Raw genomic sequence first — 72089 nt, 5'->3', positions numbered from 1 at the left:
ATAATGACCAGATAATGTGTTTTAGGTGTTGGTTGAAGCATAAATGCTAGTCAGGACACCGGGGAGAACTCTGGAGACGGCACCCACCAACAGTGCAGCACTCCCTCAGTATAGCACTGGAATGTCAGTCCAGAATTATGTGGTCAAGTCTCTGGAGTGCGACTTGAACCCATAACCTCCAAGGTCAAGGGGCGAGGGTGCTACCCCCACCCCCCCACAGAGCCACGGCTAACACAGACTCTCTGTAGGACAATGGTATTGTACAATGGGCCGGATTGTCCTGTGAAAGTAACGGCGAGGCTCACCGTTATCCCTGTGCATCTGGTGGAGTAACTTCCAGTGACTGTCCGTGCACAGTCAAACGCGGAAATCCGGAAGTTGCTGCACCAGACACCCTGCTCCTTTGTAAGCTTCGCGAGAACGACATCTCAGAAGGCTGACTTACTGTTCAAAGAACGGAACAGCGTGAAATTCCTGCATTGTCCTGATGGATCCGAACTAATTGCGCCAAGAAAAGTTACATCAAACCATTTCAAGCCTAAACACCCCTTTAACAGTCTTAGTGACTGCCAAATAACCTCTCTGGCACTGAAAATTAACTCTTACAAATGTAGAATTCACTACTCTAAACTTACACTTCCTGGTTCTGACTCTGCGTGGCTTATTAACCTGGTACAAATCTGATTGGTGAAGGGGATAGTCAGTTGCTTGCCCCGTTCACGGAGGTCCCAGATGCCCGGGAGAGGGCGCCGCGCTGGACTGAGAGCCCCCACGAGAGGAACCCGCCGTGCAAAAAGCCCACGGAAACTCTATGGGCAAATGCAAGTCTAGCGAATGGGCACCCTTCCTTCGCTGCTCAGAGCAAAACCCGGCCCAACATATATTCTGGAATATAGAGTGCATTTGGGTGCCTCAAAAAGGACATTAACCATCTCCTCTGATTAGTTAACCCATTAGTCATACATTGCGAAATGCGCATCTTCCTCTCAGATGAATACACGTATTAAGTAGAAACATTGCACACCTGCCATAAAGCATCTTTTTAACATGGCCTACATTAATTTATAATTTTATAATATTTTTAAAAAAAAATCAAACCCCATATAAGGAGTAAACAAAGTGAGGTGCAGGGTGCACCCGTATGTGTTGTGGAATTCTGAGCAGATCGTGGCAGGACTTGGTGCTCAAGATGCACAGTCCCCAGCTCTGTACGATCTGGTAACGCTGCACAGCCCCACGAGGTTTGTTTTATCTACCTCAAATAATCCAAAATATAATGAATGCCTGGGGGGGGGGGAAAGAGACACAGTGTATCTGTGCAGACATTTCAGTTTCAATAACACAGCCTGATTGGGTTTATTTATTTATACTTCTCCGATTGGCCTGATTGAGGCCAATTTCCTGATGAACGACCTTCCTACTTGAAGAAGGTGTTGGGAGATTTCTGGCCAATTCCCGGTCGGAACTTGGATTTTCTGCCACTTTCAGGTTTCTTTTTATATATATATATGAGAAGGAAAAAAACAAAAAGGTGAGCAGAGCGGCCCCAATGTACAGGAGGCTGGAGCTGCAACCGTGCAGTGAGCGGCCGAGCAAAGGGTCTGTGGCCACCCTTCCTCACACTGTAACTCCTCCGCATCTACAAACCACGCCCCCCTCCCACCACAACCCAACCGGACCCTCCGTTCCTCCGACTCTGGCCTCTTGTGACATGCGCTCACAAGTGTGGAACTGAACCATTCAGACCAGGGAGACCCTGGCTTTGACTCTCCGGGTTGTGCTGTGCTCTGCTCTCAGAGCATCTGCCATTTTTACTGCTGATATCCAGTGCATTAAATTCTGTAACATTCTCCCTCCCCCACCTACCCAACCACTTTTCTCCCCCGCCCCCCCCCCCCCCCCCCCCCCCGTTTCCTGAAGGCATTGATGGAGCGTCCGTGCATGTCCACGTGGTCAATTTATGTACCTGAGCTTGGACAATAAGCATTCTTACCATGGGGTGGGGAGTGGCATTACAGCAAAACCCAATGCTGTCCACAGACGCACACACACGTTCGGGCAGGGACCTGTGTCTGTAGCTGCTTTTATTAATATTGGTTCTCAGGATGTGGGCATCGCCGACCTCTGCCACCTAGGAGGACAAGAGCAGCAGGCACATGGGAGCAACACCACCTGCACGTTCCCCTCCAAGTCACACACCATCCCGACTTGGAAATATATCGCCGTTCCTTCATCGTCGCTGGGTCAAAATCCTGGAACTCCCTACCTAACAGCACTGTGGGAGAACCGTCACCACACGGACTGCAGCGGTTCAAGAAGGCGGCTCACCACCACCTTCTCAAGGGCAATTAGGGATGGGCAATAAATGCTGGCCTCGCCAGCGACGCCCACATCCCATGAACGAATTTTAAAAAATTTAATGCTCAGCCCTCGTTGCCCTTGAGTAGGTGGTGGGCCTTCTTCTTGAAACGCTGCAGTCCGTGTGGTGAAGGCCTTGTTATTCTTTGTACAGGTTTTGATGCAACTGAGTGGCTTTGCTGGGCCACTTCAGAGGGCAGTTAGGAGTAAACCACGTTGGTGTGGGGCTGGAGTCACACATAGGCCCAGACCGGCTAAGGACGGCAGGTTTCCTTCCCTAAAAGGACGTTGGTGAACCAGTTGGGGTTTCTGGCGACAATCCGACAGCTTCACGGTCACTTTTACCGAGAACAGCTTTTTACTTCCAGATTTTCGAAACTGAATTCACGTCCTCACTGAATTCAAATTCTCCACTCTATGGCTTATCGGCACTGAGGCTAATCATTGCACCCCCCCACTTCCCCCGAACCAGACAATCGGGTAAGCTGACACTGCTGACTTGCAGCTGCTGCTAAGTCTCTGTCGACCTCTTCGAATTTTATCCCTTGACTTTGGAACATTCCCCTGAAACCCTCAATATATTTGTGTGGCCGGCTTCATCAGCTGCTCTGGTACAAAACTTGTTTGGTGAAAGATAAAGGAGACGGTAATGGTGCCTCACAGATGCAGAGTTTTTAAAGGGTCAAACTTTGCCAGGAGCCTTTGGCCGTCTTTATTTCTCCCTGGTCGGAGTTGGCAGCTGGTGTAATTGTGCCATCTAGTGGCAAAAGCCTGTTAGGTGCCCACCAATCTCTGCCAACGCACATCCATTTCTCGTTAAGCGTTTTAATTAATGTGTTTGCTTTAAGTGACATCCAACAAATTCTCAGAGAGATGTTGCCTGTCTGTGCATCTGGTTCCTGGAGCAAACATTCAATTAGCTTCCCTGTTTATGGAAAGTCAGACTGACAAGCCATTTTCACTTCCACGCCCTTCCTCAGATTTTCAAAACTTTGGAATGCTTGGGAGTAAAAATTAAGATACAAAAACAAAAAAAATTGGAGGGTTGGGTCTTGATGGCACATCGGTGCACTGGATGGGATTGCAGGGTTCACCTCCCCGTCCCTGTAATCTCCCTCATTCACAATCTCAACTCTACAGAACAGGGACGGGTGATTAGAAAAAAAAGCCGACACCACCCGAGGCTTTGAATAGGATTCTAGCCGGGTCTCTCGGTCAGAGAGAGAGAGAGAGAGAGAGAGAAAAAGAGAGAGGGGGAGAGAGGGAGAAAAAGAGAGAGGGGGAGAGAGGGAGAAAAAGAGAGAGGTGGAGAGAGGGAGAAAAAGAGAGGGGGAGAGAGGGAGAGAAAGAGAGAGGGGGAGAGAGGGAGAGAAAAAGAGAGAGGGAGAGAGAAAAAGAGAGAGGGAGAGAGAGAAAAAAGAGAGGGAGAGAGAGAAAAAGAGAGAGAGGGAGAGAGAGAGAGAAAAAGAGAGAGGGAGAGAGAGAGAGAGAGAAAAAGAGAGAGGGAGAGAGAGAGAGAGAGAGAAAAAGAGAGAGGGAGAGAGAGAGATGGAAAGAAAAGAAGTGAGAGAGGAAGAGAGGGCGAGTGGGAGAGAGAAACAGAAAGAACCAACACAAATGCATGTGAAGCATCACTAATTGATTTGCTCGGCCAGCTCCTTTACCTTGTAACGGTGTTTTATTTATTTTCTCTGTGACTTCACCGCACAGCCACAGACCCCCTTCAGTGTGGAATCAGGTGACCTGTATCCAAGCCCCTGTCTGCACCGTCTACGATCGGCCCACTACAGTGGGCCTGGGGTGACTGCCTGTCCGATATTCTCTCCCTGCTACAGGAGAAATACTTGGGCTCACTCTGTCCCCCTGCACGGCAGCAGGCCGAAACCAATAACTCACTGTGTGTGGCGTGGCGGGCACAGATCCCAGTATCCAGCATTTCGTGGTGCCTCACGCCTATTTAGCCTGTGTGTTTTTTTTCCTCTCTCTCCCAGTTCTTTTGGTCTTTCTGTGCCAATTCCTGTCCAAGACCTCTGCCAACTGGTCTGGGAGTGAGAGTGTGTGTGTGTGTAAGCAGCCTAGGGGCAAGAAAAACTTACAGGTCAACAGTAAATGCACAGATTGGGTGCTGTTGACCTGAGCCAGAAGGATCCAGGTTCGATCCCTGGCTCAAGAACATTGTTCTGGGGAAGCAAACCAGAGTCCCTGTTCCCTATTAAAAAAAAGTGTTAAAGTGCCTGTGTAAAAGTATTATATTTCTCATAAACACTTCACACACAATAAATTACTTTGAAGCTGAATCACTGTTGTTATTTAGGAAAACACAGCAGCTAACTTGCAACAGCAACTGGATGAATGTTTTTTTTTGGTGTTGGCTGAGGGAAGAATGTTGGCCAGGACACTGGGAGAACTCCCCGCTCTTCTTCAGTTAACACCACGGGGATTATAACAATCACCAGGGCCGCAGGAACAGGCGAGTGGGGCCTCAGTTTAACGTCTCCTCCACAGGACACTCCCCTCAGCACTGCACCGAAGTGTCAGCCTAGATTAGGAGCTCGAGCCCTGGCGTGGAACTCGAGCGCACGACCTGCAAATTCAGAAGCGAGCGTGCTACCCGACTGAGCCCAAACTGCCCGCCCGTTTGGTGATCCCTGGAATGTTTGGACATCGGGCAAGGGCGGAACGAGGGGTTAGCTGTGAAGCCATCCGTGGTCAAACAGCCTGCTGACGCTCACTGCCAAGGCTCGCACGAGAACAGTCACTTTGGTGAGGTACTGGAGGGCTGGTGCTGGCAGTTGAACTATTTCAGCCATGAGTCAGCACCTTTTTAGGGGAGGAGATAAACCCTAAATTAGCTGACACCCTAATACGGCATCACAGCAACTTGGTGCCTAACGTGGCCATTGTATTTTAGCATTAGTTCTGGAAGACAACTGGTTAAAACCATGTTTATAGACAACTCATGGATTAAAATAATTTAATCTGTGGCACAAATTTTACATCGAGCTTCACACACCACAAGTATCTTATCATACTTACTGGACTCACAAATTTACTCAATAGCACCCATTAGATGGAAATTCTGAGGCACTAATTAATTAGTAAGACCGAGCTGTTCAGAAAATTGCACCGATTCTAACTCCCATTTCCATTACATTTAAAGAGCTTTGATTGTAGCTGCTTTTAAGGAGAATCAGTCTGATATTAAGCAAATAGGTCTGATTACACGAGATTGCTCTGCGCTGAGAAAGATTAAAGCAAAAAAAAGGGGGACATTTTCCTATCTCGGCTTACCCACGTGGCACAGCCACACAGCATAACCCAGCTCCAACAAACTGCAGCATGGAGTGGTAAAGGAATGGTTGATTGGCCTCCAGTGTCCATGTAACAAGTCCCCAATCTCAGCCAAGTGGCACTGACAGGGAGGGATAGGATAGGTCAGAGAGGGACTTGTGCCGAGCTGCTCTTGTGCACCCCCCCAATGGTTGCCACAGGAGTTGACCGTAAGAGAGGCCAAAGAGCAGCTCTGACATCCATGTTCTTGGCTGGGAACTGGGAAATATTTTCTGGAGGCTAATTGGAGGGAAATACGCCATAAATGACAATATCCACACTGAAGGATTAATAAATTGTGATGCTATGGCCACAAGTTGATCAAGCAGAGGTCCACGTTCTGGGAGATGATGCATTCAGCAGTATATATCAAGAATATTAAATCTGTGCGTACTTCCTGTTGTCACTTTTGTGTCAACTTTTTCATTGTGAAAGTGATGTGGAGATGCCGGTGATGGACTGGGGTTGACAATTGTAAACAATTTTACAACACCAAGTTATAGTCCAGCAATTATATTTTAAATTCACAAGCTTTCGGAGGCTTCCTCCTTCCTCAGGTGAACGATGTGGGAAGGAGGAAGCCTCCGAAAGCTTGTGAATTTAAAATAAAATTGCTGGACTATAACTTGGTGTTGTAAAATTGTTTGCAATTGTGAATGTGGGCAGAGGAATTTATAATGAAAATTGCCTCTGTAAACTAGTCACACTGCAACTACACCCTCTCACCAGTGGTGGTGTCTCCAAGCTCCAATGCTCCATTAAAATCTACTTCTCTGCTTCCCAAGTTGTTGTAATTTTTACTATTTAATTATAAATAACAAACTATCCTAAGTATTATACAAAAATAAGGACGGGATGTAACTTTAAAATGGGGACTGAATTACACCAGTGTGTCTTGGACCAGTTATCCCCTGACCTCTCACCCCGAGACTACACTTGGTTTTGACTCCCTGTATGCAATGACCTAGGAGATGGATTAGTATTAGGAAACATTGAGATACACAACTTTCAAAGCTCAGGATTGCCATTGTGTCTCTGTTAGCTGTTCAGTTCAGATTTAAAGTGCGTTCTGTTTGTGGGTGGGCAGCTGCATTGACTTTATACCCCCACCACAAACAACCCAGTCGGCAAGAAAATGGGCTCATTAGCAACCCCTATGGGAAGGATGCAGTAATTACACCAAATCTGCCAAATGCCATGGAATGTGGCGGAGTGGCTGTTCTGCTCATCTATTCCATTTTAAATCAACCGACAGAGGGTGGAACTTGGGTCTGCACTTGGAAGCGGGAGAAAGAGTTTTTTTGCTTTTCTCGGACTGTACTTCTCTGCGTGATCTTTTTCCATGTCGGGACGTCCCACTGGGAAGGCTGCAGTGGGTTCTACTCACAGGACGATTCCCACTTTGAATATTTTCACAAGAGAACAATTTCTGACTTCATTCTTTCTTCCAGAGCCTCATTCAGAAAAGGTCTTTACATAAAATAAAGATTTGTTTAAACCCGGATCCTTCATCACTTGTGTTTTCCACTAGAGCCATGAATCTCCAGGGCATTTACAGGGATGACGGGGCAGACTAAGGCACATAATCGACCCATGACCTTTGTCAATAGTATTCCATTATTGGCCAATAGAAATTGTGCTTGTAGCAGGGTGAGTCCTTTATATGCCCTTGTGAAGGATTATCCCCGGTGTGCCTTGGCACGATCATCAGTGCCCAGACACGTGTCAGGACTGGCCGCTGAGATTAGGTAAACCAGGGCGGCAAAGGCCTGTCGAACATGCCATGTCCTTCAGGAGAGAAGGGAGAAAATTGGAGAAAGAGGTGTGGATGGGGTAAGCATATGCACATTTCAGACCAGTTCCTCTCCAAGTACCCAAAGCCTTGGTGCAAAAATGCCGATATTGCTGAATAATCCTTCAGTCACATGCGCGTGTGTGTGTGTGTATCGTCAGGTGACAGAGAGAGCTTCATTTAACAAAGTTAATTATTTTTGTCTTTTTAACTCCTCTTCTCACATCTAGACACTTATTTTTTGCTTTAGTACAGTTTTATGGGCACTGGCTACCCAGCTACCTCACCCAAGTGACCACTCTTCACCTGTGAGCCTAAAAAGTGTCAGAAGTCTATTCAACTATGGAGGTATCACATCCAAGCTTGATTCCTCTTCCCACATCCACATATTGGATGGTGAGCAGGGGCAGAAACCCAGACTAATTTTCCCCTTGTCCAGCCTGAGAACTGAGGCCAATTATAGTGCTCCTACTGTTACTCTATTCGAGGTGTGGTCCCAGGAACCACTGGGGATGAGCTTGTGAGAGATCCTATCTTTACTACAGTTGTGGCACTGTACACTCAAGGTGAGGGTTGTTAACACTGGGACAGCTGTTTAATAAACTATACTGTGATTCTTGTAGAATAGCATGTTGAAATGCATCAAAACACTCCATGAAATTAATTACTTTTGAGGTGCAGTGATTGTTATGTAAACATGGTAGCCATTCTGCACTTGTGACACTCCACAAATAACCAGTTAATTGGTTTTTATCTGGAGGCGTTAGTTGAGGGAGGAATATTGGCCAGGATAGTGGGTCAAATCCCTGCTCCTCTTCCAGGTGTGCCACGGAATCTTCCACAGCCACTTGGATCATCAGAATGGACAGGCATCTCATCTGCAACAACGCAGTGCTCCTTCATTGGCTGTAAAGTGCTTCGGGACATTCTAAAGGTCGTGCAAGACGCTATATAAATGAAAGTTCTTTTTTTCTTCTTCAGAGCACGACCGATGAACCAAGCTGACACGGCCTGCTGACTAGTGCTGATCCTTTGATCTTCGTTTGAATGAGGGGTTTGGCATCCAGGAAGAGGAAAGATGCTGATTCCCACTCAAAAACCCACAGACAGATCTACTAGATACATCAGCCGGGTGGCTCTTTTATACTGGGGTGATCCAATGTCTGCGTTTGAATCTAGACCTTGAAGCTTTACAATAGAGACTTCACCTACTGAAAGATTGAGCGGGAAGAGTGATTTGTACTTTAATTCAATCAATTTTTTAACCATCTCCCTCTCTCCCTGCTAATGAACCAAGCTACTCCCAGGGTATCTAAATAGTTGAACTCACCCAAAGCACGTAGCCTATGTAACACTTTCTATACCAATCAGGAGCTCTGGTTTGTATGATGTTGAAACTGACCAGCAATAACCAATGGTTGATTGTTTAACAAATCCAACTGGGATAGAGCCTGTCCAATCTGCTCCAGAATTAAGTACCAGTTGAGGGAGGCTATTCGGGTCACACATAAAAATTAAATCCACATTCTCTTTAACTTGCAGATCTCTCAGGTTGATGACACAAACAAGTCTTGGGTGTTCTGATTTAGGATTTATCCACCCATGAGGTAACAGCAGTAAGAGCAGCCCTCTCCGTGCAGCCAGGCCCACAAAATTCAAACGGGAAAAAACTAAGCTCAAATAGAATTGAGTGGCCAGGGCGACAGGGCTGGATTGCCAGGGCTTGGGAGCCACATGTGGCCCAAAGACTGCAGATTGGTCAGCTCTGACGTTACACAAGATTGGTTAGCGTGGCTGGGACCTGCAATCAAGGGGCCTTGCAGAATGGGCATTACTTCCACAAGGAGTATTCCTTTGGGGGAGGGGGGGGGGTAAAGGGAGGCGGAAAGTAGGCTAACAAATGAACGTTCAGCCCCTCCAGCCTGTACCGCCATTCGATTAGAACATGGCTGATCTGTACCTCAACTCCATTTACCCGCTGTAGCTCCATACCCTTACCTAACAAAAATCTATCGATCTCATACTTGAAAGCTCCAATTGTCCCCCAGCATCCAGAGCCTTTTGGGGCATACTTAAGAAAAGACATACTTGCTCTCGAGGCAGTACAAAGAAGGTTCACTCGGTTAATCCCGGGGATAAGGGGACGGACATATGAGGAGAGGTTGAGTAGATTGGGACTCTACTCATTGGAGTTCAGAAGAATGAGAGGCGATCTTATTGAAACATATAAGATTGTGAAGGGGCTTGATCGGGTGGATGCGGTAAGGATGTTCCCAAGGATGGGTGAAACTAGAACTAGGGGGCATAATCTTAGAATAAGGGGCTGCTCTTTCAAAACTGAGATGAGGAGAAACTTCTTCACTCAGGGTGGTAGGTCTGTGGAATTTGCTGCCCCAGGAAGCTACATCATTAAATAAATTTAAAACAGAAATAGACAGTTTCCTAGAAGTGAAGGGAATTAGGGGCTACGGGGAGCGGGCAGGAAATTGGACATGAATTTAGATTTGAGGTTAGGATCAGATCAGCCATGATCTTATTGAATGGCGGAGCAGGCTCGAGGGGCCGATTGGCCTACTCCTGCTCCTATTTCTTATGTTCTAATTCCAGATTTCAACCACCCTTTGTGTGGAAAAAGTGCTTCCTGATCTCCCTCCTAAATGGCCCAGCTCTAATTTTAAAGGTCACGCCCCCTCGTTCCTGACTCCCCCATCGTTACCTTCGATATTTATTTTCTAAATACGCAATATAGGAACATCACTGATATTACTACACATCAGAGTTGAGAGAAGAGCGAGAGCTCTCTCTAGCTGACAATTACAGCTGGCCCCTGAAGTGATACATTTATTTTAAGCATGATTACCAAGTTACTATTTTCAACAGCAAACATACTGTACCAGAGCTTAACAGCTGCATGGGGTCTTACGCAGAGCTACAGGATTCCAGGGCTACTGTACCAGACTTGGCATTTATAAAGTTCCATTAGCTACAGTGCAATCACACTGAGCGTTTCATCAGCTTTTTTCCCATGCCTTGTGGATCCGTGTGGGGAGGAGGGGTGAGAGCAGCAGAAAATACTTTCTACCTCATTCACAGTCCAAGCAACAAGCACCTGATCCAAGGATTTAATTCCAATAAGCGGACCCAAGTCCCATTGTGTAGGATTCCTGACCCCGAGTTGCATAATACTTAATTGCAAAATTCTGATCCCAGCATAAAACGTAGCCTGATTATCCCCGTTGATGCTCAGCACATTCAATATAATCAATCCCCCACCACCTTTCACGCAGCGACAGCAGCTGATTTAAAACTAAAGTCTAATCTGCCTTCTCTAAAGTCTGTTAATTCTGTTTTTGTTTAAATTGCAATGCTGAACGATTAAGCAGACATTGAACTGGCTGGGGCTCTTTTCTCGAGCAAAGAGAAGGCTGAGGGGTGACCTGATAGAGGTCTTGAAGATTATGAAGGGGTTTAATAGGTCGGACGTAGAGAAGATGTTTCCACTCGTGGGGGGGTGGGGTGGGGGACACACCAGAACTGGGGGCCATGAATATTAGATAGTCACCAATAAATCCAAGAGGGAATACAGGAGAAACTTCTTCACCCAGAGACCGGTGGAACTCGCTACTGCAGGGAGTAGTTGAGGTGAATAGCATAGATACATTTAAGTGGAAGCTGGATAAACACATGAGGGAGAAAGGAATAGAAGGATATGCTGATAGAGTGAGATGGAGAGCAGTGGGAGGAGGCTCATGTGGAGCATAAACACCGGCTTGGACCAGTTGGGCCGAACAGCCTGTTACTGTGCTGTTTATTTTATGTAATTATATGTAAAAGAGGGCAAGACTGATTATTTGAAACACCATGTGAAACCTGGAGGTTTATTGTCACTGTCCAACACCAATTGGGTTTGCTGGCAAGTTTTGAACACTCCATTTTCAGGAATGGCAATAAAGCCATCGGGCCTAACAAGCCCTGTCCCTTTTTGACAGCTCCATCCCACCTACCTGTCCTCTCGATACCCCCTCAATCCCTGTGCTCTCCAAATAGGTATCGAATCACTTCTTAAACCAGCTACATTTGCCAATTCAATGACCATCTCTAGTGACTCATATAATTCTTACCTTTTGGGTACAGAACCTCTGCCTGACTTCCCTAGAAAAGCTTTCTTACCTGTTCTGAATTTAGCCAATGGACGTACCTGTTAAAAATGAAATATAGAATTTACAGCACAGAAACAGGCCATTCGGCTCAATTGGTCTATGCCGGGGTTTGGGCTCCACACGAGCCTCCTCCCACCCTATTCCTTTCTTCTTCATGTACTTATCTAGCTTCCCCTTGAATGCACCTATGCTATTCACCACAACTGCTCTACGTGGTAGCGACTTCCCTTCCTGGCCCCCATGTTAGTTGATATTGTTAACTGTCCCCCTCCCCTTCAAATCTGCTGTCATCACACCCCTTCTCAAAAAAAACACCCTTGACCCTGTGTCCTTACAAACCATCGCCCCATCTTCAACCTCCCTTTTCCCTCCAAAGTCCTTGAATGTGTTGTCGCCTCCCAAATCCGTGCCCATCTTTCCCGCAACTCCATGTTTGAATCCAATTAGGTTTCCGTCCCTGCCACAGTACTGAAACAGCCCTTATCAGTCAGAAATGACATGCTGACTGTGACGATGGTAAACTATCGCTCCTCATCCTTCTCGACCTGTGTGCAGCCTTTGACATGGTTAACCTCACCATCCTCCTCCCACGCCTCTCCTCCGTCGTTCACTGGCAATGCACTTACCTGGTTCCATTCTTAGCTGTCCAGTCATAGCCAGAGAATCACCTGCAATGGCTGCCCTTCCCACTCCAGCAACTTTACCTCTGGAATCCCCCAAGAATCTATCCTCGGTCCCCTCCTGTTTCTTATCGACATGCTGCCCCTCGGCAACATCATCCGAAAACACGTCAGATTCCACATGTAGGCCACGACACTCAGTTCTACCTCACCACCACCTCGCTCGACCCTTCCACACATTCATTTGTCACACTGCTTGTCTGACATCCAGTACTGGATGAACAAAAATTTCCTCCAAGTATAGATTGGGAAGACCAAAGCCATTGTCTTTGGTCCCTGCTGCAAACACTCTTCCCCAGCCACTGACTCCATCTCTCTCCCTGGCCACTGTCTAAAGCTGAACTAGACAGTGGCCACATATCCGTTCCATCACCAAGACCGCCGACTTCCACCTCCGTAACATCGCCTGTGTGGATTAATAAGGGAAAGCCAGCACGGATTTGTTAAAGGCAAATTGTGTTTGACTAACTTGATTGAGTTTTTTGATGAGGTAACAAAGGGTTGATGTGTATATGGACTTTCAAAAGGTGCCACATAATAGGCTTGTCAATAAAATTGAAGCCCATGGAATAAAAGGGGCAATATGGATACAAAATTGGCTAAGTGACAGGAAACAGAGGTTAGTGGTGAACGGCTGTTTTTCAGACTGGAGGAAGGTATGCAGTGGTGTTGCCCAAGGGTCAGCACTAGGACCACTGCTTTTCTTGATATATATTAATGACTTTGATGTACAGGGCACAACTTCAAAATTCACAGATGACACAAAACTTGGAAGTGTGATAAACAGTGAGGAGGATAGTGAGACTTCAAGAGGACAGACAGGCTGGTGGAATGGGTGGACACTTGGCAGATGAAATTTAAAGGCTGAGAAGTGATACATTTTGGTAGGCAGGACAAGGCGAGGCAATATAAACTAATGGGTACAACTCTAAAAGGCGTGCAGGAACAGAGAGATCTGGGGATATATGTACACAGGTTGTTGAAGGGGGCAGGACAGGTTGAGAAAGTGGTTAAAAATAGAGGCATAAAGTATAAAAGCGAGAATGTTATGTTGAACCTTAATAAAACACAGGTTCGGCCACAATTGGAGTATTGTGTCCAATTTTGGGCACTACACTTTAGGATGCGAAGGCATTAGAAAGGGTGCAGAAAAGATTTACTAGAATGGTTCCAGGGATGAGGGACCTCTGTTATATGGATAGACTGGAAAAGCCGAGATTGTTTTTTGAGCAGAGAAGGTTAAGAGGAGATTTGATAGATGGTCAAAATTATGACTGGTCCAGACAAAGTAAATAAAGAGAAACTGTCCCCAGTGGTGGATGGGTTGCGAACCAGAGGACGCAGGTTTAATGGTGATTGGCAAAAGAACCAAAAGGAGTCATGAGGAAAAACTTTTTTTTTAAAAAACACAGCAAGTGGTTATGATCTGGAATGCACTGCCTGAAAGGGTGGTGGAAGCAGATTCAATTGTAGCTTTCAAAAAGGAATTAGATAGGTATCTGAACGAGAAAAATTTGCAGGGTTACAGGGAAACAGCAGGGGAGTGGGAGTAGCTGGATTGCTCTTGCAGAGAGCTGGTACAGGCTCGATGGGCCAAATGGCCTCCTGTGCTGTAACTATTCTATGAAATAGATACTGCATGTCAATGGTCCTAATTTTAGCCATTCTATCATAGGGGGCAGCAAACACAGGCAAAGCACTTCCATTTAGTCATTTCCTTATACAGCCCAGTTCCTTCACGCACTGTCACCCTCTCCCTAATGGTCACCAAGATAGATCAATATAATAATTGAAGCCTTGCAAGCAAATAGAATGGGGGGCTCCTGCACTGGTTCTCGACTATTCTCTTACCGCAGGGAGATATTGAGGATGTTCGGACAATAGATGACAATTGACGGGAAGCATTTCTACGACCTTGGTCAACTATGAGAAGTTCCCGAGATCCACCTGCACACTCAGTGACCCAGGTGTACCTAAATGCCTAGTTTTGCAAGGAGTACCTTTGCGCAGTTTAATCCTTTGTTCATGCGACTGTATTTTTTTTTGTTACGTGTTCCATAGAAGCATTTTGTTTAGAAAAAGCTTTTCACCTTCCTGCACAGAGAGATAAAACGCCAGGAGCTGCAATCTAGTAGAGAGGCCACTTACAAACACTCCACCTTCGAACAATCAATGTCTATCTCAAAGCATGCTTTAAATTGGTTGGTGGGTAGAAAAGCTATGGTTTAAACCAGCTGACATTTAAGTCTTAAAAAGTACATTCAGACCAATGATTCAAGGTCACAGCAGAAGTGCTTTCTGTTTCTGACAGATCAGAACTTAAGGACCAACAGCAAGGAGATAGAATCCAATACCTTGTGTGTTGTACAGATTACATTGCAGAGGAAACTTTGGTTTGCTTCTTTGGCAGTTGGTGAAATGGCAAGGGCAGAAAAGGCAAATCACCACATCTTCATAACAATGAAACATTTCAGAAACATTATTCCAAGTTCTTCAGAAGCTTTTTTTTTTAAAAAAAGGAAAGAACAGTGGATAAGCAGGTTTGGGAGGGTGGTAAAGAGGTAAATATATGAAGCACAGAGTAAATGGTGACAAAGTTATCAAACATTAGCATAGAACCTTATCATATTAGCACTGAACCTTAATACAATGGTATAAAATTCTTCTGTCTATCAAAGTGGAGGCATAAACCTGAATAAAACAGGTTAAAATAGCCTGACGGTATTTCACCCAATCCTATTAAGGATCCATATGGTAATATTTGCATTACATAATTTCATAGCCAAAGACACTAAATTGAAGATAAAGGAAAAGCAAAGTGAAATGCCTATATGGGAAAGCCTGAACCATGCAGATTAAGATGCCAGAGCTGGGGCGGATGAAAACTGTATACTGTTGAATATGTATGTACTTTACATAAATAACCAGCTGGTGGTCTGAAGCTGTGGCTCACCTTGCTTAAAAAACAAATCAGTCCACCTTTTGCAAAACGAGAATTCATATGGTGGTGCATGTGATATTTCAGTACCGAACCTACAGAGCAAGGGTTCTCTTATGATCCCTGGATTGTTCTATTCTTCAATAAAATACAGGGCAGAAAAGGGTGCACTCCATACAGGGACATTAGGTCCACTTGTGGGAGTGGCAAGGGATGCTAAACCTGAATGTCATAATTCTCAGTGCAAGATAAAGTAAAACATTGGAGCAGGAATGGTTGGGGGGGGGGGGGGGGGGGGAAGAAAAATCAGAACAACAAAATGTTAAGATGTACTGTACAGGTGCAGCATGGGTAGAAGCTTAACCTTGTGCAGTAGCACAAGGCAAGCGCCAGCAAAAAGCTACAGCCGACTTTACACTCCACCCGATTTCCCTTGCCAATGACTTTGGGCAGAGTGTAAAAAGGGCAGCCAATTCAATATCGTCCGTCCATTTGGCACGACTGCCCAAGACTTGATTTCTACACTTTTTTCCCTGCATCATGACCAAGATAAATTAGAATTCTGAAGGTTAAAAATGGTGGGGAAATTGAAGAGGAAGAGCAGTGAAAATACTTCTCTAAGTATTTATTAGTGATGCCAACTTATCCAGTTGCTGGAGGATTTTTAAAAAAAGTCAGTAAAGAGATGTTACTTGGAGGAAATGAAGACTATACAAATCACTCAGGCTAGACGGTTTATTCAATGGTGCTAAAGGAAACTAAGCAGGAAGTTTAAGAGGCTTTGATCATTGAGTTCCAGCAAGGACTAGAAGCAAACAATGAGAACATTTGCACAGGGTATATCCCCCAATCTCCAAGCAGAAATCTCAGAACATAGGAACAGGAGTAGGCCATTCAATCCCTCAAGCCTGCTTCACCATTCAATTAGACCATGGCTGATCATATCTTAACTCCATTTACCCACCATAGCTCCATATCCCTAGATATCCTTAACCCAACAAAAATCTATTAATCTCCTTCTTGAAAGCTCCAATGGTCCCAGTACCCACAGCCTCTTGGGGCAGGGAATTCCAGATTTCTACTATCCTGTGTGTGGAAAAGTGCTTCCTAATTTCCCTCCTAATGGCATAAACAGGTGATTTTTTTTCAGGGTTTCTGCCACAGATACCCAGGAAATACAGTACTCCTCTGGAAATTCTACCCAATGTTACACACGTTTAAAATCAGTGCCACAGCTGCAGGCCTATTAGTCTAATCAAGTGAAAATAATGAAAGACATTCAAAGGAATAGGTTAGAACCATAAAAGTTTACAACCCAGAGGCAGCCATTTGGCCACTCATGTCTATACCAGTTCTTCACTAGAGCAACCCAATTCTAATTCCACTGCCCTGCTCATTTATAACCCTGTCTTCCCATCCTTCAAATATCCCTCCTTTAAAAGACGGTCCGTCTCTACTGCCCACATGACGAAGCATGCCATACCTGGACAAGCCTTTGCATACAAAATTTTCCCTAGCCTCAGGATTTTAAATTGGTAATCTCTCCTCAGTGACTGCCAACTAGAGGAAATACATTCCCTCTTCATCAAACACTTCATAATTAAAAAAAAAATCACCTCTTAAAGCTTCTCCATTCCAGGGGAATAGCATCCAAGCAAGACTAGACATGCAATCAGTATGGAAGATTCCACCCAAAGTGACTCAATTGAACACAAAAATAGTGAAACTCAATTACATTTGCTTGGGCTGTCAGAAATCTTCTGACAATGTTCCACATGAAAGACTTTTATTTAAAAAACAGCCATTACAATCTAGGGTAAAACATGAGATTTGATATGCCATTGGTTTAAAAAAAAGACACTTGCAAAATATAGTGCGCCAGGCTGTGTTGGGGAGAGGGGGTAGGCAGGACAGAGGTGTTGAGTGGAGTCCTGCACAGGTAAGTGCTTGGATTGGTTTCTAATCTATATAAAATGATCTGGATGCTGAAACCAATTGTGACCTAGTCAAGTTAGCAGGCATGGACAGAATGTAGATGAAGATTTGTAAAGGGACTTAGATCAGTTATGCAAATTGGGTAGGAACATGAAACATAGTGGTGTGAAATATAAAGTATTACACATTGGATTAAAAAAAGTCAGATACACAATGAACAGAATTCAGATACTTAGAAAGGGCCTGGAGCTAGTAAAAGAATTGTCACTTTCAATATATGAGCAATGTGGTGAAGCAAATAAAAAAAGCAGCTGGGATAATACAGGCAGAACAGCAGAATGCAAATCTGAAGATTATGCCAAGGCACTTGTCAGACCCCAAGAACCATGATGGTCATGCCACAAAGAATGAATGAAATTTAAAGAGTGAAGGGGGATGAACTATGAGGAAATATTAGAAAAGCAAAAAGATTGGATGAGCTCGAGTGTCTGGAGAATGTGATTGAGGTGGTGAATCTCAGTGTATCAAACTGGATAAGATAAACCCAGGAAATTACTTCAAAGCAAATTAGACAACATGGACTGGAAAACTTAAATTAGAGGAATAAATTTAGAACAGACACAAGGAAGAATTTTACTCACCGGTGATAAATGTGGAATATTCTGCCAGACATTAGGGGGGGGGGGGGGTTAAAACAGGTGGATTGTAGGCTAGGAGAGTTAGGGTACTTGGGGATGCATTAATATGGACCCAAAAGCACCTTGTATTTTCAGTCAGGTGTACTTGTGGAAAGACTGCATGCAATTTGCATGGGTGTGGTTCTGGCTTCATTTTTTGCAGGGCGAGACAAAAAGAGCAACAGTATAAAACTTTTCAGGTTCTTTTCTGAACAAAAGGGGCAATGAACTACCCACAATCTGCAGTTATTGTAAACAAGATACCCATTTTTTTGGCTAACTGTCAGGCACTTTGTGTCGAAGTGTCCCCCCTCGACCCCAAATAAGTCAGTTCAATTTACCCAGGCTAAAATTCACTGAAAAGTTCATTTATAGAATGCTTTTATCAAGTAGGAAATGTCCCAAAGTGCATCCCATACACTGACTTTAGAAGTGCAGTAACTAGAAGCAAATGTGGTAGTCACTGTGCATAGCAAGATCCCACAGTGAGCTCATAAAACAGTTAATCTGGTTCTGGTGATAGTGTTTGAGGGAGGAATGTTGGCCAGGACACCATGGAACGCAATTAGTCCCATCTTTAATATCCACCAGAACAACTCAAAATAGGGTTTTGTTTTAACATCTCCTCCAACAACGCAGCACTTCTTCGGTGCTGCATTGAAGTGTCATCTTGAACCCACAATCTTAATTCAAAGCAAGAGTGTGCCATCAACTGACAAAAGAAATTCAGCAACAATGTGCACAAGTCCCCAAAAGCCCTAGAATTCAAAGTGGGCAAACAGACCTGTTCCAATCCTCAGTGGCTTCCCACTCCAAGACTGAACCAAAAATGACACAAAAACACAGACTGTGAGAAGCTCCAAATTATAATTAAAAAAACCACCACACAAGCTCAGTTCTGTCAGTTTTTTTTTGGTACTTTTTACAGGTCTGTACAACCGAGTAGCAAAGTGTTCATTGATCACAATATCATTCCATTCAAGTAATCTAGCAAAACTATTCTGTACAATGACAATTACGTTTTTCTCTTTCTTAAATATCAAATTGATTAGACATGACTTAACTCAGTGACAATCACTTACCTATAGATTCCATAATTTGTTTTTTTTGAAAAAGTTCCCTTTATGTACTCCAGTGAGATCTTACAAAATATTAATACAGTGACTTATATACACATCTGCACAGCTAGCAAATGATTGAATTACAATGCAGTGCAAAATGAGTTTAGAAAAGGGCCTCAGGCTGCAGACTAGTAGCTCTCCATCCACTGCGCATGTCCTTTTTCCACTAGAATTCGGTTTAAAAACAGGACCTTGGGAGGAAAAAGAAGATTTTAGTATTTCCCACAACTAGTAGACATTCATGTAGTTCTCTGGGAACCTCTAGCTGTCCTTATGTAGTGCAATAGGGTTACTCAATTCAAAGTTGCTTAATCCAAATTATCCTCCATGGCCTTGCCCCTCTTAACTCAAACCTCCTCCAACCCTCCAAGATCTCTGCGGTCCTTTAATTCTGGCCTTTCACAACCCCGATTTTAATTCTCCACCATTGGCGGCCGTGCCCTCAGCTGCCTAGGCCCGAAGCTCTGGAATTCCCTCCCTAAATCTCCCTCTCCTCCTTTAAGATGCTCCTTAAAACCGACCTCTTTGACCAAGCTTTTGGTCACCTGTCCTAATATCTCGTCGCTCGGTGTTAAACTTTGTTTGATAACACTCCTGTGAAGCGCCTTGGGATGTTTTACTACATTAAAGACACTATATAAATGCAAGTAGTTGTTGATCCAATTTCTGACGCACTGAACTCTCATTTTGCTGTTATTTGTTGGGTTCATTCAAATTAATTGATGAACCAAATTTTAGTGCAAAAACAACTGAATTGTCAGTAGACTAGTACAGTTTGGTCAAACTGTTAAAACTTTTTTTTAATTCATTCATGGGATGTGGGCGTCGCTGGCGAGGCTGGCATTTATTGCCCATCCCTAATTGCCCTTGGGAAGGTGGTGGTGAGCCGCCTTCTTGAACCGCTACAGTCAGTGTGGTGAAGGTTCTCCCACACTGCTGTTAGGTAGGGAGTTCCAGGATTTTGACCCAGCGACGATGAAGCAACAGCAATATATTTCCAAGTCGGGACGGTGTGTGACTTGGAGGGGAACGTGCAGGTGGTGGTGTTCCCATGTACCTGCTGCCCTTGTCCTTCTAGGAGGTAGAGGTCACGGGTTTGAGAGGTGCTGTCAAAGAAGCCTTGGCGAGTTGCTGCAGTGCATCCTGTGGATGGTACACACTGCAGCCACTGTGTGCCGGTGGTGGAGGGAGTGAATATTTAGTGTGGTGGATGGGGTGCCAATCAAGCGGGCTGCTTTATCCTGGATGGTGTTGAGCTTCTTGAGTGTTGTTGGAGCTGCACTCATCCAGGCAAGTGGAGAGTATTCCATCACACTCCTGACTTGTGCCTTGTAGATGGTGGAAAGGCTTTGGGGAGTCAGGAGGTGAGTCACTTGCCGCAGAATACCCAGCCTCTGACCTGCTCTTGTAGCCACAGTATTTATGTGGCTGGTCAAGTTAAGTTTCTGGTCAATGGTGACCCCCAGGATGTTGATGGTGGGGGATTAGACGATGGCAATGCCATTGAATGTCAATTGTAAACAATTTTACAACACCAAGTTATAGTCCAGCAATTTTATTTTAAATTCACAAGCTTTCGGAGATTTTCTCCTTGAATGTCAAGGGGAGGTGGTTAGATTCTCTCTTGTTGGAGATGGTCATTGCCTGGCACGACATCACAGTAGGCAGCCATGTGGCCCATCGTGCCTGCTCTTTGAAAGATCTATCCAGTTAGTCCCATTTCCCTCTTTCCCCATTGCCTTGTAATTCTCCCCCCACTTTCAAGGCTTGGCGAGCAATTTATTAAAGACTTCATTTGGTGCACCAAATTTAATCAATTGAATTAATAAAAGGATTTTAAATTTAACCTCAACAGGAAGAGTTTGGAGTGGGGTGAAGTGTACTATCCAAAAGTAGATCAGGTTTTAAGGATTGTCTTCGACCATTTGCAATACGCTGGATTTCATAGTGTTTGAGATGCCGATTTCAATCCAGTTTATGGCCGTTTTTCTTCAGTAACCCAAAACAAGTCAGAGAGCAAATCCTTCAGCGTTTGACAAATACTATTTGGTTGATTTGGCCAAGTGAATAACCTGGGAGGCTCAGCACTGCTCTGTAATAATCTGTGGAAGGTGACCCAGTCAACACCATCCATTTCGTTGCACAAAAGCATTGTCCTTAAGACAGCCCACTAGTATTTTTTTTTGGGGTGGGGGGGGGGGCAAAGGGGCAGCACTGCGAAGGAAATTAACTAATCACATCACCCAATTCAGTCAAGCTGGTTCAGACAATAAAGTGCACAGCAGAATCTAAGTCTGTTGTACAGACTGAGATAGAGAATTTTTTTTTTAAAAAAACAAAGTTGTTTTAACAGGTAGACTACAAGAGCCATTTGAAATGCCTTAAACTACAACCAAAAGGTTCAATGCAAGGTTCCCAACTTACCTCATCACCAACTATACTCCATATGTGTATTAGAGGCACACCACTGTTGTCATAACCAGTTACCTGAAACCAGAAAAGTGAGGATCAATACCACAACACTGGTTGAACTGCACCATTACACGATAGACTATGCTTAATCAAAAATAGGCTCCCCCAAATTTCTCCCCTCACTCTCCTGAAGGCAGCCATTCATGTTGACAGTTCCACAGGTGCCAAATGCCACTTTGGTCTTGCCGAAGACATTTTTCATTCAGGAGTAGTGAGGGGTAAGCTGAGAGACTACGGGAAACTGGGGCGGGCGAAGAGGGGAGAGGAGAGAGGAGGAGAAGCAATCTCACCATCTAATTTCAACACGCATGCACTTCTGGCAGAAGTCGCCTTCTCTAGACAGCCCAGAAACTTTAACCATCAGTAGTGTCTCTACCATCAGGACAAAGACCGCCTACCCCAGCATAGGTCAAGCAGAACACTATTGGCCAATTTTCTACTTGAGCTCAAACCCATAATCACTGGCAGCACTCAGCTAGTTCACCCACAGCTACCTTTCATGCGTGGGCACCGGCAGCAAAGCCAGCCATTTGGATGCAGGGGCATTGCAGCCAAGTCTAACCGTGCCCTCCTGTAGCATCCATAAAAGGACAAACAGGATTGATGAACTGAAACATAGGAACGGGAGTAGGCCGCTCAAGCCTGTCATGCCTTTCATTTAGATCATGGTTGATCTGTACCTCAACTCCATAGCCCTTGAAATCCTTACTGAGTAAATATATCAATCTCAGTTTTGAAATTTTCAATTGACCCCCAGCCTCAAGTTTTTTTTGTGTTCCAGATTTCCACTACCCTTTGCATGAAGTTCTGCCTGACTTCACCCCTGAATCGCCTAGTTCTAATTGTAAGGTTATGCCCCACTTGTTCTGGACTCCACAAGAAATAGTTTCTCTCTCTCTACCCTAGCAAATAAATATAGTAACCCTCCAATGATTTACCCTCCTCCCAGCCCAGAGAACCAGAGGCCAATTACAGTGGTCCTACGATCACACCAGCTAATTCAGCATGGACTAGGAATTGAATTAGACACCGTCTGGTCTGCATGTTTACAGAACCATCGGGGCAAGATGCTGGAACAAAGTTATATCTTCTGGTTAACCACCACCTGGACAGAAGTGATTTCAGGACGTGGGCTACTTGGATATGCAGTCTGATCACATTCATTCCCCAAAATAATAAACTCAGCCCAGACAGAAATAAAAATTATACAAAAAGATTTGTTGTCTCAAAATATTCAAAATTAATCCATGGTGTGTCAATTTATTTTTAGGAAATGGAACTTGGATCCTAATTTTAGTAAATCACAAAAGTTTTTTATAAATATTTATATTGTAACCATCGAGTCAGATTCCTGTTTAGGATTTTCTGTGCAGTCCAATTTGCTGAGCTACGTCTTTCCTTCAACTAAACATATAACCCAAGCGTAATGAGCACAGCAAAATATTGTTTTTTTAAAATCACACTAATAGAAGCACAGTCGAAAAGAATGGGAAGAACCAAGGAGATTGGGGGTGACCAGAGGGTCGAAATTAGGCAAGATACCAGACTTGCAGCTCCAGAATCCAGTCCAGTGATGGAATGAATGTTTGTCTACTGGTGGTAAAAATGAGTGAATATTGAACTGTTGCAATACAGTGCCTGCTGGGCATGGCCCTATAGCACAAGCTACCCCTAATTCAGCATTAATTGAATAGAATAGATGTGATTGTTTGGAAAACATCACTCTGAAGTTGGGGCGAGGCATATTGCTGTGGAGTGCGTTACTCTGTATCTAACCATGTTACACCTGACCTGGAGATCAACAACGTGCCCAAAATGGAAACCATTCCAATCCACAATAGTAGCGTCTCTCACTCTGAAGAGCCCAAAAAAAATACAACAACCAGATATTTGAAGAGCGAGTAACCACCATCTTCCGAGCACACCTTACCTGGGCAAGCAAGGCTGCACCACGCGTCATTTCATCCATCGCTGTGTTTGCTTCTTCTGAGAAGTGGTCCTCACCTGTACAGCACGGGAGAGTTACAAAAAACAGCTTTTAATTTGGAAGATTCAGGTCTGTTTGTACATCAAGCAATCACAGCACTTAAAAAAAGTCAGAAGCTGATCTCAAGAGCAATGCAGGATTTGGGGGCCACGCATAAAGTTCCCTATAGTAGATTTCCAATCAAGGGACAAATACTATACTAGTACGTGGAACATTTTAACATCTATAGAACTATTTAGTGAGACCTTTAACATCTTTTCCCTCCAATCAGTGGAGTGAAGCAATGAGACTGTACAGCCACCACATTGTGGAATGAAAAATTAAGAGATTAAAAGTTTTGCTGTGGTAGAAGTGTGTTTTTTTTGTACACATTCATTTTAAGCAGATTCCTGTGCAAGATCTAGTCCAATATTAACTTGGCATCTAGTACAGGGGTGGCCAAACAGCACTGTTAGGACAGCCTTGGCACCTCAGTCAGACTTGCAGTTATTCACTCGTTTGTCTTGTTTGAATGTTGTGGGCCTGAGGGTTAGCACTGTTGCCCTATTGGTGGATTAAACCCTAAAATCAGAACATTTAGTGTCAGCAACTTGAGTATGCACAAATTAGCAGAACATAAATTTGAACTTTATCTAGCCCCAAAGATGGAAAGCCAGGACACCTGATTTGATGGAATTCTAGGGTTTTTGGGCTAGATGGGCACAATCTAGTTTCTCACCAATTTAGATTTAAAAAGTCAAAACTCAACCTCTTGTACCCACCCCCCTAATATCTCCCCAATTAAGAAATATTCTGCCATAGTGCAGGCCCAATCTCACCATTCCAGGTGCCAGCCAAATCATCAATTGCCAGGCAAAGCACTTTGTGGAGAAATCTGTGATCATCTTGGAAGTTGGCTCAAAATCACCTGTCTATTCAAGAATTTAAGAGAGCAAGTCGAATTCAAGCAGCTTTTTTTTGGCCAAGGGTGAAGCTCTCATTCCTCTGGCCGCTGTCCAGTTTTTGCAAGACAGGCTGCCCCTTTTTAATACCAGGTTTGAGAAGCACTGACATTTAAAAAGTTCGGAATGCATTTCAAAAGCCATCATTCTAAGCAATCTCGTGGGACAGGAGGGGCTGAAGTTTGTCCATTTTCTCGCTTCTATTCCTGAATGGGTCCAGTTCCATCAGTACACTCCTGTATCTTACCCAAATGGCCATTTTTGTTGCAAGTCTGGACAGTGAATATGGAGGCTATTCTACCATGGGATACATCAAGCACAGTCATACGCTGTCCACATTCAAAACCTCCACATTTCACACACGGCAGGAATCACTGGATAGCAATCAAGAGCAGGAACTTTGGCCAATATTCCCCCTTCAGAATTCAGAGACATGGAGGTATTTTTTTTTAAATTATAGCCTCCCTGGCTGAGATCAGCTAACTTGGAACAGACAAAACCTGAGACCTTCCAGGTCTGTATGACCAGCTGAGTCACTGGGGTAGCTGCTTTCAATCTATAAATATGGATTTGAGTCAGTTTCATTGCACATGTCTCCAGGGTCTTGCTGGAAAGACAGCATTTAGGAATTTTAACCTTATAAATTCCTCAATCTGAATTACAGCAGACCTGTAATCTGCTGATGGAGATAGCTTTAGAGGGTAGCTAATTACAAGCTTCTACATACTGGCATCCTGAACTCTCAACATTAGAAGACTGGCCATTCAGTACAACTTTGGAACACTGTATAGATAACTTACCTGGGAGAGGAATTATGTTGTCCAGTAGGACCTCAGTCCCTTGGAAAGGTAGTGATACAAAGTCAGACCTGTTTATATATTAAAAAAAAGTTCAGACAAGCATATGTAGAAAGGACATTCTAAGCTCACAACTTGCATTTCTATAGCATCTTGAATGTAAAAGTTTAAGGTTCTTTTGAGATAGGGGTTGGCAAGATTTCTGTTCATCAGACATGTGTTTTCTAATGAACTTGTTCCTGTTTCAGCTGTACATCAATTAAAAAAAAGTAATTCTTACAATAGCACCATTTCTTTTAGGTAGGTGCTAGTCTTGCTGAGAGGACGGAGACATACAGAATTCACAACTCTCCTACCCTCCCAAAACCGCTCCCTCCGTATAACTCTCCTATTTACATTCACGGTCACACCTCAAACTTACCTCTTATGACCCTGCTACTCCCACGGTCTCGATCATGGACAAGGCCACCTGCGAGCACTTCCTTGTATCCGTCATCACCCATATCCTCCTACCCCCTACTAACCCTACTTTCTGCAGTCACCCTGATTAAAAAAAAGACACTTACAACTCACCTTCAAACTGCCCAGCCTTTGGCCTTCCATTCACTATACCATTTGTTACAATACTTTTACAGCCACTGATTTGCTCAACCACTCCACCTTTGATTCCCTTCCCCCCCCCCAATGAGGTTTGAATCTCTTCAGTCAAGTTTCTGCCATTCCCACGGCACAGAAATGGCCTAGTCAAGGTCACAAAGGTCATCTTCAGAGACTGTGGTGCATTACCCCATCTCACCACCTCTGCAGCCTTTCCTCCATTTGTCCAGTTCAGTAGGACTGCCCTCACTTGGTGCTACTCTTACCCATCTGATTGTAGCCAAAGCATTACCAGCTTCACTCCCTGTCCAGTTATCTCCCCTAAGAATCTGGAGATGTTTCTCAGGATGCTAGGATGTTTCTTCTACATTAAAAAGGAAGCAAATCAAATGCAAGTTGCTGTTCAAAGATGCAGCAACTCATTATAACTTCGAATTCAAAGTGGCAATCTTCTCCGATATGGAGGTCAAGTAGGACTCTCCTGCTGCTCTGGTGACACAAGGACTGGGAAGTTCCCTGGGGTGGTTCCATTGTGAACAACAGCTGGCAGGGCTGGTAACTTCATGCAGGCTGGAGCACTGCCAGGATCAGAGAAACCAGGCTGCAGACTCTGCCTGTCCTGTGGTTTCCTGGGTCAGGCAGTTCTGGAGCAGTAACCAGGCTAGTTTATGGACAGTGTCCAAAATCAGCAAAAAAAAGTAACTTCTGAACTTCAAATTTATTGCTCAAAAGCATTCTCCTTCGATAAAGTACTCAACTTACCCTCCCCTTGAAGCTAGGTAGTTAACTGAACCCCCTTAAAGAGGAAAAGGATTATTAGGGCCAACACCCCAGAATACCATTGTAGATGCAGCAGCTAGTTCAAACTCCTGTGAATTAGCCTGGATTCCAAATTTTCTACAACTCTACAGTATTGGTTTAGCTTGAATTACTTTTTGAAAAAAAAGGAACGTTAAACTGTACGCTTAAACTATTAGCAGGTACATCACCTGATTTGTCGTAGTGCTTCAATTTTAACTTGTTCATAGCCACCGTAGTCAACATAGCGAATTTCAACTTCATTTGTTTCTTTAAAATAGGCAACAACTTGGGCTCGCCACCAGGCCCCATCTACTGCAGGAGCTGCACAGATTATTCCAACTGTAGGAGTGAGAAGAGGCACCACAAGTTTTTTTTTGCATCACCTTAGCACAAGTAATTTTTTTTTTTAAATAGAAAAAAAAGAGATATATATTAATTAGTTAATTAAGGAAGTTGTTGTGCTTCAGCTTCAATGGGTATGGTAGTCTAGTGGTGATTGTACTGGACTGAAACTAGAGGGTTGCAAGTTCAAATCTCACCTTGGAAAGTTATATTCAAAAAAAGTGATTTCAATAAAATCGGTAAATTATGGGCTCGCACCAGAAAAGCGATTGTAAAAGCCCAACTACATAGATTATTCAGCCCAACTGGTCTATGCCGGTGTTTATGTTAGTGAGAAGTGAGTGTGAGAAAGAAGGAATCCATGTCACAGGTAGAACATGCCCTCGTGTTTAGGAATAAGCCTTTTGTTAAGGGCAACTATTTCTCTCCCCGTTCCACTCCAAGAGCAGATTAATTCATTGGTTAACAAAGACTAGAAACACTTAACTTCTAATGGAGGCGTTAGTGTTGGGATGCCTGGCTGAGAGTAAAGGAGGAACATTTGTTGATCCATGTTGCGTAGTACATGGCACGTAGGGTGTGTGTGCTGTTGTACAAACATGTGTCCGGCATTGACTATATTCACCACCATCACGTCAACTGTCACGCCATCTGGAAGCATGAGCTGTGGAAAACAAAGAAGATTTTAATCAGATGCAAAAAGGAAGAAATAATTAGAATCATAGAAAGTTACGGCACAGAAGGAGGCCATTCGGCCCATTGTGTCCGTGCTGGCCGAAAAAGAGCTATCCAGCTTAATCCCACTTTCCAGCACTTGGCCCGTAGCCCTGTAGGTTACGGCACTTCAAATGCACGTCAAAAGTGCTTTTTAAATGAGTTGAGAGTTTCTGCCTCTACCAGGTCAATCCAAGCACATTTTCACATCTTTAAACAGGATTTTAACTCCAGACCTTCAGGCTAGGCTGGAAGGTTTTCTGCAACATAAACCAACAATTTAAAAAAAAATCCAATAATTCACTTGACAACTGACCTTCAGAAAGCTGTCACAGCAAGCAACCTTTTAACACTGCACATTTGAGACAGTCTCCTGCTAAGAAGCTCTTAAGACTGCCAGCCACTGAACGGTGACATTTACTTGTCCTGTCTCATACTGATTGTGTTTTTATTGGTTACAACACTACTTCAGATTGTTAATTTCTGCAACATTACAGCCAACACGAGTCAAAACAACCATTCTAAAGTTAGATGACTACAAGTGTTCCAAGCTCAGCCACTTTCTTGGTAAGCTTTCCATTAAGTATATTCTCCCCACTCACTCCTCCACCGGATAATTGCATCTGTCACCTGGTCTGGAAGCCCTTGGTGAGCTCCTGTGATGGTTTAAATGGATATTGCAGCATTTGTTTACTTCACAATCAACTTTGTGTTTATTAGTTTCTACAAGCTCCTACCCCTTAAGAGGCAACAATAGAAGTCCCACTGTCACCAAATAAGCTGAAATCAACTATAGACCACCAGTTTGAGTTTTTCCGCAATTCCCACATTAGCCATCCTTGCTCCGAAGCCACAGGATTGCAAATTTATGGTCCATTTTGTGTTGTACACCCACACCATAGAACCAAAAGGAGTTTACCAACTATTTCACTAGCCCATGTCCTTCTAAAATCTTCATGTGCCAATCCCCCTGCTTTTGAATTGGCAGCAAATGCTGATAGTTTCCTCTGTCCAAATGATTATCTATATATTGATACAAAAGCACTCCAGAGTCTGAACAAATGCATTAACGTCACAATCTGTGCAACACTGAAACCGTAACCCTTTGTTCCCCCTTATCCAACTTACCATCCATGCTGTTACATTCCTTCATCTACCACAATTTGATTTTTGGAACATCTTATCAAACGCCTTGTGATAAACCATACCCACAACATTTAATATATACATGCCCTGTATCTCTAGTCACTTAAAAACTTGAGTGCATCAAGCATGACTTATCTTTAATATATCCATGCTGGCTATTCTTAATTATCCCATGCATTTCGAAATGCTCACTAATTTGATCTTGAACTCTAAGTTTACCTACAACAGACTGACTGGTCTATAGTTACCCAGTTTATTATTTCTCTTTTCTTCAACAGAGGTGTTACATCCAGTCTTCTGGCACCTCCTGAATATTTGATGATTGAAAATTTGTGATCAAAGCCTCTATCTCCTCTCTGACTTGCACCAAGGACAGGGCAAAATGACATGAATTAGGGTCTTTAAAGGGATCTTTAATCCATCAGCTGGGATCAAAAAGAACAAATCTGAAAGGGCAGCATCGCAATCCACCACAAATTATCAAAAAGCAAAACATAACAGGAACTGAGCTTCAGTACAACCTTGGCAAAATAACTTAGCATAGCTGATGTTCCAGTATAAATACCACATAATCCTTACCCATGAGGTTATGGGTAATGAAGGTAGTGTCAGAGGAGGAGGAGCATATAGATTAGTGAGATCCAGCTCTTTAAATTTCTTTCCGATCAGGTTAAGTGCTTTGTCTACCTGCTGTTGACTGCCTGTTTAGGAAGAGAAAGAAACAAAAACAAAAACTCAGTTGCATTTAAACCCTTACCACAGGATATTTTGCTCACTGAAAACTAGTCAGCCAGATTGTCTGCAAAGTTTTGCCGAGACTTCCACTGGTTGTAAAGACCAGAGGAAGCTCTATGGTCACAAGTACTTTGCAGCTACGACATTCAAACTCACCCACCTTCCTTAAACTGGCAGCTTGATGGCTCCAAAACATCACAATTGCTGCCTTGGTAAGAAGTTGAATTCTCTCCCTTCTCAGTAAAGTTTTTTTTTGTGGGTGGGAGGAGAAAGGAGAGGAAACATTTTTTGCCCCCATTAATTTATAGGCCGCTAAAATGAGCTGGTTCCATTGATACCAAATTTGCCCCATTACAACGTAGGAAGTGTCAATACAAGAATCTGCCACATTACAACAGCGTTGCATCATTCTGGCTGCAGATGTCTGGCACAGGTGGGGGAAAAAAACCTCCAAAATCCTAAAGTTAAAAAGCAAAACAACTTGGAGAAGCCGAATGTCAGGGGGCATCGACTGCATTCATGGGCAGACAGCGAAATCCCCCAAAGGGAATTTGTGCCTCCAATGGCACGGTCAGTTGCAAAGTGCCACGCTTGCTGTCAGAAGCAATACCAAGTGGGGGGGGGGGGGGGGGGGGGGAGGGGTGAAATTAACAGTGAAATCAGTGGCGAGCCTCAAGAAGGTGCCAGTGGGGCAAATTTACTTCACTGGTCACATCCCGGTCATTACTCAATCCAGTTTAGAAGCTGAAACAATCTTATGTGCGAGGGGTGAGAGGAACACTTGGGCTTGCATTAATATAATGAAGCAACATGGCCTTGGGACACCCCAAGTGCTTTATAACCAATTACTTTTTGAAGTCTAGTCATATATAGGAAAATGTGGCAGCCAATCTACACGCAGCAAGGTCTCAAACAAAATAACCGATGGCTGGTTGAGGTGGGGGAATACTGGTCAAGACACAGACAACTCCCCACTCTTTATATCGCTCCATGGTACCTTTGACATCCAGCTGAACAGGCAAATGGGGCCTCAGTTTAAAGTCTCATCTGAAAGACGGCACCGCTGACAATGCAGCACTCACGCGTTGAGCACTGAAGTGTCAGCATTAGGTCATGCGCTCAATTCCACGGAGGGTTTTGAACCCACAGCCTTCCGACTCAGGCAGCTGAGGTCAAGCTGATATTTGAGCAAAGTTTACCTCTTTATAAAATAACCTTAATTCAGCTCCTCAGATGTCAGTTAGCTGTGTGTTAAAAGCCAGAAAATCCTGCAACCTCCTGTTGAGCCTTTTGACCTACAAATCCAGAGCTGTGGCATATAGAATTGAGAACGAGACTTTAGATTAGCTGGTTCCAGAGCTCTTCATTTATTATACTGAAGTCTGCCAAGCATGACAGGTGTAAGGCCTTGGGGCATCAGCCTGTAATCTGGCACTTCTTTGAATGTAAAGCAGGGCTCAAACAGCTCACCATTCCTACAGCAGTAAGTTGTCATGCACATCTGATCATTTAAACCTCTTAAACGGACAATATTGTGAACTACTGCAAATTACACATGAAATTTTTTTAAGCGGGGAACTCAAGTGACAAGCCAAGGAGAGGTGGTTAGGTGGTTTGTCACCCAAAACAGATGGTTTATAATCTAGATTTGTATTTAAACATTAACCAGTCTGGTTCACACATTGCTCAATACAAAGATTGCAGTACAATCTCAGGATAGATAATTATGCAAGATTTATAAAATTAACAGTATAAAATACAAGAACAGTTGGTAGACACAAGGAAATACATCTTTTCAGCAAGTTATTGACCTCAAACAGATGACCGAAGTGTGTGCTCAGAATATGTGCATTGCAGTCCTTCAAAACAAAAGGAGCTGGTCAAGTTCCAGAGACAGAGAAACAAGTTAGAGGAGGTAGGTGGAGTAGTTGGGGGTCAGTGATACTCATGAGTTATGTGGTCACTTGGAGCTTGCTTGGAGAGGGATTTTCCAGCAATTGGTTCCTAAACTGACCTGAAGTTCCTCCCCGCCCTCCCTAGGAGACTGTGAGCAGGGGGTGGGAGTTAATGGTGCATTGGACGGCATAGAGTCTGGGATGGGCTCGATGGACCAGATGGTCTTGTGTTATATTTGCATTTATTTTTCACCCAGTGTGATTAGTGGAATTCAAATATTTGGAAGAACTTTCCACTGCCTCAACTTTTCCACAGCTTGAATGATCTTTGCTGCTCAGTTTTGTACTTGCTCAAATCCAGTAAATGTTTTTAAAATTAGAAATGACGACCAAAATTGCACACACTATTCCAGGTGGGATAATCTCTATGGTTCATACATATACAAGCAAGTTTGGAGTAAGTCCTGGTGACAGAATGCTGCTTTTGAGGAAACATGTTCATCCCACAAATTACAGGCCATTTTCCAGATTCACATTGGATGTTAAAGCTAAGGACTTTGCATGAAAAAGAATTTACATTTATATAGGACCGTAGGACGTCCCAAAGCATTTTACAGCCAATGAAGTGGCCTGTTGCAATATAGGAAACAGCCGCCAATTTGCACACAGCAAGATCCCACAAAAGCAATGAAATAAATGACTAGATCATCTGTTTTAGGTGTTGGTTGAGGGTTAACCATTGGCCATCAGGGAGAACTCCCCTGCTCTTCATCGAATAGTGCCATGGGATCTTTTATGTTGACCCGAGGGGGGCAGATTTTTAACATCTCACCTGAAAGACACTCAGCCCTAGATATGCGGGCTCAAGTCTCTGGAGTGGGGCTTGAACCTGTGACCTTCTGACTCAGAGGTGAATGTGCTACCACTGAGCCACGCTGGCACCTTGCAGGTAAGTCAGTTTCACAATCTGCACGCCTGTGCAAGACACAGACACACTTGCTCCTGACCTACCTTCTATGTGACAGATCTGGAAATCTTGTGTGTAAGGCAGTGTGGATATGTAAATCTTGGCACCAGAGGTCTGTTTCAAGAAACTCACATATCGTCCTTGTTTGCCAATTAACCGTCCAACCAGGTGCTGTGAACAGAAAAGTGGCAGGGACATGAATTAGAAAATTACAGGAAGAGAATTCTGCCGATGAGCATTACCACAAAAAAAACCCTCATTCTTAAAGGCTTGACAGCTTGTATTTCCTGATTCATAAGGAATCAGCTTGCATTTTATCCTATCCCATTCATTGCACACATCACTTTGCTGCTTTGAGCCACTGAGAAGTTGTGCTAAATGATGGGGATTGTTCCCAAATCTCCTTCAGGGCTTGCACTCCTTAATAGCAGCCTGGCAAAGTTCATCCTCCTTGTGGGGAGCAATGTGAAAGTCTGTCAGCCTGCATAGGGTTCCACTTTTGGAAGTTGGGTCACCTAGCAACCAGGTATCCAATAGCAACATAAAAAGTGGCAACTGGCCATGTGCATTTAAACAAATACCAAACAATCCTTCATAATCCCACCCACCAACTACAGCAAAAAAAATTATATACGATGAACTGAAGTCTAATTCACCTCTTTGCAACTCTTGTCCTTTCCCTTGTTAGGCTCATTAAAATTTACAAATTATTGCCACCTAGCAACACCCTCCTTTAGCAGAGGTCATCAGTCTAGCTGGAGCAGGATTCAGAAAGTTACTTGTAATAACAACTATTTACCACAAGATGACCTCAGTGTATTCTCAAAACGCTGTAATGTAGAGGTTGATCAAAATAGAACCAAGCCTGAACTAGGGAGTAGATTTAACAAAAATTATACACAACCAACTAGTCTCCAGAAATGCAGTTGTCGGCTCACTTCATAAATTGACTAAAGTGGACTAAGTGCCAACATGTGCAATTCTCTAGTTGAATATTCTCTGCTACATGGAGATGCCTTCAGGGAAAGAACCCGCTTTCCTCTCCCTGTGCCGCTAGTAAACTTAAAAACCCGTTTAGATCGTTCAGAATGCATAAAATTAGACCGACAGTCTCCATACCCAAGAAACTCACTTACTAAACATTTTGGCCTACAGTTTTACCTTTGGCACCTGTATCTCCCAGATGGTTAGTTCAGTTTTGTCCTGCGATGTGTTCAAAGCTGCCCCATCTTTGGTTTGACCCTCTGCTCCACCTGCAGTACAGCCACTGTCATTTGAATCCATACTATTTACATCAGAACCTGGCAAATTAATTCAAAAAACTTAAATAAGCAACATAGAAGCTAACAAATTAGTCATAAAAGAATACTCAGCAATCTACTATGTTTCAATAATTTTGTAACAGTTTCAAAACATTGCAACAATATATGCAGCTAACTGAAGCATCTGACTGAGCTCCCCTGCGGGTGAATGCAGTTAACTCATCTCTGCCGTGGCAGTAAAGGCATTAGCTAGACACTGTCTGGGAAGGCGGGGAGCCAGGGCTCAGCTTCTGATCACTATCCGACATCGACCTGTTGTAAGGTGGTGCACGTGGATATTGGGCACGGGCAGGATTTGGCCTTTTGGCAGTCCAGGCTCTCGCACAGCCACTGGGATAAGAAACTGGAGGGCAGCCAGCTCTCCGATCCATATCACCTGTCAGATTCTCTTCCATCCCAAACCCCACAACTGGAGGTAACTACAAATCAAACTCATTATATTAAACTGTTGGTAGCTGGTACAGTAGATTGAAGCATCGGTTCTGTGCTATAGATTACAATCATCCAACTCTAAGATCACTGGATGAGTCTGAACAGACAAATCTCCCTGAAGGGATAATTAAAAAGAGTAGACATTCCCAAGCCTCTGTCCCCAGCACCAAACTGGATCAGTTGGGACATGATTCCAGGGTGTCTACATGGGAGGAGAACTAAAGTCAATCTCAGACACCAAATAATTTTGGGCATCAGGATCTTAGCTGGCATGCAATCCTATTGAGGATCGAAGCATTACCTAGCCAGTGAATGCCATGCCAATTTACTTGCTAAGTTGCAAGGAATCTTTCTTGAACATTTCTTCCATCGCTCCATTATGTAATGGTAGATGTGAACAATATGACCCCAAGTAACATAAATCCAGGAAGCCCCACATTTCAAGCGAATGGGATTAATTACGACAAGGCAGCTATGAAATTTAAGGGTTCAATGGACCAAAATGACTTAGAAGACAATGATCCCGCTTAATCCTAAACCTCAAAGGCAACCTGCTCCCAACCTTCCACCAATGCAGTCCAAACCAGTCTGTAGGAGGCATGCGACAGCAACTGCAAGAGCAGACGTCCCTTGATGGGAGGTCTGGTTTCCCCAGTGACGTAGATAAAAGGAACAGAAAAACATCTATAACTGCAGAACAAAGCTGAAAGCCAAAGCCCAAAGCATACAAGTAATGTGCGACAGTTGTCCTGAAGATAAATGCTATACTTCTGAAAACCATCAGAATTAAGCCCCATCAGTGCTATGCAAACACTAAAATTTAGTGCGTCTCCCTAACAAAGCAGCTCACACTAGGCTGTTGTTCCATCTCACCCAAATGGTAGTACATGTGCAATCCTAAACACGGACTGTGTGCATGGGGAGGGAGGGAGGGGACATTATAAACTCAGATTCTGTCCTCGCCTGATGTCCAAAGCACAGGTCATTGGATAGGAATTAGAAGCAAAAAGCCTGGATGATTGTGACCTTCTTCATATCCTAGTAACACCTGGTGAACTGCAGCACCTTTTATCATTGCCCTAGTTAGAACAGTGATCAAATTCAGGACATTCCTGGGCTGTGTGGCTCTGTTCCACCTGCATTTAAAGAAGACGCTACATGGGAAGCAAGGCTTACAAGGTTTCAAAACACAGGCATACACAGGGTTGGGTGCTGGAAGACAACATTACTGGACAGGGAAGTGAAGGGATGCGTTGCGTGGTGTTAGTGTAACAAGACGACAGGGCTTTAAGAGGGCATAAATAATAATAGTTTAAAGCTCATCAATTGGTGTTCTGGTCTTAATACCCCCCAACTGCATGTACAGTGAAGGACAGTGTTGGTATAGGATTGTGAATTGACATTGTCCCACATAACTCAATTAAATGCAAGATTAAATCTTCACTGGCTCATCACAAGTGTACTAAGCTGTGGAATGCAGTTGTCTGTCCATTCCAGATGCTTCACCCCCAGTAACTTCATTTCCTCTACTTTTCCTGCAAGTCTGACCAATGGAGTCAGACTACAGATAGATCAGCTGCAAGGAAGCCTCTTCACCCCCCCCACCGCCGCCCCACAAACTTACAAGGAAACGCTGAATTCCAGAAAGAAAGCTTCTTGGGCATTGAAAACTACTTTCTTGCTTCCCCCAGTGCAAAGAACCTGGTTTTTGAAGCTCTCAACATTAATCTTAAAGGCTTCAATCTTAACATTTGCCCAGTTGGATCTGTATCTAGCATTGAATGACGCTGCAAGACAAAAATCAAGTATTCAAGACTGGACAAGGGCCAACATAACCTGGCTCGGTTTAGAGTGGGACTTTATGCTTCGCTAAGAACTATTTTATTCAGTTTACATGCAACTATTACACATTCTAATTCTGTCAAGTCAGATGACAATTGGTAGTACAGCATGTTATTTCAACATACCATGAATTGGCAAGTATATGGCATGAGGGGTGGGGGAGAAAGAGAGGAGAGAGAATGTTAACTAAAGCACATTTTCCCAAGTTAAAGGGAAAATAGAAACAGTTCACCCAAGAACATGTAACACTACCTTGGGTTTAAGAGCAGCACTGGCAGGAGCCACACAGCGGGTTCCTTGCCATCCTCTTCATTTAGTTGTCACCACAACAGACCTGCTTCGAAAATGCTCCCAGGCATCAGTGCTTTATATCGGAGGTGGAGGAGTGAGAATGCTCATCTGACCCAATTAATTTTGGGGCACTGAGTTTGAAGCAACTCCAGTTGTATCCCAGAATTACCATTCTGTAATTAGGAGCAACTCAAAAAAAATTGCTTGCACTACACTTACTTCACTAAACAAAATACACGAAAAGGTTACTACTTGGAAGCTTGGGTTTCCAGTATAATTTACTGCACAAGACTTACAGGTAAATAGGGGATCACAAATCACGAGAGGATTTTCTCAGTATCCACTCACGGGATGACTATAACTCAAAAGCAAAGCTGATCATCCCAACCACATACAAATCAAATCCCAAGGCTCCTCTATCCTTTCTATGCCACAAGATGCAAAAGTGAAAAAAAAGCAAAATACTGTAGATGCTGGAAATCTGAAATAAAAACAGAAAATGCTGTAAACACCCAGCATTAGAGTGGAGAGAGAAACAATGTTAACGTTTCAGGTCGCTGACTCATCAGAACTGGTCAGTCATCGACCTGAAACATTAACACTCTCTCTCTATATATAGAGATGCAGCCTGACCGGCTAAGTGTTTCCAGCATTTTGTTTTTAATGCAAGAGTTAAATGTCCATTCTGATTGGGAGCAAACTGGTTTAAAGTGAGAGTGACATTTCCTCCGGTGCTGTTTCTACAATGGAAATGTTTCCAAGATAGTTAATAGTTTGTGCAGGCAACACTCTCCCAGGTGGCCCAGTAAGCAAGTCACTTCCCACTAGCCTAGAGTCATGTTTTGGCACTAAACAATTTTTGCTATTTTACCTCCAGAATGATCAAACTCCATTTCAAGAAGCAAGTGGCCATTCCCATCAGCACCTTCTTCTGCTTGTCCTCCATTAGTGTACATCAACTTAGTCACCTCCTGCGCCAGAGGTTTGTGCCTGTGCTTTGGATCCTGGTCAAGGGAGCTTCCTTCAGCCACAGTGTTATGTAGTACATCTGCTTTCTGATTTTCTAGGGTGCCTTCTACCGTGCTATGCAACAGATCCTCTCCTCCTGCCCCGTCTTCTGAGTGGCAAACACTGCAACCAGAATCCTCGGCTGCTGCGTTCATTTCCTCTGAAGACCCCTCATTATTTGCGGCGGGCTGCGGGTCTTTGGTGACGGTCTGACCCATGCCCCCGTGTGCAGCTTCAACACAATCCTTTGAAACACTCCCTGTCGTACCAGATTCCTTCGACGGTGTTTCAGGCCCAACGAGCTTTTTGTCGAAGGTCAGTTCACAGTGAGCTTTATTCACCACGCAATTATTCACTGAGCCTTCGTGGTTTTCCAGGTGGCATAAAGCCACGCTGCTTTCCGGTAGATCCTCCCCACCTGCCCCATCTTCTGAATGGCAAGCACTGCAACCAGAGTCTTCCGCTGCTGGGTTAGCTTCTTCCAAAGATTTCCTGCATACAATGGAAGTGGGCAGCTCTGCGGTAAAACCGTCATCTTCACCCTCACAGTGCTCTTCAGTAAAATCTCCAAGTGCACTTCCCTTTGGAAGGATGTTCTTCTGGGCTACTCCTGCCTCATACACCACAACAGAGTGCTTCTGTTCACCGAGCTGCCTCAGCTCACCATCCACTCGCTCATCTTCCTGAAAGTCTTCAGCTTTAGGCAATACCGCCATATCGACGGTGGAATTTGCTAATTTGCTACCTTCCGTTCCAGCACCGCACTCGCTCTCCGCACAGTGATCAAGCTGCGAAGAAAGTAGTTCCTGCTTTGCTGCCATTATGACCTCCGAGATTAAACCGGCAGCTGCCTCCTCGATCTCGTCCAGAGCGACTACTTTCTCAACTGAATCTGCGGGCAAGGCATTTTTGTTGAAAGATTGGCTTCCCTGCTTGGACTCTTGACAAAGACCAGTTGGAATCAAAAACGGGCTGATGCTTGCACTTTTGAGCGTTGCCTTGAAACACGGGGGCTCTGTCGTATTGCCTGCATTTTCACCCTCTGGTTCGGGCCGTTCCATGGTATGAAGGTCAGACACTGGCTGCTCGCATTCTGTAGAAGCGGCTGCTGAACTGAGGATTGGCAAGATTTTGTCACTTCTCCCTTCTTCCAGGTTGATGGAGGAAGTCGCAACAGGAAAAGGAGGCGTTTCGACTGTGTTGCAGACTGAAGGCTGCCGTGTCTCCAACATGTCAATGTTGATTTTATCCGTTATTTGATGGAGGTAACTTTCCTTCTCAACTTTGGGTGACGTCTGAAGGGGCCCTTGCACATTTGACATGAACAGGGCTTCTTGGGATTGCGGCGAAGAGTCCAGAAGTATCTTTTGAGTATCCCTCTCCACCTTGGCATCAAGGCCATCTGTCAATAGGCATGAACTGCTCTCTGGCACATCCGAATGCCCCAATGTTTCAACCTGTATAGTCGGCACCAAATCCGGCGACTTGGCTATGCTTTCATCCTGGTTATGCTCCCTTACATTCGTTAGTTCAGGTACTGTATTAACACTCGGATGATCCTCCGCAACAGCAAAATGCTCTCCTCCAGCCTTGGCGCCTGGTTCTGGCGCAGTGAGCTTTTCTTTATCGTGGCTGCTTTCTCGGCCTTTCTTTCGGGTGACGTACCACCACCAGCCGATGAGGGCCAGCACCCCAGGGAGAGTGTACGGAAAGACGGTACGGAATCTCAGAGCCATCGTGGGACCTAGACACTGATCTGAAAAAGAACAAACATTTGTAAACAGCCAATACAGACAATTGTTCAGAAGCACCATGACTGTACTTCACTGCATTATTACAGTTGATCCAATTTAGATATACACACACACACACCACTTTACTCAACCAGCACAGGATTAAAGCACACCTGCTTTACACCAATGACTGGTATTGTAATTGGAACTCAATTCAACAAACACAAGGGGATGGAGTGGAGCTGCCCAGTTAGGCTACTTGGTTCATTGGGCACATCTTAGAACTTCCACTAACGCAGCCTGCCAAAAATCAACATTTTCTTTGGAAAGAGGGGCTGGGGGGGGTGGGGGGGGGGATAGAAAAAAGATTGAACTGCTGCAATTTGCAAGTTACTTTGTCCCAAGCTAAAAGACAGCCCGCACTGCCCTGCCAAAGAGAACAAGGTGCAAAGCACAAAATACACGGAGTCAGACACATTTTGCAAAAGCATACTTAAGCTTGTCCAAGTGTGCTATAAAACTGCTTGGTCTAAACATCAGGATGGGGAACTTCAGTGGTAAATTACTTTATTAGGCAACTACTGAACAATACCTAGCCCAAGGATTCCCTGCCAATTGGCTGCCTGCCGTTGAGTGGAGCTGACAGAGGTGCTATAAAGTTACCGTGCATGGTACTATACAGCTCTTAAGCTCAAACATTTTGCACAGCATTTCATAAGTGAGCATAACAAAGTTCTGTGACAGTGATCCTCTAAAATAAGTTTTAAACCATTTTAAAAAAACAGGTCCTTTAAGACACTTTAAAAAAAAAAAATTATGGGGGGGGGGGGGGGGGGGGGAAAAGAGGGAGGAAAGAGAAAGGGAGAGGTCTCATATCAAGGTTCCCAAGGTCCCCTTGTCCTCCCAATTGGAACACAGTCAGCAATTCATAAGGAACACACAACTGCAGAAAAATAGCAGCTGACCTTCCCTGCCCTTACTCACGGGTAGTCTGAAACAGGTATATTTAGTCTAACCTGTCCCTTGAAGGCAACCTCTAATGTGCAAATCACAGTCTGGAAGTGGCTACGGTCAAAGGGCAGTGCTAACATTCTGGCTCCAGGTCAATGACTACCTTGAAGAGTTTTCCATTTATAACTGTGACAGACATTAGATGCATTACACAAAAATACCCTAGTATGTCAAATGCACAAAAATTAAAGTCACTTGGATAGGATCCAGGCAATCACAGTTTGAAAATCTAATAGCACAGGGGTTTAGTCGGTTTTATTAGTTCACACAAATCTGCATCTCTGAAGATAAATAGTAAATAGCATCTCCCAGCTATCGCCTCCTTAAAAATGAGAGAATCCCACATTTGTTTACACTAATGAAAGTGATATGACCAAAATAGTTCCAGGAGAGAAAAAAAACCCCAAGTACCAGGAACCTCTCTCAAATAACAGCATCGAGATCCAATAATGGAAAAAAAGTGGATGAATATTCCTTGCTGGTGTGGTAGGAGGCCATGAACTAAAGGAACTTCCTGTACTCATAGCAAGAGGGGGGAGGACTACTCCATGCAAGGAGCTGGAACTGAAATAAGTTCAGCCAGTAAGTGCACTGAACAGAGCCACTCCAAACAGGTTAGTCAATCCGTGCCAAGTTAGGAGGTCACGGGGAAAACAAGCCAGAACACTACAACTGGGTTAGGAAAGAGGGAATTCAAGGATACAGCAGTCTGCTCGATGGGCACCACTCCCTCCACAGTCAGCATACTGTGGCTGCAGTGCGTGCTCACACATTAAAAATGGGCTCCCGGGGAGGTTTTAGAGGGCTGTCGTTTCTCTGCATTGCAACAACGACTACACATCAAAAGTAAGTTGTTGGCCGTGAAGTGCTTTGGGACTTTGTAAAAGGTGTTGTGAACACACTCTCTCGCATTCTGCCAGTGCAACATTATTTTCTCACAAACTGGAAAACCAGCTTCTCTTCCATCCTCCTGAAATGATCAGGAATGGGTAACATTTATCCAGCCTGTTGGCTGCAAAACAATGACTGTTTAAAAAGAGGGACAGCGTCACTTTCAAATGGTGCGCGTGAAATCCTTCAGTTAATATATATATCCAGGAACCTGCACACAGCTCAACACCTGTACCAGTTTAGGGTCGAGAAGTTAACTCTCCCCCAAATAAGAGGAACGGTTTTCATTAAGTCTCATTAATCCAGGAGATCACACCAGCACACCGATTCAAAGTTAGACTAAATTCCATAACAATTTCAAAGCAGTAAAATCAGATAAACAGTCATTCGGGTTAAATTACCTGAGCTTTGTTCGGCTTATGCTATCTCAACTTCAAGTTAGATAACAAAAAATAACTCCACCTTATTACAAACAACGTAGTAAGACCAAGTTCATATTTATGTTCACGGTAACATTAGAACTACAGTAAAACTGTCCTGTAAGCCTCAACCATAGAAGATCACCCCCTTTTTTGCACCAAATCAGAAGCTGAAGTAAATACGGGTGGGGAGGCAGGGAAACCAATCTGAAGCACAATATGCTGCAGGTCCAATATCACTGCACCATCCTCACTTTTTCTTTATTAAAATGCACTACCCATGACCAGGGACCATATGCTTCGCTCTACAGTAAGGCTGGCCAAAATGTGGCACCAGATGACACATGAATAAGCACAATTTATTCTTTTAAAAAAAAGTCACTGTCTGTAAAAAAAAAATTCCAGTCTGTACAGAAACATTAACTCAGTTATGAACTTATAGTCTGTATGAAATGCGACCAAGTTGAAAAAGCTTCAGGAAAGTTCATGTATTGTGCATGAAGCTTCATAGATGCTAAGCACAGACAATGCAGGTAAAGTCTGCTATACGACAAGCAGAGTTTAAAAACACTCCAGAGGGGTGCACTGACTGTCTGCTGGTCAACCACATCAATGGGTCCATGTGGAATTGAGTTCTTTCTAGATGTCCCCCCACCCGTGAGCACATAAAAACAAATAACTGGTAATGCAGCTAAAATGATAGCGTGCTTGGATATTAGTCACTGTAAATCCCATTGTTCTTTGGGACATTCTGAAATGAGAAAATTGAACCACAGATCATTACTGCACAGTGCAGCTTGGCTCAGTTGGTAATAGGCTTGCATCAGTTGTGGGTTCAAACCCCACCCCAGGACTTCAGCGTACTCTGGGGCAGGCACTCAGAGCACTCCCTCAGTACTGCAACTGGAGATGCCATCCTTTGGATGAGACGTTAAACTGAAGCCCTGTCTGCCTGTGCAGGTGGATGTAAAAGATCCCGTGCAATTATTTGGAAGAGGGGGGAAATCTGCCAATATCCTGGCCAATATCCCTCCCTCAAATACCCCAAAAAAACATTTGGTCAATCATCTCATTTACTGTTTGGAGGACCTCACTTTGTGCAAACTGACAATCCACATTTACTTACAGAAAAAGTGACTCATTGGATGCAAAAGTGCTTTGGGATGTGAAAATAAGGCTCTGTATAACTGCAAGTTCTTACTTTACCAGCCCATTTTGTGCCCTTGATAGTAGCTTGTGCACCTACTTACTATTTAGTCTAAGGAGACTCTTTCAAATCATTAGTGGAAACCCTCACATGCTTAGTCCCAAAACAGTCAGCAATACTCCTGCACAGCAAGCTAAAAAAGGACACGCATTCCTTTCCCTTAAAGGACACGGCATTACTGGGCTGAAGCAGATGACAAGTGTGGGTCGCAAAGTTTTACATATTGCAAAAGAAAAGCCACATGCTCCATCCAAACAAACTCTTCTGTAATCAGACACAGCTTTAAGAACCAAGATTGCATTTTAAAAGCAATTTCCATCTGCAAATTGAAGAGGTAGATTTACTGGCGCAACTTTGAATACTAGCTCTACACTCACCCAAAGTTTTCTGAAGGACAGCTGGAGTTTATAGTCCACAGTGCAATTCAGTTTATAAAAGAGTAGAGGCATGGAAATATTTGCCAAAAAAAAGTTTGTCCAGTGTTGCAAGTGAACCTTTTAATTGCCAGTATATTCTCCTATGCTGTATGCCTAATGGCACTCCACAAATTACTGCATCACAATGACAAACTGCTTTCAGTTTGAGGCACTGGACTACATATGCAATGTCAGAAACTACTCTCAGAAATGTAACACCTCTCCCTCCCCCCCACGCCCCAGCTTCAACTATCCTTGAATCAGGTGAACGTATGGCCAGCTACCATCTGTAAGTGACAGCCCTCCCTGGAAGAATTAGTTACCCCTCTCAGCTTTCAAAGTGCCTCACTGGCTGTTGCTATGTAAAGTAACAAACTCAAATGTTGCATTACAAAGCCAAACATGTACAGTGTGATGTATGGTTAAACGACCAGGGAGTATCCAGACTGCAGTGTAAACTAAAATCACAAGAGGCAGCTAAATCACAAGGGTGCAGATCAGCTTATGGAAATTTTTGGGACGATTTAGTTACTGAAGCATACCAACAAGGGCCTTGACTTTATGGAGCCGAAGGAGGAAGAGGAGAGAATGAAGTGTAGGCCATTATGCAGTGGATCCTTTTAATTATAAATGGTGTAACACGTCACTTGCGGGAGGACAAGGTTGAAAGCAAACAAACATTCATCATCATACTAGTCTCGGTATTAAAAGATTGTAATTAATAGAAAGGGAGACAAGGTCCCCTGAGTAACAAGCTTGACATCTTAGACTGACTGTGAACTCAGTTCTCTTTTACCAATGTGCAAATTACAAGATCTAAAGCTTATTTGTTACCGAATCTCAACAGATTAAAGATTAAGCTTACTTGCAATTAACTGTAGCCTTTTTCTAAGGAAATACACCACAGAACCCATCAGCAAGGTGGCTAGAGTTTGACGACTTTTTGGGTGTACTGTTTTGACAAAGGAGCTACATCCAAAGTGTTAGGATCTGTAAAGTGCAAAGGCAGGCTCATGTTTTGGGTCTAGAGCTTTGCCAGAACACCACCCCTGAAATAAACTTCCTCTGCAGATGCTGTCAGACCTGCTGTGTACTTCCAGCATTTGCAGTTTGATTTTTTTTTTTAAAATTTAGGGCGTGTGTGTGACAGAGACAGAGTCCAAAACTAGGGACCATAAATACAAGAGTCACTAATAAATTCAGGAGAAACTTTGCTTAAAGTGGAACTCACTACCATGTGGAATAGTTGAGGCAAAAAGCACAGATGCCTTTAAGGGGAGCTAGATAAGCACATGAGGGAGAAAGGAATAGAAGGATGTGCAGATAGGATAGAAGGAGGCTCCTATGGACCACAAACACGAAATCAGTTTGGCCCAACAGCTGGTTTCTGTGTCGTTAAATAAATGTAATTCTATGTAAACTCTCTGTTGAGTATGTATGGTTTTTGTGAAGCACAGCCCAGGAAGAGGTTAGGAGCTGCTACTAACGCAGACTGTACGAGAGAACTGAATATTAAAAAGGGAGGAGCTGGTAGAGTTTTAAAAAAACACACTTGCTGTGTTAATTGACTCCTTCCCAGCTTTCAGCTATAAATTCCAGACAAGCCAGTTTATGATGAGACTGTTCAAATAATCTCAGATAAAAGTTTAAATAATTAAGTTCTTACTGACGAGGCTCCAATTTTAAACCCATGTCCTTATTTTGGCAAAGCATTTACTACTGCCCAACTCAAAGGGAGGGGCAGGAGGCAGCGAGAAGGGAGGAGAAAAGAAATGACGTTTTCAGTAGCACTTCATTTTTCTCCAAAGTCCCCACCTATAGCAATCTTGGTCCTGCTGCAGTGGTGAGATATTACAGGGCAGAGGCCCCATCAACAGCTCTTTTGATGTTGGTTGGTTCAAAATGCCAACATGAAGGTTGACGAGGAAAAGCTGCAGTCTGAACGACAAAGTATTTGATGCGGCCACTTCTGTGTTTGAGGGGAGGGAATGGGAAATGCACTGATATCCAGTGTCAGCATTAACTATAGCACTGTATGGTAAATCTCTAATTTGCCATAGCCCCAACCTCAACAACATCCCATACTGCAGCCATTTGGTTGTCTACTGCGTTCAGTTCTGGGCACCGCACCTCAGGAAAAATATACTGGCCTCTGAGGGGGTGCAATGCAGAATCACCACAATGATGCAGAGTTTAAAAGGGTTAAATTAGGGAGGGCAGGTACCATAGACTAAGTTTGTATTTGCTTGAATATAGAAGATTAAGGGGTGATTTAATTGAGGTGTTTAAGATGATTAAAGGATTTGATAGGGTAGATAGCAATTAGGGATGGGCAATAAATGCTGGCCTTGCCAGCGATGCCCACATCCCATGAACGAATATTAAAAAAAAAATGCAGCAAAACTCTCTCCTCTGGTGGGAGAGTCCAGAACAAGGGGGCGTAACCTTAAAATGAGAGCTAAGCCGTTCAAGGGTGATGTCAGAAAGCACTTCACACAAAGGTTGGTGGAAATCTGGAACTCTGTTAGGCCAGGGTATTAAGGGACACAGAAGCAAGGCAGGTAGATGGATTAAGATACAGGTCAGCCATGCCCTAATTGAATGACAAAACAGGCTTGAGGGGCTGAATGGCCAACATCTGAGATCACCCATTAACACTGAGTTGGGGCAGTTTGTGCCATAAGCCTTAACGTTACATTAAAATTGAAGTTAGTAAGAGACAAGATGAAAGACAGCACGATTAGGCGTGGTTTAAGGCAATGTTCCAAGGCTTCACTACCGTAGAGAGAAGACTTGGGCTGCAGCCTAGAGACCCTCTTCCATTCCTCAGCTCTCCCTGCTTGCAGAAACACTTCTCTACTCCCATTTGAGGCCACTGAGCGCAAGGGCTGAAACCCGCAAGCTTTTGCACACACTGGTACCATTACTCGCTATGCTCCCGCAGCCAGATCAAGACTGTGGGGACTTGTTGGCACAGCAGCGAGGGAGTGTAGGGAGAACGGGCACGAACAGAAGACAATCCCATTTGAAGAAAAACAGACAACTGGACAATTTATAGCAGATACAGATTGATTGCTGTTATTGGTTTGTAAAGACAATGACCAAAAAGCTTCACCAAATGTCATTTAATAGTGTCGGAGGAAGGAGACTCAAATATCCTCCAGCAAGGGTCAAAGCTGCTATAATTAGTCTGTCGAGAGAATTGAAGCTGGATAATGCAGCCAGCAACATATCCATAATTATACACAGTTCTGAGTGGAGGTCGTGGGCCCATGTTAGTTAAAAAAAAACAGAACAAAGTGTTTTAAGAACAGGAAAGGCAAATGTACAATGGTGGACAGTCCTGGAAGCCAACATTATACCACAGACAGTGGTAGAAGCAGAATCCCCAACAGCTTTTAAAAGAGAAAAAAAAGTATGTGGAAAGAGGACTGAGCAGACAGCAGAGAGGCACGACGCGCTGAATGCCCTCCTTTTATGCTGTAAAATTCTGTAGTCTTTCACTTGTCACTTAGATGCCACTGCATATTCATTTGACTGCACCTGGTCATGAGATAAAAGATGCTGAGCAAAGGCAAGGCACCTCACACACACCCGGGTGCTCTCGGGTCTGGAAATGGTAATTGTTTGCACCTGACCCAAATGGAGGGAGCAGGCCCTCAAATTAACTTGCAACTTACAAACACCAGAAGGGAGCCTGAAATTTCATCCCTTGGCTCATTCAATTCAAGGATGCAACCAAGCAACGTTTGCTGTAATACCATCAAAAAAAAATCTGAAGATATTCCATGGCAATTTATTCAGTAACTACAACATTCCAATAGACTTCATTCATGGCTAACAATACAAAAAGGATACACCATAATCCCAATATTGTAGCTATACTGATGTGACCACCAACACACAATACAACAAAGGAACAAAAAGGCTTGCATTTATATCGCGCCTTTCATGACCTCAGGTCATCCAAAGCACTTTTTGAAGTGTAGTCACTATTGTAATGTAGGAGACGCGGCAGCCAATTTGCACACAGCAAGATCCCACAAACAGAAATGTGACAATGACCAGATAATCTGTTTTAGTGATGTTGGTTGAGGGATAAATATTGGCCAGAACTCCCCTGCTCTTCGAATAGTGCCAAGGGATCTTATGTCCACCTGAGGGGGCAGATGGGACCTCAGTTTAAACGCCTCATATGAAGGACGAAGCCTCCGACAGCACAGCACTGAGTGTCAGGACCTCCCAAAGCGCTTTACAGTCAATTAAGCACTTTTGAAGTGTAGTCACTTGTAATTTAGGAAATGACGACTAATGAGAGATTGGAGCTCAAATCTGAATTGGTGTATAATCTTCTAGTGCCACAGATATTGGACCATCACTAGTCACCAAATACCACTGGGGTATATTCTCTGCAACATGCAATGCTGCTGCAATCCAATTACAGGAGTCTTGCCACAACATCTGTTGCTGCCAAACATTGAGAATAGAAGCAGACAAGAGCGTTTTAATAGCTGGGTCCCCGAGGGCCAAAACAGCCACCAAAATAAATGAAAAAAAAATCTATTTACGGCATTTCAGCTCCCATCTTTTAGAAGTTTTTTTGTTTACATAGAGTGAGCACACAGCATCAATACAACAAACATTTTCAATCAAGCACTTCAGGAGGATTACCTGCAGGCAGAATAGCGGGGCATTTCAACAATCTGATCATGCATGTCTGTAATCTGCCTGGCTAATACTTATCCCTCAACCAACAACACTTTTTAAACAAAAAATGATCTGGTCGTTATCACATCGCTGTTTGTGGGACCTTGCTGTGCGCAAATTGGCTGCCGTGTTTCCAACATGACAGGAACTACACTTCCGAAGTACATCATTGGCTGTAAAATGCTTTGAGGCGTCCTGAGGTTGTGAAAGGCGCCACAGAAATTAAAGTTTATCTTTTGTTTCTAATTGTCACTTAATTTGAATTATCTGAATTCAGATTCTTTGAAAGTACTAAATTCCTACTTCCCTGTGCTACATGTTGAATTAGAAAATTTAAGTTTTAGTGCAAAAGACAATTTTGAAACAATCCATGGAAGGCAAGTTGGGAGTGGGTTAACAGATGATTGACTCCCATAAGATCAGAGCAAAACAAGATGTCATTTGGACTCTTCCCATCCTCCTTTTACAAAACTGCCTTCAAGTCATGTGTCTTAATATATTTAATTTGGAATATGCAAATTTAACCAACTATTATGGCTGGAGTCATACCTAGCACAAAGGAAGATGGTAGTGGTTGTTGGAGGCCAATCATCTCAGCCCCAGGGCATTGCTGCAGGAGTTCCTCGGGGCAGTGTCCTAGGCCCAACCATCTTCAGCTGCTTCATCAATGACCTTCCCTCCATCATAAGGTCAGAAATGGGGATGTTCGCTGATGACTGCACAGTGTTCAGTTCCATTCGCAACCCCTCAGATAATGAAGCAGTCCGAGCCTGCATGCAGCAAGACCTGGACAACATCCAGGCTTGGGCTCATAAGTGGCAAGTAACATTCGCGCCAGATAAGTGCCAGGCAATGACCATCTCCAACAAGAGAGAGTCTAACCACCTCCCCTTGACATTCAACGGCATTACCATCGCCGAATCCCCCACCATCAACATCCTGGGGGTCACCATTGACCAGAAACTTAACTGGACCAGCCATATAAATACCGTGGCTACGAGAGCAGGTCAGAGGCTGGGTATTCTGCGGCGAGTGACTCACCTCCTGACTCCCCAAAGCCTTTCCACCATCTACAAGGCACAAGTCAGGAGTGTGATGGAATACTCTCCACTTGCCTGGATGAGTGCAGCTCCAACAACACTCAAGAAGCTCGACACCATCCAAGATAAAGCAGCCCGCTTGATTGGCACCCCATCCACCACCCTAAACATTCACTCCCTTCACCACAGGCGCACTGTGGCTGCAGTGTGCACCATCCACAGGATGCACTGCAGCAACTCGCCAAGGCTTCTTCGACAGCACCTCCCAAACCCGCGACCTCTACCACCTAGAAGGACAAGGGCAGCAGGCGCATGGGAACAACACCACCTGCACGTTCCCCTCCAAGTCACACACCATCCCGACTTGGAAATATATCGCCGTTCCTTCATTGTCGCTGGGTCAAAATCCTGGAACTCCCTTCCTAACAGCACTGTGGGAGAACCGTCACCACACGGACTGCAGCGGTTCAAGAAGGCGGCTCACCACCACCTTCTCGAGGGCAATTAGGGATGGGCAATAAATGCCGGCCTTGCCAGCGACGCCCACATCCCGTGAACGAATAAAAAAAAATTAGTCTTAATCCATAAAACTATTGAAAACCGAACCACGACTAGTTATTGGTAACAGTTACTAAGCCATTAATTGGCTGATGCAAGTTGCAATCTCAATCGAACGAGTTAATAAAATGTAATAGTGTGGTGTACTCAGCTGGGAGGGAGCCAGCCCTCACTACATCAGCACCAAGTGGGCCAATACAAAGCATTGCACTCTCACTGAAATGGTGACTATATGAAGGCAAAGTCCATTATTGCTGCCAAAATCTTGTTAGCTATAAACACTGACTTCAGTCTCACGCCACACAATAACTCTACAACAGCCATTTTTCTTTTACAAGATATTTCAGCTCCAATGAAAAGTTCAACCTGAAACATTAATTCATCTTTTTATCAGATCTTGGTTTCATGAATGTTCAGCCCAGTTTTTTGTACAATTGTAGCCTTTAAATCTGCCTTCAAGTCATGTGTCTTAATATATTTAATTTGGAATATGCAAATTTAACCAACTATTTTTAACCTCTTACAACCACATTCTTATCAGATCAATTAGTCTTAATCCGTAAAACTATTGAAAACCGAACCACGACTAGTTATTGGTAACAGTTACTAAGCCATTAATTGGCTGATGCAAGTTGCAATCTCAATCGAACGAGTTAATAACCAGATACCAGATTCACACTTTCCAGCTCAATGCTTTCTCCTCTGCCACTCCAATCCATTATTTATCCAGAACAAACAGCAGAGGTATTGTGCACATTGACTGGACAGCATCTGCTAGCACAATTTCACTGTAAACAGCACACTTAACTGACTAAACTAAGCAGAATCCAACATTGAAGACAATTCACATCCATTGGGTTTGACCAATGCACTCAATACATCACACTGCAGCTTATGAAAAGGACAGTGTGCCACTCCAATCAAATAAATATCCTCATTGCAGAACAGGCAGGTGTAAGGAATCTAGCCGCCATCTTAAGAAATTATGGGTTATGTCCAGGTCCCACAAGTTGCCCAGGCCATGATGAAGTCTGACCACCTCCCTCTCAAACAGAAACAGCAGGTCTAAACTGGAATGATTAAATCGAGAGCGAACTGATCCTTTTACTTTATACACTCACCAGACTGGCACCCCAGGATGGGAAGCCCTTCGACCATGCAACTAGTACTACAGGCACTATTACTTGTGCAATCAGCAGCACGGACAAGTGAAATGAACATTAGTCAGGTTTGGACCCGAGAGAAGCCAGGGCCGATCGGGAGACATTGAGTAACTCATTTACATAGAAGGAATTTAATCAAGATCCGAGGAAGGGGGTAGGGGTGAAAGGTTAACAGGGGCTGACCACTGCAGCCGAGAGAGTCATTTCTAACATTGCATCCTGTTACCCAGTTCAGTAATGTTACATCAAAACTACAGCACAGAAACAGGCCATTTGACCCAACTGGTCAATGTCAGCAATAATGCTCCACACAAGCGTCCCTTCCTAATTCATCTAACCCTATCAGCATGCCCATCCATTCCTTACTCCCTCACGTGACTTATCCAGCTTCCCCTTTCATTCATCTGTGCTATGTGCTTTTGTAAGACTATTCTTGTTTATATATCTCCCTTCTAGAAAAAGGGAACACCTTCAGGGGTACAGTACATGCACTGATCACCTGTCAGTACTTCACCCTGGCTGCCATTATTCATGGGTCAGCCTCAATGTTGAGTGTTGGTCGGTTACTTGACAACGAGCAGGGAAGGGGCTTCACACTCTGGACCCCCAAACACATTCTAATAGGGCGTTTGGGGGATGAATAGAAATCAGGAGTGCCAACTTTCCCTGCTCTATGCCTGGGGTCAATTGTGGCACCCCTATGTACACAGCATCCAACCTGCAAGGAGTTAATCACTGGTCAAAGTCACCAAACTATCAGGGAGCTTGCTAAACAAACGAAAACAAGACTGGCCAGGATGCAATCTTCAGGTCGGGGCTGAGCATGGAGACCTTTTCGCAACCCAACCAAGTCACACAAACTGGAAGAATCGGTTCAAGGTTGCTGGAGAGATGACCTTTTATGAAGTTAATATTGGGGCATGAATCAACACACTGAAATTGGGTCACAGAGGTAGCCTGCAGTGCTTCTCAAGCCAAAATCGACAGGGGCACAAGTGCACATGAAGGTCATTTTCCAAGCGAAGGATGCATTCTCCCATCCCCTCATGACCCTATTTGTCTGGCAGCAGCAAGTCATTACATAGCACAAGATTAAATGTTTGGAACTGCAATAATGATCCTCGAAGCTCTCAGCAGTCTCAGCCAAAAAACAGCACCATAAAATGTACAAGGGTATAGTCATAGCAATGATCAAATCCTGAAAGGCAGCTAAAGGGACTCCAATTCCAGCAGGAAAGTGGAATTCCATCACTTGTAAACTCCAAAGCATTTCACTTGCCTAATTTTAAAACTCATTTATATAACACTGGTTGGGCTCCAATTGGAGTGCATCCAATTCTGGGCACCACACTTCAGGAAGGATATCAAGGCCTTAGAGAGGGTGCAGAAGACATTTACTAGAATGGTGCCAGGGATGCAGGACTTTAGCTACATAGAGACTGGAGAAACTAGGGTTGTTGTTCTACTGAGACCAGAGAAGGTTAAGGGGAGATAGATGTTCGAAATCACGAAGGGTTTTGATGGAGTGAACAAGAAACTGTTCCCAGTGGTAGAAGAGTCAGTAACCAGAGGACACAGATTTGTATGAATTGGCAAAAGAACCAGAGGTGAGGAGAATTCTTTTTTTATATGAACACTGCAAGTTATGATCTGCAATGCACTGCCTGAAAGGGTGGTGGGAGCCGATTCAATAACTTTCAAAAGGGAATTGGATAAATACTTCAAAGGAAAAATTTGCAGGTCTATAGGGAAAGGGCAGGGGAGTGGAACTAATTGGATAGCTCTTTCAAAGAGCCGGCATAGGCACAACGGGCCGAGCGGCCTCCTTCTGTGCTGTATCAATCCATGTGTTTCACGAGCACAACTGCAACCTGATAGTGTCTTTGAAAATCTACTTGATGCTAAGCAGCACTTGGGAATCGAAGTGCTCTTATACTGCAGCCACACTTCCTTTAAAAAAACACCTAAAACCAGACAGTACAGAAAGCGCATTCTTTACCTGGGCTGTTGGGAGGTTTGAAGTTAGGCACGGCTGTTCCCCCAACTATTAAAGTTCTGCTTAGTAGCAACAGAAGCCACTGTCCAGATTCCACTCATTTTCTTCACTCAGGACTCTTGCTCCGGACACCTAAACATCCTTCCACCTTGACGCATCTTTCCACTGGTCCACAGCTACCAGACTCATTCATTCTCATTTTCCGTCCCCTTGATCCCCCAAAAAGACACACCCCATCCATGGAAACTTGAAGAGCCTTAGCAACTACAGTAGGGAAAGGACTATGGTTGACTTGTTTGCCCAGGACGAATAAGGACTGCCCAACTTGGGGAGATAGCTCTTAAATAGTGCTGAGTGTTGGAACATTTCTAGGCGTTTGCTGCAAAAGACCCTTTTACCTGCCAACAAATACTGCTCAATTATTCATCAGTGTTGCCAGTATTTTGTTGGTATTTGTTCACCAAGTCACAATGTTTTAGCCCTTTGTGCTTCAACCTGGTTAATGTATAAATATTTAAAGCTACAATTTAAATATTATTGGAGCAAATGAGTACGAAGACTCTTGTGCAGACAGGTTATAAAATATGACAGCAAGTCACCTCTGGGATCCAACTCAAATACAGCCCAATTTGATGGGATGGTCACCTCTCTACTGTGCCAACTGTCTTAAGTGAAATGAGTTGGGTCATTCTCAATCAATTCCTGATTGGCACAGCCCAAAACCTGCCGCTGAGCTGACCTCAGCAGGGCCACAAGGATGGCTGCTGTGTGGAAAATGATGCATCACTCAGACAATACTCAAGGCAGCAGCTAGACCACAGGGAGCAACGCCATATCTTGGGGGTCAAGAGAGGAGGATATAAATTCCAATATGGAACCTGCTCCAACAATTACAGATTCACCAGTTGACTAAAACTTGAGTGGTTTATCATCCAAATCATAACTCTGGCAAAAATCAATCTTCATATGAAATCTCCCTTTATAAACAGGTAGACCCAAGCACCACCAGCCCCAATGATTATATGTGCACTCAAACAAAAATGCGCTGGATGAAAAGCATCTCAATGCCAGCCACTTTGGGCCTTCAACAAGTTAAAATTTGCACACTGACTGCAACTGGCTTTGAGGGGTAAGTTTTAGTGGATCTTTGATTTTAGGCATTCTGCACCTGTTTTAGAACCAGATTGTTGCATCATTTTGCATCCTCTCTCTGCTGAAGACCAAAACCTCTGGACAATGGCTTGGATTTCAAACTGAAATTACCCAACGAGGAAGGAGGACCTGGAGAGAAAACTGCCTCATGCTGGACAAGGTTCCACACCGCAGACAGAGATCTGAGTCGGCACCAGTGCTGCAATGCAAAACACTCAGCTTTCACAAGGCTCAGCTCTAATGCGTAGTATAGAATCATTCTGGTTTCTTTGAGGCATTTTATCAAGTTTTTTTTTTGCTTAAAAATGGAGCTGACAAGCCCCCAAAGATTGCAACAGTTGATTTTTTAAAAACTCATTCATGGGATGTGGGTGTCGCTGGCGAGGCCAGCATTTATTGCCCATCCCTAATTGCCCTTGAGAAGGCTCTTTTCTGTAAGCCTCTGGCCTGGATGTACATATTTCAAGTAATGTTTAGTGCAAACATTGTTTCACAGGTTTCCATATTGAACTGCATGGACTCTTTCCCCATTTGTTTTTCTAACATGTCATCCAATACTGCCCTAGCCCTAATATCTACACACTTCAGTACAAGTTACTGGATAGTGTTGAGGGAGGAACTCTTACTGATTTTTCCCCTCCCTCGTCCAGGGATATGGTCACCGATCACAGAACCCTCATCATCTCAACTGACCAGAAATCTTAGTGGATATTCTTGATCTGCATGGCTCAGTACCATGCCAGGTAGTGTGGTTATCAACCGAGCCACAAGTTGAGAGCACAGATTTTAGTCCACGCACAAGACTGAAGAAATGTAAGGAATCTTACAACACCAGGTTATAGTCTATAACCTGGTGTTGTAAGATTCCTTACATTTGTCCACCCCAGTCCATCACCGGCATCTCCACATCAAGACTGAAGAGAGAGCCGAGGGGGGGGGAACAGAACGGCACACTTACATTTTAAGAGTATTTCAATTAAATGAACATTTCAGAGAGGCAATTACCAGAAAGCAACTGAAGAACTGATACCCACAACACAATGCAACATAAATTCCCAATTACAGTGTAGATAGAAAAGGTATTCAAAATTATTTAGGATTTTGCCAAGGTAACTAGGGAAAAAAACATTTCCATTTGCCACTAAGTTGGCAATTAGAGACCATAACTAAGGTTAGGGATGAATATCTGCAAGAAAACATTTTATTTTAAAAAGGAGTTGGGACTATGGGAATAGCTGAGGGCTGGCAAAGGAACAATGAGCCAAATGGTCTCTTTCTGCACTATAAAATTCTATTCGACAAAGATCAAACATTCCTGAAAAGGCTGAATAAAATATAAAACTTCACAAATCTATGTAAATCAAGTTCAAGCTCCTTAATTTCAGTTAATGATTGTAAAAATTAAACGTTCTCTCAGATCAGACCTACTGAAAGTCCTTGAGGCTCAACCTCAAGAACGCTGACTTCAAAAACAAAATCGAGTAAAAGCACCGACAGGCTGTGAAAGTGTGGCAGACTATCATAACGTGTGAAAGTCCTAAACGTCTGGCAGTGATGTTCACACAACAGTGGCATAATAATCCTTTGCCTTGCTCCTCACTGGCCTCCCATCCCCCCCTCTCTCTCTTTCCCACCCGCCCCCAACACACACACACACACCCCTTAGAACAAGGAAACTTCAAGGCTCAATGTTGAAACAAGTCCAGTAGGGATGAGTTCCAAAAAAGGGCAGGGTCTCACATTCTATTAAAGAGCTTCTGTACCTCCTGTGAAAGTCCAGCAAGTAGTTTGCCAGATTTATAAAACCACTTAGACTTCCACTGGTATACTTAAAAGCCAGTGGAAGCTCGACAGTTCCAAGACCAGCTGGCTTGCTCGGAAAAGGCTAATGGTTGAGGCTTTACAGGTCATTAAGAGGGACCACACAAATCTTAAAACTAAAAATCTAATAACTATCTTTAGAAATAGACTAACCGAAGGCTTATTTTAATCCACATCTTCCTTCCTCTCCCCCAACACGCACCGTTGAAAGATTTCTGTATTTTTTTTTGCTAATTCAGAAGATTATCTGTGCACACCTGTGCATGACAGTGAACAGGTGGCAGAAGGAAAACAATTAAGAGTACAGATTTAATATATGCAGATACACCTTCTTCAGACCAACCAGTGCACCTCCCCACCCCCCACAAAGTTTCCAATTATGTCAGGAACTGACCGGACACTTTTTTTTCAAGAAAAGTTTATGTGTTCTCAGACAGTCAAGAAAAGTCTAGTTAACCAAGAAACATCTTCACTCAGTTGCCTCCCCTCTCTCTGAAGAGAAAAATTAATGTGACATGCTTGCTTAAGTGGGTTTTCTATAACCCAAGCCTAGACAAGTTCCGAGTGCATGGCCAGGAGGAAAGCTGAATCCAAACTCACTGGAAAGCAGCTGGAAACCAAACCTACTACTTCGCCTGGTCCAGAGGTGTTGTCATTTTCAGTAACTCTCCCCACCACTCAGACCAGCTAACAGCACAGGGATCAAACCCAAGACCTTTCTGGTCTGTACATCTCAGTCCCGTACTATAGGACATTTAATCCAGCAAAGCATCAAGTGAGCAAAGAACTCCCAACTTGGAGCCAGTGGTCGAGACCATTGGCCCCAGATTCAGCACAAACTTACTAGTTTTAAGTTAAAGGGTTGCTGTTGTCCATCCCTTTGTGGCCACTGCAACTTGTACTCGTATAAAACCACCTTCCGTTTGGCATAAAACTTCCCGGGAGCGGGAAGCGCACACGAGATCAGCAAACCCAAAGATGAGATCAGGTTCAGTTCAAAAACCCCAGATGAGCATGACTGCTGAAAGAAAGAAAGGCAAGCAGAGAGACCGCATGTAGCATATTAGTACCAGCATGTTCATGTTATAGGTGCGGTGGGGGAAGAATGATATGGTTCATGTTGTGCCAACACACTGACATTGTGTCACGTGTGGGAGTAATTTAAAGTGACTTAACAAGCAACCACCTATACACAGCTCAAAACACTGAACTGAAGTCAGGAAAGATAGATTCTATAGTTGCTCTGCTGGAACTTATTCCAGTTTCAGTGGACCTACTATGAAAACCTATTTTGACCACAATTATGCTTTGTTGAATCCACAATCCTCGGTCTGCTGAGCTTGGGCAGCAGTTACAAATGGCTTGTGGGAGATGGGGAAAATGGGACAGGTTTCCCTGCGACTGATTGCAGGCCAATGATCTCATTGGGCAAGGACAGGATTAGGCTTGATCATAACTGAAAATTATTGATCCCTGCTGTACCGCAAGGTTGGGTTGGGGGGCGGGGGGTTGGGGAGGGGAGCACGTTCAGCCCTTTATCCTCAGGAGAAATTGGGGAAGGGGATGGAAGTCATGGTCAGTTACTGCTAGTGAAGTGGTGAGAGAGCCATGACCAGGGAGCAAGTCTTTTGCTTGTGTGTTCTCTTAACCACTGATTAACGAGAGGGAGAAAGAAACCTTAAATCTTGCTAGTTGTGGAGAGTCAGATGGGAAGCGAGGACAGGGAGTGATTCAGAGTGGCAATACAATAACCTACATGGGGCTTGTCCAAAGCTTTGGTCTGTGTGGATTGCACAGCATTGTATTATGGAGGGTTACAGCTTTGTATAAAGTTTAAATCCACATTTCCATTAATTTTGATCCCTCAGTTTGTTGATGTTAACCAAAGGGCTTGGATTCAAGACTGATCCATCAATGAGGCAAGAGAATGGCCTTTTCTAAACCTCCAGACCCCTGAAATTAAAATACAAACCCAGCAAATACAAGTAGGGCCAACGAGCCTGTGCTTCAAGGGCGTAGATTGGAAACTTGTCAGACAGTAAGTACTGTACTACAGGAAACTAGTAAAAGCCAGCAAGGAAAGCCATGCAGATCCCCAGAGGCCACTCCCATGAAGAAAAACTGCAATCAAGGTGGGAGGAAATGAATCATGAAACAAGGCTTACAACAAAGCTGGATTCCACATGTTCTCCCTGCAGCAGGAAATACAGCTGTTGGAGGGCATGCGACAACTGAAATTGATCAGACTCCCGAGAGTTTGGACATCAATAATTAAGTGACAAGGTAGAAGTTATCTGTTTCAGATGCAGAAGACAGCAATGCATCAGTCGGTGTTCAAAATCTCGACCGCAATCTATTTTTCCTGTCAGCACCAGTGAGGAAGCCAGTAATTTAGATATGAAAAGCTACAGTAGATTTGATGGCAACAGCCACACCATAAAACTCCGAGCCACGATTGAAAGGATTCTATTCCACCACCCCCCCCCCCCGCCTTCCCCTGATGATTAAGGTCATTCCTGTCCTTACCCACAATCACATGCACTTTCCAGATGGACCACCATCAACAGCAGGAAACCTGTCCAATTTTCCTTTATCGAGCCAAGGCGGCAATTCTACCATCCCAACAGCTGCCCTGATTAATCAGATGGCAGTGTGCTTGCTCTATACATTTAATATTTACCAGTTTCTTTCAAAACAAAGGGTTTTTTATTTGAACACCCTGCTGCATTGCTAACACAGGTATTAGATGGGTAGCATATCGACAATCGAGAACAAGACAACCAAAGGCCTGAACCCCAAGTTTGATACTCAATGCAAGGTGTCGTCTTTAACGTCCTGGGGATTCTGTGCTCCCAAAATCTCTCTGCTCTTCCACCGCAACGAGCCCACTTCCAAGCTGCTTTATTGAAACCAAAATGCATCTGCTCAGACTTACTGCCATTGAATTCCATTCACCACTTTTTAGTCCATTACCCCATGATATCAATAGCCCTTTGCAGTTTCCTTTGGTCTCCTGAAAAATTAACTACACCTCCCATTTTGGCATCATCTACAAATTGAGATATCACTCCCTCTAGGCCTATATCCAGATCACTGAACAGAAGTTGCCCTAGAATTGAAAGCTGCAGGACACCGCTACCCACTGCCAACTAAATACACTACTCTGGATTTTAAAAATTGGTTACAAGGGAGAAAACAGTTTGCTATCCTCCCCTTAATTCCATAGCCCTTAATCTTCTCTAGTAAATCGCCTATGTGGTGCCTCGTCAAAGCTTCTCCTAAAGTCCATGTACACGACATCCACTGCATTTCCCCCATCTACCATGTCTGTTACCTCCTCAAAGAATTCTATGAGGTTTGTCAAGCACAATCGTTCCTTCTGAAATCCACGTTGCTACTTCTAATTATTTCCACTTTACCTGGATAGATGGTAATTTTATTCAGATATATTTTAAAATATAATTTCTAGGGCCTCACCTCCCTAGGATGCATCCTGTCAGGCCTGGCACAGCCAGAGGCCCTGCTCCTGGTCACTATTCGGTTACCTTGGCTATTAAGTGCGGGCGGGGATATAGAGTGGCACAGGACTGGACACGGCCTGGGTGCGATGGACAAAAATAAATGAACACCAATCCAACAAAGGAGATATTAGAAGGGGTGAAGAAAAGCTTGGTCTATGAGCTGGGTTTTGAAGAGGGTCTTAAAACAGGAGGCAGAGAGGTCGAGGGAGGGAATTCCAGAGAATGAGGCCTAGGCGGCTGAAGACATGGCTGACAATGGTCGGAGGCGTCCAAGAGATCGGAGAGAGCAAAATTACAGTGCACGTCACTATTGTAGCTCACCTCAGCACCTGCTCCAATTATCAACAGGAGCTCCAGTGCACAGGGAAAACACACCCTCCCCAATGCAAGATATTCTCACATGCTTCTATTGCTTAACAGGAACAGCACCCAAAATAACCACCTCTGCAACCTGATCACCTGAGACAAACATCTCTGAAAAATAAGTACACGTTAAAAAAAATGTAGGTTTAGGACCATCCAGATAGATTTTAGAGTCTCATCATCTTTACAACCACAACCTACCCAACATCAAGCTACATTATATTTAATTCAAAATACATTGTACTTAATACATTCTGATTTGATGCCTAGAGACAATTTAGGGCATTAACTGCTCCAAAATTCTCCCCCACCAAAAAGACAGTCAGATCTGTGCAATTTATATTAACTTGGTCACAAGTTTATTTGAGGGAAGAGTATGCAAGCACATCTATACTGGAACTACAAGAACTGGTGTATGCCTCAATACCATCTTATCTCTAGGTAGCACAGCACAATGGAGCAGCAAACCATCACCGTGGAGTGGAGGGATGAAGGTTCAGCATCCTATGGATCAGCTGAACAGCATCAGAACACTGGGAGCTGACGACCAACCCTACCAAGCCCTCTTTGGAGCACTGCAATATAAAGATGTTAAAACTTGTCTTTGGATATAGCAAAACCCACCTCAGAAGGGCATTTTATTGCCAACTATTGGAGACAAAGGGTTATTAGTATCACTTGGCAAGTGTGTTGACCCAATAGTAGCCTCGATGGGTTGAGGTCTCGGCTCATTAATAGAGAGTTTTACATTACAGCCAGTGAGTTGGTGTTAACACGATTTGCCCGCTATTTGCAGTGGACAGTAAAGCCAAAAAAAAGGTAACCAATATAGTTTTTAAAAAACAGGAAATCTCCACTTATCAACTGCTCCTAATTGTTATCAGCTGCACATTAGAATCTCATCACTAAGGTAACCCTGCATTAACAAGGTGCAAACAGCTGAATGAAACTGCTCGCAGACTAGACTTGCAACCCAACGTGCCGGGCTGTTGTCGTGTCGCAAAGTCCACCCAATGATATCGACAAAGTTGGCACCACAGGAAGCAGAGTGCAATCTGAAACAGCTTCCAAGAAAATAGATGATCAAACACACAAGGAGTGGCAAAGCCATTTCACACCCGTATAGAAATAGGACCTTCCCACCTGTACCAACGACTCATTTCAATGTGAAAGCAACACTTTCAATTTACAATTCCAGAAAGCAGCTCCTGCTTTGTATGGAGCCAGCTCTTTGAACACTGTTTTCTCACACTGCCTAACCTTTCAAACTGTTCTGCTTTCCAGATTCTTTTTAACAAAGTGCTTTTGACACTTTCACATTGAATGTAAATAGCTGCCCACAAGTCATTTTAAGTACAGGCAACTTGAGGCAGTAAGACATTTGCACATCTGAGGAAAACTAAATCATTCTGAAGGGACATCACTTCAACCGTGATTGTAAAAAGAATTCCACTTCAAGAATTAATTTTCCCTTCCACAGAAGTCTGCCAATCTTTTATACTCCAAGTGCTGCTGCCATAAGTCGTAATGTTGTCTCGAGTAGTGACCCACCTCAAATGGTATCATGCTACCCCCACCAAACTGCTGCCCCCACCAAACAGGTCATAGAAGTGCTGCGTGTTGGCACCAACATTTTGTTCTGGCCACAGGCAGATGGAGTCCGACTACTTGAAGAATTATCATGTCTGGCAGAGGTAAAGGAGGCAAAGGACTGGGCAAAGGTGGCGCCAAGCGGCACCGAAAAGTGCTTCGTGATAACATCCAGGGTATCACCAAACCAGCCATCCGCCGCCTGGCTCGCCGTGGCGGTGTCAAGTGGATCTCGGGTCTGATCTACGAGGAAACCCGTGGGGTACTGAAGGTTTTCTTGGAGAATGTGATCAGGGACGCGGTCACTTACACTGAACACGCCAAGCGCAAGACGGTCACGGCCATGGATGTGGTGTACGCTCTGATTCGGCGGCTGAACGACTCGACCCTTTCCAACCAAACACTTCCTCCCCTCCCACCTTGTGCAGACCGGCTGACTTGGAAAGATCATCTTCCATCATTGAAGGTCCACAGATCGAGCTTGGATTACTTGTGAACTGCACATGTGCATCACGTGCAGCTGTTTGCACAATGCCACCGTAGGAACAGGTGGAGGCCATTCAGTCCCTCGAGGTTGTTCTGCCATTTAGATCAAGGCTGATCGGTATCTTAACTCCATCTTTCCGCCTTGGTTCCATAACCCTTAATACACTTGCCTAACAAAAACCTATCAAACTCAGTTTTGAAATTTTTTCATTGACCCCTAGCCCCAGAAGCTTCACGACACTGCAGAATGGCTTCCAATCAAAATGGTCACCAATAAATTGCATTGCATTAAATTTATATCAGAAGTGCTGCCCGATACTGACCTTCCCGGTCGGAGGAACTGCCCTTTTCCACAGCAGCACGATCCGCTTGCACAAGCGCTTTAAAGTTGCAAAGTAGCAACTTCTTCTGTTCTCAATGGGAATGCACTGGTTGAGATGGAGGTCCTACATCCCTTGGAGGTCCAGCCGTGGGTCTTTTTTTTGGGCCATCTTTGAAGGTGGTTTTGACCTGTCCCAGATGCTGCCTCCAGCATTTACTTCACAAGTTCCGAGCCACTAAAGCAGGTAATCATGGTGGGAGGGGGTTTGCAAGGATTTTTAAAAAACCAAAATACTACAACACAAAGTACATGCTTCGACAATGCTGAACATTCCGATCGGCCACCAGCAATCCTGTAACAACCTAAAAAGCTTCAAAAGGCCTTGCTGTCTGGGCATTTGAGCAGGTGCAAGGCACCTGGAGCAGCCGAGGCCAGTTACAGTAATGGCATCCAAATTCCATCATTATCACATGTGCATACACAGCAAGGCACTGACTGCAGACGTGATACTAATCATGGCACTTTTAGCAAACATGACCTAGACATGAAAGGTCAACTTCTTCAAAAGCACACATTTACATTTAATTGCATCAGAATTTGGGAAACTGAAGCTTTAGGAAAGAAGGTAGTGTGTTAAATATGTTTTTTGTACTCAATGTGAGATTTAGTGCAGGGGAAGAGCACTTACCATTTCAGGCACCCAGTGTTCACATCAAGCACAGCCAAATGCAGCACAAGTCTCCCCCCAATCCAAATATGCGTCAGTCCCAACTGCAGCAGGGTGACCTTATCTCACCTCCAACCACCCTGTGTCCTCTGAGTTCCAGCCAGTGCAATCAGGAACAGTTTTGCACTGTAAACCCTTGTACACTAGGTAGTGGATGTTTGTCTATAATCAAAAGGTGCCCAAACTCATTTCACACAGGACTCTTACAGCCAACACAGCATTCGTCCCATCAGTCTAGGCTGTACTTTACCAGGTCTCACTCCCCACTACTCTATCATCATCATCATGATCATCCTCGAGAGGAGATAACCCCCCAGCTTCTTGCCCCCCGCCACCAACTGTGTCCTTAAACACCTCCAGCTTCACCTCCAACAAGCACGAGGGACTCTTGAACCTGTCACCAAAACAGAGACAGTGTTGCTGCTCTCCCTTCCTCACTAAACCTTCAGCCAGCCCCCACGTCTCTCGTTTGTCACCCTCCAAGCCCATCTAGTCCATGAGACCCACCTCCCTCAACCCCATGCCCACTAAACTGATGATGCACCTCCCCTTCCTGTCCCCCACAGTTGATGTGGTAAATGGTTTGTTCCCTGGCACTATTCCATCCCTTTGTATGGGCCCAGCTCTTTGAATGCTGTTTTCTCACACTGCCACAACCTTTCAAACTTCTGTTTTCCAGGTTCTTTTTAAACAAAGTGCTTCCGACCACCCCAAATATCTCCACCTCAGGCTCAGCAACAAGACTTCTCCCTTATACCTTTCAGTGAAGGCACTGTATGGAATGAAAGTTATTTTTGAATTTGAACCCAGCTGAAAGGCCAGTGTGTAATCCACAGCTGCCCAGTAAACCCCCAAAACACCCCTTGGTAACAGTAGCAGAAATTGGGGTGGAGATTGTTCAGCTCCTCATCACCACTAAAAAAACAGATTAAACACTTCCACATTGGCTCAAAGCCCAAAGGTCCGTGATAACATCCCCAAACCAGGCTTCCAACATGTAGAAATAAAATAAACGGATGGAAACACAATTGCATGCAAATAGATTCCTTTTAAGTTACAATTTCACTCAAATTTGGGCTCAATGACTGGTGCTTTTTTATTAAAAAAGGCAAAATTCTACATCTGCTTAAATCTTGCAAAGTCTCAATCAACCACGCCCACCACCAAAAAGTTAACACCTGAAGGGAAAGCTAGTCATGCTTATTCTTCCCTCTTTCTCACTCACCCTCATTCTCCACCCCATCAGTATGATTAACATGGTTACAAACAAATGCTGGGCCTACAGCCCCAGCTCTCAACGTACACCGAGGCATCAATGGTCAAACACCCATAGTTCCACTGGCTCTGTGCCAATCTAAGGTCAGGAACGCTGAAATGTAGCAGCTAACCCGAGTCTGGCACAAACCAAGTTTGCACAGAATCATGGCCAACTTATTTTGGGAGGGGCACTGGCAACACCAAACTGATAAGGAAGAAGAAAAAAGATATTAAGAGACTGTAGCCAGTTTTAAGATGTAGCAGTCAGTACAATCACTACATCAGTGATTTCTAACACTGAGCACAGGCAAGAAAGATCTTTTGAAGGAATTTCCCGTTTGTTACTTCAATGTGGCACACTTCAATCAGATTGGACAGTTTATATCAGTATTCCCAATTAGAGGTTCAAAAATCCAATCGTCTAATGGGATACTATGAATCTAAACATGGAGGCCAGAGTGGTGAGTGCTATCTTGGAAGTTCCCACTTGTAACTTTAAACTTTAAATGTTACAAAGCTTTAAAGAGCATCCGTTAAGGGCAGTTGAGCAACCAGGTTCAGACTGGCATTTTACAGCTCCCTGTTTGGCTACAGTGTTTAAAGTGATTTTCAAAAGGGCTACACTACTCCCAGGTAACTGAACCACCAACACAGTATACTCCTGGTAATTAGATGCCATTTTTGCATTAAAAAAAAGGTTGAATAGAAAACTCGAAATAAGAAGAAACAGTTTGAACAATCTCTAATTACAATAGCGCAGATCTCCAAGTTTCCTGCTGACACAAAGGGCAGTGGCAGCATGACTGGCGCGTTCTGTGCCAAATTAAAAAATAGCATGGCCCTATCACCATAAGAGGGACAACAGCTTCTGGCTTGAACGTGGAGTTCGAGTCCCACATAAGTGAAACCCAACACACAGACAAATCTTTGATACACGTGGGGGACAACTGTGGAGTATTTCTGTGATTTGCCCTGCACCAACACTGGGGGGGGGGGGGAAAGAGAAAGAGGTTGTATTTTCCCAGTGTTATAATTGAGAGCACCTCACACCCCCTCTGAACTGAAGCCAACTCTTGTCGACATTTCAATTAACCAAATGCTGCAAAGTTTTTTTTTAAAAAAAGCCACAGCTCAAAAGTCGATGAGTTGCCCGCTCTCCCTTCAATAACTGGAAGCTCCTTTTTATTTTGAAGGGACTGTCTCTCTATTTCCCCCCGCAGTCACTATTAGGATTAAGCTCAGCCTCCCTCCGCCGCAGCTCCGACTGCCGCACCGAGGCCGCTTTTGACAGCTGATCCGAGCCGGGCACCAGCCGCCGGCAGTGTGTGTGTGTGTGTGTGGTTTTTTTTAAGGTGACGGTTAGAGGGAAGAGCCGGTCGGGCCCCCACCCCCAGGTGAAGGTGACCAGGGGCCGCCCAGTGACCTCCACTCCCTCGGCGTTCCCAGGCGGAGGGGGGGGGGGGGGAAAGAGAGACACCCGCAGCGGGGCCGCCCAACTCTCCCTCCCGGGGAAGCCCTAACCGAAGTGAACGGCCTTGTCCCTCTGCCTGTACCCGGGGGGCTCGCCCCCCGCCCCCCGCTCCCGGGCCCAGCGGCTCCGCACGTTCCAGCCCGACCTTGGGCTGAGATGCTTAGGGTCATCCCGGCAAAAATGCACCAACAGCCCCGCCGCCACTCGCGGCAAGAGCCCCCGGCTTCAAGCGGCGAGACGACAGCGGGCAGGACAAATAAATAAATAAATAAAAAAGCCCCCCTCACACAACACCGGGTGGTAGGCCGCAACCGGGTCATCGCGTAGCCACTCACCCGGTGAGGAGTGAAGGAGAACCGGCTTCAGGGAGGGAGAGGGTGAGCTGCAGCGCTCCGCTGGCGGGGAGTCGGGAGCCCGGAGGCTCGGTACTCACTCGGCCGCTCTGGGCTGCGGGCAGTCGGTCCCCAGGTCCGGGCCGCGGCTCCGCTCCGCTCGCTGGGCCGCCCCCACGTGTTCTCCGCCTCCGACTGAAAACAGATACTTCTCAACATCTCGCGAGAACTCACCCGCAAAACTGATACACCCCCGCCCCCCCCCGCCGACCGCGCTCTCGCGAGAACCCGCCCGCCGATTGGATACACTGACCGCGCTCTCGCGAGACACTCACCTGGCTGCACCAGGTGGTCGTGTCCATTCGCTCATTAAGGGCGGCTGTTGGGTCGCTGGCCTTCAATTTGGGGCGGTAAATCCGACATTAATTGGACGGAGTGGGTCCGAACCCACGTCCAGAGAATCACCAATCAGTGTTAAATGAAGTCTTAAAGGGGCAACTTCTTCATTGAAGGTATCACAAATGAGGGACAGGTTGGAATGGATCAGAGGGTCTTTTCCTGTCTGTCATGTTACTATGTTCATAAAATCAACATAGGAACAGGAGTAGGCCATTCAGCCCCACGAGCCCGTTCCGCCATTTGATAAGATCATGGCTGATCTGTGATCTAACTCCATATACCTGCCTTTGGCCCATATCCCTTAATACTTTTGGTTGCCAAAAAGATTTAAATTTAGCAATTGAGCTAGTATCAATTGCCATTTGCGGAAGAGAGTTCCAACATATTAAAAATTATGTGTAGGGTATACCTGACTTCCAATTGTCACAATTTTGGTTACATTTTCTGTCAACATTTCCCATTCAGTTTTCTATGTCAACTGACACCGTTTCAGTTTCTCTCGGTCAAGGCCCTGTGGGTGGCGGAGCGGGCCCTGGGGCTGAGTGGCTGGGTCCTGCTCTGACTTGTGTTCTTTAGATTTGAGGTTAGGATCAGATCAGCCATGATCTTATTGAATGGCGGAGCAGGCTCGAGGGGCCGATTGGCCTACTCCTGCTCCTATTTCTTATGTTCTCTGTGTTTTCTCCTGCTGGACTTAAGAATGAGAGTTTGACAACCACTGGCATGTAACACATATGGCACTGAAAACATAATTCGTCACAAAAGTATCACTACATTCAAAAGGATGTACACATCTCATCCTGGGCATGGAGACACTGCCCCTTTAAAATAACTGCCTCCATCCTGCTTCAAAAATATTTAATTACAAAAGTAGTGCATCTCCCTCAGCTTTCCTCATGGAAAATCAGGTCAAAGCAATTTTCCTTGAGTTGAGGTATAGTTATAGTTATGCCGTAAGTCCTTAAACTTGTCTTTTCAATCAGTTTGTCACCTCCAGCCTCAACTATTCCAATGATCCCCTGGGCGGCCTCCCATCTTTCATCCTCCATAAAATTCAGCTCATCCAAAACTCTGCTGCCCGTATCCTGTCCCGTAGTAAGTCCTGCTCGCCCATTCCCCTGTCCTCCCTGACCTACACTGACATCCGATCCTCCAACACCTCAAATTTAAAATTCTCAACCTTGTGTTCATGGCCTCGCCCTTCCATATCTCTGTAATCCCTCCAGCCTACACCCCCCGGACTCTCTGTTTCTCTAATTTGGGCCTGTTGTGCATTTGCTCCTCTGACTGCATCATCATTGGCAGCCATGTCTTCAGCTGCTTAGGCCCCACGTTCTGGAATTTCTTCCCCAAACCCCTCCACCTCTCCTCCTTTGACCTTCTTTAAAATCCACCGCTTTGACCAAGCTTCTGATTGCTCTAATATCCTCTTTCTTTGGTTTGGCATCCATTTTTAAATTAAGCCTCTGTGTAGTTCTTTTGACTGTTTTCTACATTCAAGGTGCCATTTCAGTGGAAGTTGTTAATGTTGCAGCATTGATATGTGGAACATTAGGCTCCATCTAGTGTTAGAAGTGTGCAGTGGTATTTGCATGACTACGTGGCACAGAATGGTGCTGCACAAATAAAGAATGACATGCCATACATAGCGATTTTAATAAATTATAAAATTATAGATAATATGTTAGTGATTTTTAAAAAAATCATTGACAATCGCTGTTCTGTGCTGCATTAGTTGATTTCATCGACAGTGATTCCTGCTGGAAAATGTGCAGAAAAGGACGGGATCACGCTCAATTGTGATACCTCACATGGTCAAATAGCCTATCAACACCTTGAGCGTTAACAGGCTATTTTGCAAGGGGAGGTATCACAGGACAGTGGCCACTTGGACAAGTTACCAGAGGGTGACAGGCACCGGTGGAGTTGTCACTGCTGTAAATGTCAATGCCTTCAAGAGAAGTGGGAAGGAGAAAGCAGTGAGATTTGAATTAGTGGGGATGGTGCCCGGCAGTGATATGGCCTGTGGAGGATTATGTGTTAATTCTGTGACCTATCTCACAGGGTCCCAATGAGCTGTACCAATCACGCACTGTCTGATTGGGTTTACGGACTGTGTAAATACAGTATAATGTCACTGGCTGTGGAACAGACTCAATTGTTCATTTCCAACTTGGGTTCATTAGGCAGCTTTCTCAGAAACTCTTGCTATTTATTACCATCTGCTGCTGATCATATGAATTATCCCTTTATATATTTTCCAATCTTCAAGCCTGCACTGTGATAATCCAGTGGCCTCAAAATAATTATCAGGATTACTTTTGACTATAATGTATTGTATCTCTTTAACTGTATGAAGACCAGCTTGTCATTAGTATTGTGGGACAACTTCAGTCCCGGTGCTTGAGTCTCATCTTTGTCCAAGATCTAGATACACAAACATGATAAGTCTTCACTGATGCATTTGTCAGCTCTGCCTCTGGCTTGTTTCATTTCCAGATCTTTGTTCCGCACTTCTGTCCTGCACAATCCCATTACTTACCTCAGCCTTGATTCACTGTCCTTGCTGTTGCTATTTCTGATGCCTTTTTTCCTGGAGCCTGATCGGTTATCAGTTCCAACATTCACTCATGGGACCACTGAACTCTTCCTAGTTTCTCTTTCTCAATATTCAGCCACCTTCCCTCACCAGATTTTCATTTTTTTTGTCAAATAAAATTGATATGATATTTCCAATGCCCACATCAGCCTCCTACATGGCCTGTGCAAGATTACCAATTTCCGGTGCAAATTAAATGGGTCGTGTTGTGCTATGGACTTTTATCCATTTGGGCCTGGAATTTGCTGCAATTTCACTTTGCTTTTGATGGTTACAGCTGTCAAGGAGGAATCTTTCATCCTGTCACTCTGAGCTGGATTGAAACCAAAGTCCTGGAGGTGAATTGAATCTGTGCTATCCGAGTGCACCATCCAGTACCTGGTCTAGATCATCAAAACTTTACTGCCTCTGGTGTTCCCTGAGGTGTTGTTCAGGTATTCTCTTGGATATTTGGACACTTGTTTTGGTTTTCCCCTGTAATTTATTCTATTTCCTTGATTGAGTTGTATTGCAAAAGCAGCCACTGTGTTTTGGTTACTTTCATGGTAGATTTTTTTTTGCTGTTTAGTCTTCGTCCCTCCCTCCTCTTCTGAAGGCATCAACTCCCCACTGGGGTACAGTTCCATGAACCTTGGTCCTACTCTTGATCTTTCCTCGGTCACTGAGCCTTCAGATTGATGCTGCTGCACTTTGGAATTCTCTTTGTAAAACCTTCCACCTTGCTCCTCTATCACATTCAAAAACCTCCTTGAAACTTACCTCTTTCACCACGCCTTTGTACCCCACCCTGCTCCAGCATCTCTTCCACTTTCCCCAAGCCCTATGAAGCACCTTGGGACATTTCATTATGTGGAAGTGCAAATTGTTGCAGGCCAGATCATAGGAATGTGTAAACTGACAAATGCACCGAAATTCAACAATCTCAATCAAAGATTGGGTTTTTAAGTAAAATGCAGGTTCAAGATTCAAAGAAAATTGAACTATGAAGGTAAACACAGCTGATCTATTAGCAAATTAATTTAATATAGTGCAAAGTGATGACATAAGAAGTGACATAATACAACATTGTTGCTGGGTATGTTTTATGGTCCAGTGTGTTGCGTTAAGGAAATATTTGTTGAATGATGTATAGCTTATCTGTGACCCAAGGCTGCTTTTAGTTTGAATTTGCATTGTTTTCGTGAGTTTACCTGTCTATTTAAAGTTAGAATAGATAAAAGTGTTGTGATAAGTTCTATCTGTTGGGCTGAACAACATAGCCAACAGCCATAAGAGGAGTTAAGTATATTGAGTATCTAAGATAAGTTTCTCGAGTAAGTGAAAGTGTGAGTTTAGATTTCAGATAACACGCAGAAACCACCCAAATTCCTATATTGTGCTTGACAAACATTGCATTTGAGTTGACTGATAACTGCCATAGGATGACAGGGGAGGGGAACTTGATTTATTTATTCAAATCCGTGGAAGGCTTAACAGACCTGCCAGTCGCTTCAGCTAGGACTAGATTTCACTATTATACATTATGTGTGAGTATCATTGGTACATCTGTTCAGATGCATTCATTGACTTCTCAAACTTCACCGTCACGGTTTGTATCATATAATCATTGGATTATGTTACATCCTTGTAATTCACTCCAGATTTCTGTAATTCCTGTGATTTGTTTTTTTCACATTCATGCAGTGTGACACTTAATATATATCAGTACAGGATTCCATGAGGTAGTAGAGATAACGTGAAACAGTTTGGAAGACAGAATAATCATTGAATTAACCAATAAGGCAAGACGACTACCAAAGTCCTAGAGTTATTGCTTCCCCTCCAGTACCTTGCCTAACTGGCCATTATTCATGTGAGCCGAGTTAGTGAGTGTCAGAATGTTATTCAAGCATAAAGGGGAAAGGGTCATCACTAGATGTCCATGCACACTTTCAGGTAGGGGTCATTGGACAGCAATCAGGAACGAAAATCCTGGTTAATTTTCCATCTCCCTCGTTTCGGGCACTGAGGCCAATTGAAGCATCTGCTGTGGTGCTGAGAACAATGAACTTTGCATACACCAGGGACCAAGCCTGGTACTTTCCCAGTCAGTATCACATTGGTGAGAGGGAGGGGAAAGGGGGCTAATTTTCACTTCCATTTGAGCCATTGGGGGAAGCTTGTCATACTACTTTTTAGCCAAGGGAGGAAGAAGAGGAGAAAGACTCAGAGAGCTCCCCACCATCATTCCTGTAGTCAGGTAATTCACAAGGAAATGACTGCTTGCCCAAGACAATGACGATGGAAATTATTTAATTTTTTTTTTTAAACAACTTAGAACTGAAAATCTGGTTGGTTTTACAGAGAATGATTGAAACTCCACATTTTGTCAGAGGCAGATTCCAGACACATTATACATGATATATTATCCACAAACACACAGCAGCTCAGACGCTAGAACCATGCCTGTTCCCACCAAATGCAATCAGTATGTTGAAACCAGTAACTCTTCAAAACAAAAAGGAATGACTTTAGTATCTCTCTGCTACTTTGAAAATGCCTAAAGAGTCTGTGTGCTTCTTGATATTATAAAAGAGCAAAAAGCTGATATATGTGCGAGTGTTAGCTCAAATGGGAACATTTAAAAAATCTTTTTCTAGTTTGTACTTATGGAGGTGCAAGGGTATGGTAAGTGTGGTAGTTATAATACAGTACTACTAAGCCAGAGGTCTGAGCTAATAATCCAGAGAATGAGAGTTCAAATCCCACTATGGCAGTTTGAGAATTTGAATTTAAATAAAAAGCTAGTTATCAGTAAAAGTGATTATGATGTTGTAAAAACCCAACAGAGTTCACTAATTTCCTTTAGGGAAAGAAACTCCCCAGTCCAGCCTCTGTGGAATCTTAATTGCCCTCTGAAGTGCCCAGCAAGCCACTCAGTTGTATCAAATTACTAGCTCGCTCATTAAGGTTCCCATTTCCCCACTCAAGTGGGTGTAAAAGTTCCCACTGAACTATTTGAGGAAGAGCAGGCGAGTACTCCCGCTGTCCCAGCCAACATTCATCCCTCAACCATCACCTCAAACAAATGATCTGGTCATTTATTTCATTATTGTCCATGGGACCTTACTATGCACAACTTGACTGCTGCATTTTCTATGTTACCACAGTGACTACACTTCAAAAGTACTTCATTGGCTGTAAGGTTGTGAAAGGTGCTACATAAATGCAAGGCTTTCTTTTTCTTTATACAGCTGACACTCAGTCTCAAGCCTCAGGTGAATAATGGCCACAGAAGTACTAGATTGGCAATTAGTGCTCATTTTAACCTAACTCCAGAAGGGAGCCAAAGCCTTCAAAAGAGGGAGAAAATAAAAAGCAAAAAAGAGACCTTTACTGATGGCCCTGTAGGATTAGTACAATTTCAGGGTTCTGATGATTTCCAGAGGAAGTCTCACATGCCCAGTACGACCAAAGGATTTAGGTAACACAATCCAAGGGGAGAAAGACTTCCTTAGGTCACCATTTGTACTGAAACCGTAAACACTACTATAAAGAACAAGTTTACAATTTTGCTGCAGAGCGGAGAGGGACTTTTCTCCTGTGGAGGCCATTCTATTTTTAAGAGATGTTCCAAAATAAGCAATGT

At 44.1% G+C, this 72089-nt stretch overlaps 1 protein-coding gene across 2 annotated transcripts; it reads right to left on the bottom strand.

Annotated features, from left to right (window-relative positions):
- Positions 1–18718: 18718 nt before the first annotated feature.
- Positions 18719–65671, bottom strand: akap1b (A kinase (PRKA) anchor protein 1b). 2 transcript variants are annotated; one of them, XM_068008409.1, is made up of 11 exons: positions 65565–65671; positions 37144–39036; positions 33547–33686; positions 32430–32556; positions 29368–29489; positions 27417–27592; positions 26775–26927; positions 25192–25259; positions 23394–23467; positions 21416–21478; positions 18719–19182 (listed from the first exon to the last, which is right to left on the bottom strand). In XM_068008409.1, the coding sequence occupies exons 2-11, from the start codon at positions 39014–39016 to the stop codon at positions 19120–19122; spliced, it is 2859 nt and encodes a 952-aa protein (XP_067864510.1). In that variant the 5' UTR covers positions 39017–39036; positions 65565–65671; the 3' UTR covers positions 18719–19119. The 2 variants fall into 2 exon arrangements, with proteins under 2 accessions (XP_067864510.1, XP_067864511.1); XM_068008410.1 differs by having other exon boundaries at positions 65467–65668.
- Positions 65672–72089: the final 6418 nt, after the last annotated feature.

The sequence above is a fragment of the Heptranchias perlo genome, chromosome 28 (assembly GCF_035084215.1).
Source record: "Heptranchias perlo isolate sHepPer1 chromosome 28, sHepPer1.hap1, whole genome shotgun sequence".
NCBI classification, from domain to species: Eukaryota; Metazoa; Chordata; class Chondrichthyes; order Hexanchiformes; family Hexanchidae; genus Heptranchias; species Heptranchias perlo.
This window is presented reverse-complemented; position numbering and strand designations above follow the sequence as displayed.

Bases quoted from the DNA above. Each gene is read 5' to 3' on its own strand.
- akap1b (XM_068008409.1), bottom strand. From the start codon at position 39,016: ATGGCTCTGAGATTCCGTACCGTCTTTCCGTACACTCTCCCTGGGGTG. The intron at 32,557-33,546 runs GTAAAACTGTAG...TTCTGTTCACAG, and splicing joins GGGAGATACAGGTGCCAAAG to CACCTGGTTGGACGGTTAAT. The intron at 21,479-23,393 runs GTAAGGTGTGCT...TTCTGGTTTCAG, and splicing joins GTGCAGCCTTGCTTGCCCAG to GTAACTGGTTATGACAACAG.